At 39.2% G+C, this 72089-nt stretch overlaps 3 long non-coding RNA genes and 2 other non-coding genes across 5 annotated transcripts; 1 reads left to right on the top strand and 4 right to left on the bottom strand.

Moving 5' to 3' along the window:
* Positions 1-7774: 7774 nt before the first annotated feature.
* LOC141624275 (small nucleolar RNA R71) lies at positions 7775-7881 on the top strand. The gene has a single exon (XR_012534082.1). It is a non-coding gene; the product is annotated as a small nucleolar RNA R71 (small nucleolar RNA).
* A 19899-nt stretch (positions 7882-27780) lies between these two features.
* LOC141621887 (uncharacterized) lies at positions 27781-30010 on the bottom strand. The gene is made up of 3 exons (XR_012532760.1): positions 29848-30010; positions 29663-29735; positions 27781-27867 (listed from the first exon to the last, which is right to left on the bottom strand). It is a non-coding gene; the product is annotated as an uncharacterized LOC141621887 (long non-coding RNA).
* Positions 30011-33942: 3932 nt separating this feature from the next.
* On the bottom strand, positions 33943-36205 carry LOC141621886 (uncharacterized). The gene is made up of 3 exons (XR_012532758.1): positions 36043-36205; positions 35858-35930; positions 33943-34066 (listed from the first exon to the last, which is right to left on the bottom strand). It is a non-coding gene; the product is annotated as an uncharacterized LOC141621886 (long non-coding RNA).
* A 3963-nt stretch (positions 36206-40168) lies between these two features.
* Positions 40169-42403, bottom strand: LOC141621885 (uncharacterized). Its single transcript, XR_012532757.1, has 3 exons — positions 42241-42403; positions 42056-42128; positions 40169-40263 (listed from the first exon to the last, which is right to left on the bottom strand). It is a non-coding gene; the product is annotated as an uncharacterized LOC141621885 (long non-coding RNA).
* A 28199-nt stretch (positions 42404-70602) lies between these two features.
* LOC141625708 (small nucleolar RNA R71) lies at positions 70603-70709 on the bottom strand. Its single transcript, XR_012535475.1, has one exon. It is a non-coding gene; the product is annotated as a small nucleolar RNA R71 (small nucleolar RNA).
* Positions 70710-72089: the final 1380 nt, after the last annotated feature.

Raw genomic sequence — 72089 nt, 5'->3', positions numbered from 1 at the left:
AACTACTCACTCATTGTCATGTTGAACATGCTAGCAAGGTTGTCAATCATACCAACAAAGTAAAACATGATGAATAAATGAAGATAATTAACAATAATTAAAAAGGGATTAAGAGAATTATTCCTACTAATGATTCCAATAATAAAGCTAAGAATAATAGAATTACTTGATGATTGATTGGAAGGTTGTCAATCTCCCAATAATAACCCAAATAATCTTCAATTACCCAAAATGAAAGATGAACAAAAGAGAGATTAAGGAAATGAGATTTGTATTAAAACTTGATTAAATGTTGATTACAAGATTAAAGAGAGATTTGATTGATATAAACTACACTAGAGATTGCTAAAAAGAACATGATAATCTAATTAGACTAATGGGGTATTTATAGTGGGGATTACGTACATAAATTAGGGTTTACTAAGGGCTTAAATGACGATTAAATCCTTGAGGAATCGCCGGTCTCAAGGGCGACTCCGATCTCCTTTTCGCCTGTCTTAGAAAAATATGCGCATCCTTCATAAAACATGTAGAAGACGAAATAGTTGTCACACAATCCGAGCGTCCAGAGCACGGGACGGGCGGATTGTCTTCTTGTTGGATGAGCGGATTTTTGGTGTGGACGGGCGGATTGTGGTGGTTCTGGACGGGCGTCCAGCTGAAGAAGACGCTCGGATTGCTCTTCTTGGACGGGCGGATTGTGGGCAATCCGCTCGGATTCTCTTACAGCTTCTTCCTTTCTCTTCATAAAATCCTTGAGGATTTCCTCGGGGATGCAAGGATCTTTTCTCATCATTGCCCATCTACTATAGTATGTACAAAGGCCTTCTAGTCTTGTCTTCTCTTTGATGCTTGGTCATTGAATTCAATCAATTTAGCTTCATTTTGCCAAGAAAATGCAAGGTTTGCACTCCTTTCCTACCAAGGGATCAAAACCTCAAAGAATATGCAAAACAAAGGAGTAAAGACAATAAATTACCCAAATATGCACTAAAAAGCATGGGAACAAGGTTAATTCGGGGGCTAAATACGCTCAAATTATGGTCACATCAAATATCCCCAAACCGAACCTTTGCTCGTCCTGAGTAAAGAGGTGACAAAGACTAGGACCGTTATTTAAACTAACCTAATAGCATAGCCGATATGAGACAATTAGCGGGTCTCACTTCGCCTTATCAACTCACAACAAGACAACCATGAGGTAGGGTGCCTTCTTGCAAGGCAAGGTAGGTGTTGCCAAAATGGCGACACATCCAAACATTAAAGCACATAAAATCAAGTAAGGGATGCATCTACAAAAGAATAGCCACTTTCGTCATCTAAGTGGCGGAAATTATCTACAAGGGAAGCAATTCAAGGGTACACACTCCTTCATAGATGCAATTTCTTCAAACTACTAAGCCTAGAAGGATACCAATAAATCACCTCCAAGTTGTGTCAAGCTAGGGTACCTTTGTCCTCAATCGTTAAATGCTTTTGTCAAGAGTAGACTCCCTATGGTGTTAGAAATACTGGAGGATCGCGGTATTCCCCCTCTTGCCTAAACAAGAATAAGGGTCGTCCCCTCTCTACCATGCACAAAAATGGATACGATGGATAAAGGGATCAATAGATATATGAGTTTCATTTTTGGGAGTTTGCTTTTGTTTTTGTTTTTCCCTCCAATTTCTTGTGGCATATAACATTTGAGAACACTTTCTTTTGCCATTTCTTTTGATTTTTGGCATTTCAATACTTGACAACTTTTCAACTTTTTGCATTTTCTTTTGAACATTTTCAAAGTCACCCCATATGTAGTGAGGGTGCCTTATATTTGAAGCTTTAGGAGTCTATTTTTGCTCCTCTTTTCATTTGATGCATTTTGCAAACTTTCTTTCACTTTTCATTTCATTGAACTCAAATCAATTTCTTTTTGTGCCCATTCCCTTTGATGATAAAAATGTGGTAGAACATGAATGATGGATGCATGGTTTCAAGGGTCACCTTGGAATAAACGGTAGCCAAGGAGTTATCACGCCACAAGGTACTCTTGACTAGGCTTTAATCCATTGGTCAAAGGATACTAGCATGACACATCCTAGGGTGTTTTACAAGTATTCTAACAAACAAAGTCTTAAGAAGAAAAGGCATCTACTAGGGCCTATATACACTTGTCAATCTTTCCAAGTAGACGGTTTCGCAAAATTTTTCTAACATGCAAACTACATGCCATGATGCAACTTACACATATACATCCTAATGCAAATGATTCTACCAACTAATATGCCATATAATCTAAATGCAAGTCCTAAATTCACATTGTTTATACCGCATCAATCAAAATAAAGCCACATAGTCATTAACATAAAGAGGAAAAAGGAGATTAGAAAGATCATACCATGCGGTCTTCAATATCCTCATGTCTCGGATGTGGCGTAGTCGATCAATGTGAACAAAGATAGAACAAACACAATATATACAAGTCTACACTACAAAGGAAATGAACTTGTTTTTGGATTTTCAATTTTTTTGGATTTTTCAAAAAAAAAAAATTGATTTTTTTGGATTTTGGATAAAAGTTAAGTTATAATTTCCCATCCCCACACTAATATGGGCATTGTCCTCAATGGCCAAAATGATAGGAAATTATGCAAGAATGATGCATGAATTCTATACTAAATGCAAGCTATACTAATCTACACTACATGATGCATGGGTTTTTTGTTTATGACGGAGAGCATAAGTTAGATTACCTCCCGTTGCGTATGCATGTACTTCCCCAAACCGAGATAGACATTATTTCTAATGTCTTGAATTATGGGGTAGTTCATCAACACAAGATGCAATGCATGAAACTATATATTGTCATTTTGGATTTTTCAATGGGAACAATAAAAGAACACCTCAATGTGGCCGAGGTTTTAGTCCTCATGTTGTTAGGACTCTCCAACTATGATCAAGATAAAAATAAATAAAACCAAGAAAGAAGTAGACAAACCTCAAGAGGGTAGGAGCCTCCAAAGCTTGCTAGTCCTCCACCATATCATCATTGTCATCATTTTCCTCCATAGAAGCGGACTCATCACCACTTCCCTCTTCACTTCCTTTCTCACTTCCTTCATCATCTTCATTAGCCTCTTCTTCTTCATCATCTACCTCTTCATCAACACCCTCATCATCATCAACCTCATCATCGACATTCCCATCTTCACCCGGTCTTTCACCCCTAGATGTGCTTGGAAAGAAGACTTCCCTATCCGCCCAACTAGGCAAAGGACATGAAGGATCAAGTAGTCCTTGCCTAGCTAAATGAAGGAGGGGTGGATATTGGGCCAAGTATGCATCTACTTGATCATTGTAAGCTTATTTATGCATCTCTTGCATAAGTAGAGTCATGTAGTCATTGCCCACTTCAACATCTTTGGGTTTGAATTCTTGATATTTGAATGGATAGGGTGGTGTGACAATGGAGGTGAAGGGCTCTTCAATCTCGCCCCTTTGTTGACGGATGATGTACTCGGCGCCCTTTGAGAGTGGAAGTAGGTAGTTTGTTCGATGAGCACTCAAGCGGCATATCTAGGAAGGTAAAGTGAAAGATCTAGCATCATTGGTGAGCCACCCATAGTTGGTGTCAAGAGAGTTGTGCTTGACCCACTTGTACTTGTTAATCATGGCATCCATGTCAATGAGATGACCCCCTTTGATCGCCACATAGGTGTTATCCTTGTTGAAATTTGCGTCAAAGTGCTTGGCCAAGAGAGTAACTAGACCTCCATTTACGATAAAAGCGGTGCCTTCCTTACCACAATCAACATTGAGCCATCTTTAATTTCCACCAAAAGCCTTAGAGCATTGTAAGGCTTAGTGAATTCCCTTCCAACATTTAAGGCCGACTCAAGTAGAACACAATCGAGCTTTGTAAAGTGATTAGTGTCTTTTCTTGCAGTTATAGTATTCCCGATGACCTTGTGCCCACTCTAATGCCCGGATGGTGGACTAATAGAGCGCGACAAGCATGAAAGCTCACAAATTTCTTCCCGGAAATTGCCTCCCAAAGAAGAGCGGGGTCATATTTTTTGGGCATCTTATGATAATATGGTGTATCACTAAGACCTAATGCTTTACTCAAAACATCAAAGGTGATGCGCCTATTCACATTGGCAAGGCGAAACTCGATATATGTTCTAGTCTCTACCTTAGTCACTTTCAATGAACTTAAGAATTCCAAGGTAAGGGAGGGGTATGTCAATTCTCTTGTAGTAAACAATTTTCCCAACCCCATGGCTTCAAAGAAGGCTTTTGTTTGTTCAAGGACACCCAATTTGTTCAAGGCATCTTCACATATGAATTTGGTGGGTAGAATGGCTTTCTTAGCATACTTGGCAAATGTATCCCTATGGGAGTTAGAAATGAAAATTACCTCCGGATAGTTTGATAATTGAGCAATTTCCGGAGTTGTTGATGTTGTTGCTTCCAAGGGAGGATCTTGTTGTTGTTGAACTTCCAAGTTTGCACTAGCAACCACCATAGCCATTGAAGCTTTCTTTGCTTGAAGGCATTGTTGCTTTTTTGAGAGTGCATTTGCCTTGAGTGCCTTTGTTGCTCCTTTTGTTCTTGCCATTGATGATTATACCAAGAAAAGATTGAAAATCTTCAATTTCCAATTATACCCAAATCGATTTTAAGATGAAAGGATTTGCCTTTGTATTTCAAAAATCGACTCGAAGGTTGAAGATTTTGGTGCTTGGGTTGATTATTATGGTAAAAGGAGTGATTAATTGTTGTGTAAGGAAGTTTGAATTTGATTTTTTTGAATTTGGTTGAGGAAATTTTGTTTTTGGTGATGGAGAGGATGAGGGTTTTGAGGTTTTGGGGTTTATGGGTAGTGTTTGAATGTTTGAATGAATGAATGAATGAATGTGGGAAGGGGTATTTAAAACACCCGAAATTTCAAAACTGTAGGGGGAAGACGAGCGGATTCCCGTCGGGACGCTCGGATTCTGCTCTATTTGGGTTCAGGAAATCTCGCCTAAAGACGAGCGTCTTTCAGTGAAGACAGGCGGATTTCTGCAATTCAGGACGAGCGGATTCCCTTAAAGACGAGCGGATTCTGTTACAGCGGATTTTCTTGATCTGCACTGGCAAAAAGACGGCCGTCTTCTTGCAAAGACGAGCGGATTCTTTCAGACGAGCGTCTTCTCAGCTGGGACGCTCGGATTCTCTAACAGACCAAAATTTTCAATTTTGCAGCTCATTTGGACCGACGGATTCTGCCACAGACGCTCGGATTCCCATAAGACGAGCGTATTACCCATAAGGACGTTCGGATTCCTCCTGGTCTACCCGGATTCAGTTCTATCCGTGAACTTGCATATCCCGTGTCATTTTCATTCTTCAAATCCCGTTTTCTTCATTGTAGGGGCACTACAAAGGCATGAGTATCCTAGGCAATTGCTATCCCCACACTAAGCTAAAACACTACACGTCAATAAAACCATTAGTCCCTCCCTTACTTCTCTCAAAAATGATAAATATCTTGATCAAGGCATAAAAATCCAAAAATGACAAAAATGCAATGTAAGAATTAAAATGCAAGTTAGGGAGTTAGAAATATTTACAAATTGTGGTTTGGAGAGGACTCCACGAAACTCTCATCCTTAATGATATGTCATGAGGGCATGTCCAAGGTGTTGTTGATGTTACTCAACACCTTGAAGAAGTAGTCAAAAGCTTGTTCATTGTCATAATAAAGATCTTCAATAGATCTTTGCACTTGTTGTCCTTCATGTTGGTCTTGATCGATAGCATTACCAATGTAGGGATTGAAAATCCCTTCAAACTCATCGTCCCAACGACCACAAACTTCACCTACTTGATCACTGAAAATTGCTTGAGTTGATAGAGACAACTCCCCCACTTTCTTGTTTTGGCCAATGAGGCCCTCTTCTTCATTGCTTGACTTTGGCGAGCTTTTCAAACTCTCTTTGTTACAATTCACTTGCTCTTTGAATGGAGCATCATCGACTTTCTTCTTCCATTGGAGTTCCGACTTCTTCCTATTATCCTTCCGGCTATAATGATCAACCATAAAACATGGTTCATGCAAACGGGGAGCTCTCATGGTCTTGTCAAGATTGAAAGTTATGCTTTCATCTCCCACTTCTAGAGTGAGCTCTCCATGCTTCACATCTATCACCGCACCCACGGTGTGCAAGAAAGGTCTACCTAGAATGATTGGAATATTTGAGTCTTCTTCCATGTCAATAATGACAAAGTCCACCAGGATGAAAAATTTCCCAACTCTTACGGGAACATCTTCCCATATCCCCAATGGTGTCTTCGTCGATCTATCGGCCATTTGGAGTGTGCTATTGGTATATTTAAGCTCTCCCATCCCTAACCTTTTACTCACTGAGTACGGCATAACACTACTCACACTAGCCCCTAGATCATATAAGGCTTTGTTGATCGTAGTGTCGCCAATGGTACACGGTATTGAGAAGCTTCCCGGATCTTTAAGTTTTGGAGGTGAACTCCCTTGAAGTATGCACTACTCACCTTAGTGAAGGCGATAGTCTCAAGCATCCGGATCGACTTCTTTTTCTTAAGGATGTCTTTCATGTACTTTTCATTGGCCGGCACGTGATTGATTAATTCCGTGAAAGAAATCGAGACTTCCAAATTCTTCACAATTTCCATAAATTTTCCAAGTTGGTCATCAAATTTGGGCTTGGCTTGACGACTTGGAAAAGGAAGTCTAATCACAATGGGTTCCTTCTCCTTGGCCTTGTCTTCATTTTTCTTTGAAACTTCTTCTTTTGATGGTTCTCCATCCTTGGGGTTTTGCACAACTTCTTCTTTGTCACTAACTTTCACAACTTCATCCTCAACTTGCATCTTTGGTGCTTCATACCTCGTACCACTTCTCAAGTGAATGGCACTAACCGTTTCATGTCTCGGGGGATTACTTTGAGGTGGTAATTGCCTCTTTTGTCTTTGTGAGCTTGAAGATGCTAGTTGAGTTAATTGGGTTTCCAACATTTTGGTGTGGGCTAGGATGTTGTTGATGGTGATTTCCTTTGCTTGACTATCCTTTTGCATTTGAGTGAAAAACTCTTGTTGATTCTTTTGCATTTCGAGGACGACTTTTTGAACATCAAAACCTTGGTCATTTTGTTGATTGTATGGAGTTTGATTTTGGTAACCTTGGTTTTGGTTGTAAAAGAGTCTTTGATTTTGGTTTCTCATGGGAGGTGGGGTGTATGTTGGTTAAGGGTTTTGAACATTTTGGCTTTTGTATGAGAGATTTGGGTGGAATTTGGTGTTCTCATTGTAATAATTTGAATAAGGGGTACCACTCTTGTATGCTTGAAAAGCATTCACTTGTTCATTTGTTCCCCTACATTCACTTTGGTCATGTCCCAAAGTTACACAATTCTCACATATCCCACTTGGGATTGATGAAGATGCCGTCATGGCATTAACATGTTGCTTTGGTGATTTTGAGGCTTCTTCAAGTCCAGCCATAGCTTTTTCGAACTTCAAATTGATGGTATCAATGTGAGCACTAAGTTGAGCACCCAATTGAGTAATAGAGTCCACTTCATACTTTCCTCCTCTAGTAGCCTTGCGAGGTCTACTATATTGTGAATTATGGACCGCCATTTCCTCAATCTTGTTCCAAGTTTGATTGTCATCAACTTCGGTGAACATTCCATTTGATCCCATGTTGAGAATGTTTCATGAGTCTTCATAAAGATCATTCCAAAATTGTTGTACCAAGAACCACTCGCTAAGTCCATGATGAGAACATGAGCGACAAATTCCCTTGAATTGCTCCCAAGCTTCATACAAGGATTCTTCATCTCTTTGCTTAAAGCCCGTAATTTGAGCTCTTAGCATGTTAGTCTTTTCCGGTGGATAGAACTTTTTGTAGAAAGCTAGAGCCAATTTTTTCCAAGAATCAATTTCGAGAGTAGCCTTATCAAGGCCTTTAAACCATTGTTTTGCAGTGCCAATTAGAGAAAAAGGAAATAAGACCCATCGAATTTGGTCTTGAGTTACACCGGTTTGAGAAATCGCATCACAATAGTCGCAAAAAGTCTCCATGTGAGAGTGAGGGTCTTCACTAGGCATCCCCCCAAATTGGCTTCTTTCGACTAATTGGATAAATGCGGATTTGGCAATGAAATTTCCGGTTAAGTGTTGTGGTGTGGGAGTACCATTGGGTAGGTTCTCCTCGGTTGGTACGGAATGTGATGAAAATTTAGGCATTGTGGGTTGATTTTGTGTTGGATTTTGTGTTGGGTTCTCCTCACCTTCTCTTGCAAAAGGGTTGATGAACTCAATAGTGTTTGGTTGAATATATACAACCTCACCAATACCTCTCAAAGTTCTCCTAGCAAGTCTTCTATTGTTTGTCAAAGTCCTTTCAATTTCGTGATCAAAGGGTAACAAGTTACCTTGTGATATTCTAGACATGCAAAATATCAAACAACTCGAAAATAATTAGAACAAATCTTGAGGAGTTTTACTTCCCCAAGGCAAAGAAAGACACAACTAATAACAATTTAAGAAAATCTAAATCAAGTTAACACCGACCCCGGCAACGGCGCCATTTTTGGTCGGACTCACTTGGAGGTTTAGTTTTCGGTACTTGTTGTTAGGAGCACCTAGACCAAAACACAATTTATAACTCCACAAACAACTCTACAATTAGTAAAGGGGCAAGTAAAGGTCGGATCCCAAGGAACGGGAATTGAGATGAGATTTTCAATTGCAACTAGCGGTGCCTATGGGTGTCACAATTTGGGGTTTGAAGTAGAAGATCACTAAACTAAATAGCAACAAAAGTAAACAAGCAAGATGATTAAAAAGGGATGTAAACAATTGATAAAAGGCACTAGGGTGTCATGGGGTCATAGAGGATTCATGGGAATTGATCATACAAACATATTCTCAAATTATAAGCAAGCAATTATTGTTGTGATGGATCGAGTTGGTTTATATCTTACAATCCTAGGAAAGTTTGGGTCTCGGAGCCGAATCGATTAGATTGTACAACACCTACAAGTCGACTTAATCTTCCCTACTCAATTATATGCATGGTCTAATGAGACTCGAGTTGGTTTATGTCTTACAAGTCTCATTGAAAAGATAGGTGATGGGTAAAAAAAATGCAAGGATTCATAGGCTCGCATTTCATCAAACATAACATGTGCATAAGTTGAGATCACAACAAGCAAGCAAATAAACTATGAAAACATATTAATTTAAGCATGAATCATCCCCCATGTTGGTTTCCCCTAATTACCCATTAACCCTAGCTAAGGAAACTACTTACTCATTGTCATGTTGAACATGCTAGCAAGGTTGTCAATCATACCAACAAAGTAAAACATGATGAATAAATGAAGATAATTAACAATAATTAAAAAGGGATTAAGAGAATTATACCTACTAATGATTCCAATAATAAAGCTAAGAATAATAGAATTACTTGATGATTGATTGGAAGGTTGTCAATCTCTCAATAATAACCCAAATAATCTTCAATTACCCAAAATGAAAGGTAAACAAAAGAGAGATTAAGGAAATGAGATTTGTATTAAAACTTGATTAAATGTTGATTACAAGATTAAAGAGATATTTGATTGATATAAACTACACTAGAGATTGCTAAAAAGAACATGATAATCTAATTAGACTAATGGGGTATTTATAGTGGGGATTAGGTACATAAATTAGGGTTTACTAAGGGCTTAAATGACGATTAAGTCCTTGAGGAATCGCCGGTCTCAAGGGAGACTCCGGTCTCCTTTTTGCTGGTCTTAGAAAAATATGCGCATCCTTCATAAAACATGTAGAAGCTGAAATAGCTGTCACACAATCCGAGCGTCCAGGGCACGGGACGAGCGGATTGTCTTCTTGTTGGACGAGCGGATTCGTGGGGTGGACGGGCGGATTGTGGTGGTTCTGGACGGGCGTCCAGCTGAAGAAGACGCTCGGATTGATCCTCTTGGACGGGCGGATTGTGGGCAATCCGCTCGGATTCTCTTACAGCTTCTTCCTTTCTTCTTTTCTTCCTTTCTCTTCATAAAATCCTTGAGGATTTCCTCGGGGATGCAAGAATCTTTTCTCATCATTACCCATCTACTATAGTATGTACACAGGCCTTCTAGTCTTGTCTTCTCTTTGATGCTTGGTCATTGAATTTAATCAATTTAGCTTCATTTTGCCATGAAAATGCAAGGTTTGCACTCCTTTCCTACCAAGGGATCAAAATCTCAAAGAATATGCAAAACAAAGGACTAAAGACAATAAATGACCCAAATATGCACCAAAAAGCATGGGAACAAGGCTAATTCGGGGGCTAAATATGCTCAAATTATGGTCACATCAACAACTATCATAATTCACTTTTTAAAAGCACAAATTACAATTGAAATTATTCCACAAAGTAAATTACAATAATAATTGAGGTTTTATAAACTGTAAAGTTGATTCATAGATTTTATATTAGTTTAGTGATTAATTAACTGACATTTTTACTTAATTTAAATCTACCACTTTTTTATGGATGTTTCATATTTTTTATAAAACATGATATATGGTAATCAGCAAATGTGTAAAAATATGTACTCCCTTATATCACGGTCATTTGTTTACCTATTTTATTTTGGGGTGTCTCAATTAATTGTTTACCTTTCTATTTTGAAAATGTTGCCGATGAACAATTTGATCATCCACACTCAATTTAACCCACTTATCATTAAATAATTAGTACTTTATTCTTTTCTGCATCTTTGTGTCAAGCTAAAGGTAAGAAAGTGATCGGGACGGAGTGAGTATATTTCTAGGAGGTGGGAGATAATCATTACTAAAACAATTGTGGAGGTAGTTATAAACTTGTAGCACTAAGCCATTAAGGGCATTAGTAATAGATAAACCACTTTTGAGATTCATCTTATGCCAAATCATCCACCATACAAACCTTTCTAACAATCAACCTCTTTATAACAATAAACCAAAAATTTGAAGGTTCATAATATGGGTCCACAAACAAAGAAAATACATACACAACAATAAACTTACACAAAAGGACCCACTTACTATCAACGAACCTGTATAAAAAAAAGTAACTATTCTCATAGATCAAACTTCTTAACTTTATCCAATAATAGATAGGTTTATCGACAAACTTCTAAAATAATGGATAAACCTTTTTATGAATCCCTTATTGTTAATGCCCTAATAGTAGTGTTGGTGTAATACTAGTATAATAGTACCCACAAACTCACATAACCGAAGCTATCTAGAGAGAGAAACAAAACTCTCTCCTTTCTCTCTACTTTTCCTCCTCCCTTAAGTAATCTTGATCTACTACCACTGATATCCTCTCTGGCCCTCCCTCCTCCCCTCCGGCGCCGCCGGAGATGTGGCATGTCCTAAGGATGATCTCCGGCGATTTCAAGCGCTCGACCAAGAATTTTTCCGCGTCCTAGCTCCATTTTGTACCACCTGTTCTACAACCTCTATTTTATCCATGTGTCCCGAGGTGATTTAGCTTTGCTGTGACTTGTCGTTCTATTGGCCATAATAGGTGTTGTTCAACCATATTCTTGGGCCGTATCTTAGTTGGTATGTCGATTTGTCCACCCTTCTTCTTTATGTCGGTCTTTGGGATTGAGTAGCGACATTTGTAAGGTGAAAACTCCAGTTTGCTATAAAGTCGTCTATTTTAAGGCTTCGCCCTCAATTTTCTTTAACTCTGTATTCCTTTGGGTGTGGCCTGAGGTTGTCGGGACTGTTGTCTTCAACTGGTGCATATCTTTTTCCTTGGTCGCGTGTTTGGCGGAGGTGGTTTGTTTGGGTTGGTGTTGCGGGGGTGGGTGGGTAGGTTGTAGTAAATTTCCACTCTTCTGTTGTCCGACTCTATTTTTCTTTAACTCTGTTTTCTTCCTTTTTTTTCCATCTTACTTTCCTTGTTTCTCTTTTTCCTTTCCAATGGATTATCAATCTTTTTTACCATCTTAGTGAGTTGTTTATTTACGAAGACGACGCTGTGTACGATACGGATCTGACATGAGTTTAGGAGAACCATGTTTTTCCTCTATTCAACTAATGAAGGATAGGGGAAATTCTCTTTTTAAGAAAGGAAACATATCGCTTGCAAGTAGCCTTTACAAAGAAGCCTTAAATTTTCTATGCTTTGTTGGCTTTTTGCCTTGTTGTGAACAGCAGGCTACCTCTTCTTTAGCCCTAGCCCTTGTTCTTAATTAGCAGCTTGCGAATTGAAACTCTCTCATTATGATCTGGCTAGCCGTTACTGCAAATTTGTTTTACATTTTAACCCCACCAATGTCAAAGCCCTTTATCGTAGAGCCTTATTAGCTTTTAAGCAGTTGAATCTACTCAAAGATGCCCTAGATAAATTTGAGCATGTTTTACATCTTGATCCAAACAATTCTGAAGCTAGTCGTGAGCTTCTTGCTGTGGTTGACAGACTTGCCGTGAACCCTACTGGTAAGCGTGTTGCTTTTCCGTTTGACCCGGTGGCCTCTGTCGGTAAAGGTAAGAAGTCTTTGCATAGTGTTGATGTGCCTGATCAGACCATTAGAGCCTTTTGTAGCACCTCTTGTAGTATTGTACCTGTAATACTACAGTTTTCTGGTCTTAGCTTACTCGGTCGAGTAGTCCATACTCGGTCGACTAGGCTATCAAGTGTTTTAAAACAGGCTAGTGGTCTGGGAACACTCGGCCGAGTTGTGAGATACTCGGCCAAGTAGGTCGTACTTGGCCGAGTACCCCAGGTACTCGACCGAGTACCCGGTCTGACGGGATTAATTTCCATAATTTGATTAAGGTGATTAGAGGTTATATATTTCGTATTACCAGTTACTAAATCATTTAACAAAAACCTAAACTACGTTTACCACTTCTCTAATCACCCTAATCACTCCCAAGGCTAGTTGATCGATCGTGAGTCTACATCCCGTCTTTCCGTACCGATTTCATTGGTAAGTCTCTAGTACTTTGTTAATCAGTTTGTGGTTGTCTTTTAGGGTTTGTCCTAATTGATAAGGATATGGGTTAAGGTTGATTAGTATGGTTTGTGATATAGTGTTGTTGTTTATTCTTGCTAGGTGACGAGTTCGTAGAAGAACAATTCTAGCGTCGTTGTTGTTGTTGATTTCCGATTTTGCGAATAAGGTAGAGTTTTCCTACTCAGTTGATTGTTTAATTGATTTGAGATTTATTGTGATTGTGATTGATTGATTACTATGTTTCATTGGATTGATATTGGTGGAAATGATATTGTGATTGATATTGTTGTTATGGGACCATGTTCGGGAGATAGTTCCAACCCCATGTTCGCCCCGTGTGGCTCCCGTCACAAGGGTAACATGCACATTAATGATCTGGATGCACTCGTTGCGAAGAGCGGGGCTTAGGTGGGAAAGACTGCGGTCCCCCACTGGCATTGAGGGTTACCTGTTGCTATGGATAACCTTTGCAGGGCTACACACTTAGGTGTGTAGTCGGTTACTGGTTATTAATGGAGTTTGGAGAATGATACTACAATTGGGTTGGTTGTATTGGTTGTGTTTGTGAATTCTTATCTTGGTTATACAGTTGATTGACCCCGTTATTGTTTTCAAATCTGTGGTGATCCATTCGGGGATGGTGAGCAGTTGATTAGCAGGTATGGTTGAGGATAGCTTGCGAGTTTTGGATGGGGTCGAGTCATCACTGATTGCTTAGCTAGCTTCCGCTGACATTTATACATTAGTTCCTTTTTGGTTGTTTTGGTTGTAATAAGTTTTGGCTAAACTTTGAGTTGTATTTTGTTAAATAGTTTTTATCTTTTAATAAACGTTGTTGGATGGTCTATTTGATATAATTTACCTCGGGCAACCGAGATGGTAGCACCTTGGTGTATATGGGTGTTACAGAGTGGTATCAGAGCGACAATTTTGGAACCTAAAACAAATGAACAAAATGAACATAGGGTGTCTAACTAAAATGAACCAGGGTAGGAGTTGTTTGGATCTACCGCAAAGGCTTAGGAGACGTCCTAAGGCCGTAATTTGGCCCTTACAACTTTGAGCTGGTCACTACGGGGTGTCAAGGGAGTCATTGCATGTGTTGTGTATGTCTCTTATAATAGTGTTGGATGGGATGGATGTTTATGTGAATGTCACTACGGGGTGCTGAGGGATCAAGAGAGTCCACCTCTTTACATGAGTCCGTAAGCCCTAATCTCAACCCTTAGATTGTAACAAAATGAAGGGCTAAGATTAAATCTAAAAATAAAGAGCCTATATAAAACACACCAAAACCTAATTTATATTCATTTCACTGCCTCTCACTTCTCTCTCTTCCTCCCTTTTTCTCTCTCCACCTCTCTCATCACTCACCAACCAACCATAAACGCCGCCCCTTCCCCTCACCTGAGCTGCCGCCGCCGCCAGTACCACCGCCGGTACTACGCCGACGCCGCCCCTTCCCCTCACACCCCAAATCTACCAAAGCCTTCACCCACAACCACCACCATAACTATCCTGTCCTCTTTTTTTCTCAGATCAACCGCCACCCTGCTGCTGCTGCCACCCGTCACGCGCTCCACCACCGACGCTTTTTTTTATTGGTCTTGTCGCGGTTGTGGCTGCTACTTTTTTTTTTTCTTTTCGTTTTCAGATCTATGGTGGTTATTCTTTTTGGTGGTGGGTCTTTTATGGGGATGGGGTGGTGATGATGTCGTGGCTGCCACCTTTCTCTTTAATTTTTTTTCTTTTCGTTTTCAGATCATTTTTTTTTCTCTTTTTCGAATGGTGGTTCGTGGTGGCGGCAGTTGCAGGGTGACGTCTTTGTTTTTTTCTTTTCGTTTTCAGATTTTTTTTCTTTTTCGAAAGGTGGTTCGTGGTGGCGGCAGCTGCAGGGTGACGTCATGGTGGTTGGTGAAAGTAGGGGTGGTTGTGGGTGGTTAGTAATATAAAGTTTCAGCGGCATGGATTAAAGTTACAACGCATATGAACTAAAGTTACGTTTATATGGACTAAAGTTACGCTGACTAATTATACTTGTCAAGGACTTACATTACGTAAATTCACTAAAAAAAAAAGTTTCAAAAATTATGACTAAAGTTACAATCGTAAAACATTAAAGTTACATTCAAAAAATTATAATATTTACATAGAAATTATAAATCTGTACAATTAAATAAATTCAAATTTTAATATTAGAAATTGTTCAAAAAAATTAAAGTTTTAATTTTTTTTATTAAAGTTTCAATCGTATAACATTAAAGTTACATTTATAAATCTGTAAAATTAAATAAATTCAAATTTTAATATTAGAAATTGTCTAAAAAAATTAAAGTTTCATTTTTTAGTATTAAAGTTCCACTCGTAAAACACTAAAGTTACGTTCAAAAATCAATTTTATATATTTAAAATAAAATTTTATAACATAAATCTAAATTTTTATTTATAAAATTACCTTAAATATTAAAGTTATAATTGTAAAGAATTAAAGTTACACTCATAAATTAAAGTTTCATTTATAAAACACTAAAGTTTTCATCTTCAAATTTTAAAATCTCAACCATCAATCTTAGAAGATCAATGGCTAAGATGAGCACTTAGTGGACTCACCGTTTTAGGTGGACTCATTTGAACTCATCTCTCTCTCTCTCTCTCTCTCTCTATATATATATATATATATATATATATATATATATATATATATATATATATATATATATATATATATATAGGATCATATGATTTGGGTCATTCTTGGTGAGTTACCCCTCTAAATCTAGACCATTAATCTAAACTAAGATGGAGGGTTGAGATTAAATCTTGCTTAACCTATAAATACACACTTTTCTCTCCATATCCCTCATTATTAGTAAAATCAAAATCTCTCTCCTCTTTCCCCCCTAAAAAGCCAGAACAAAAAAAAAGAAAAGAAAAAAAGAACGACGACAGCGTTCAACATTGTTGAATTCAATCTTCATCAAATTCCTTCAAATTGCAGGCTACAAACTCAATCTTCATCCTCAATCTTTATCATCCTCGTTAGAATTCGTCATCAATTAAGGAGATTCGTTGTCGCTTTCGCTTCATCTTAGTATTTCTCTTCAATTTCACTATGGGTAAGTACTAATTTTGTTTTTCTAGGTCTGATTTATGCGTTTTCATTATCGTTCTTATTTATTATCCGCTTCATTCTCGTTGATTCGTTGTACTTCTGTTTGTACTTATGTATGATATTTAGTCCGTGTCACTGTTTGAGACTTCAGAAAGTAAGAAACTCACTTTGTACAACAATCAGGATGTCTCAAGCATCAAACTGTCGAACTTTATCTGTTGGTGTTAGTTATTGTATTGCTTTGACCGAGTTATTGTATTATTCAAACTCAATTATTGTATTTTGTAGTTATTTCTTGTTTACTGTGTTAATCTGTAAATAACAGTTAATGTATTATTTTAACCGAGTTATTGTATTATTCTAACTCAGTTATTGTATTTTCTAGTTACTTCTTGTTTGCTATATATGTTAGAATATATTCTGTTAATAATAGTTATTTTATTGCTTTAACCGAGTTATTCTATTATTCAAACTTAGTTATTGTATTGTTTTAACTTAGTTATTTCAATTTGGATTTATTGTTGTGGTCTTATATAATTTGCTTATAGTTGCATAATTATTTATAACTTACCCCCTTTTTTTGCATTTAGATCTTTCAGTGAGCTTTTTTTTCTGCGGATTCAGCCCTCATCAATAGGCAAAATATGGTTCTCGCCAGGAAGAAATACTGGCGGAAAAATGGTGAAAACAACGACAAGACGCTATTTTCGTTGGAAGAAATACTTTTAGACGTAGTATCGGAGATAAATATATGTAATATTTGTGATGTTACCACTGTTAGATGTATTATTTGAAACGCTTAGATGTAATGATAATGATGCTTAGATATAATTTGTTGTAGATGTTTAAATGTAATGTGTTGGAAAGTTATATAATGAAAGTAAGTGGTTTTTTTTAACCTTGTTATATATTATTATTTCATTTTTCTGATTTTGCAATTGCATTAACCAATCTCAATTATTGATTGAATGAAAATAACTAGTTATTCAATTAAACAACATAAAACCAAACACAAGATAGAAATTTGATTATATTTGAGTTTCATCTCAATACAATAACACGATTTACTCATTACAATAACCGAGTTTCTGCATTACAATAATTACAAATACCAAAGTTTTACATTGCAATAACTAAGTTTCTACATTACAATAATTGAGTTTCTACATTGGAATAACTACAAATATCAGAGTTTCTACATTACAATAACTGAGTTTCTCTACATACGCTTAATTGGGCAACAACATAAATTTGTTGCACAAAGTACATCATGGGTGACGAACAACAATATCATTGCACAAGCTACAATGGGCGTCGAACCCACGACGACTTGGTTTTCGTCGCACAAATGATTGGGCGACGAATTACACGCTTTGTGCGACGAATTTTTTTGTTGCCCAAAACCGTTTTTCTTGTACTGTTCCATTGAACGTCAATTATCCGCGTATATCGTGACTCGACCTGCAAATCACCAAAAAACAGAATATTACTTACCAGAACACCCAAGAAGTAATTACGAGATACAATATCTGAGTTTTAATAATAGAATAACTGGGTTTAAGTAATGCAATAATCGAGATGTAATGTTACAACAACTAACGAGTGAACAAGAAATTTGAATATATTTGAGTTTCATCTCAATACAAGAACACAATTTATTCATTACAATAACCGAGTTTCTACGTTACAATAACTACAAATACCAGTGTTTCTACACCACAATAACTGAGTTTGTACATTACAATAACTGGGTTTGTATATTACAATAACCGCGTTTCTGCATTTAAATAACTATTAAATAACCACGTTTTTTCATTACAATAATTGAGTTTCTAAATTCAACTAAACATTTTAACAAACAGTCGGTGTGCTAATCTAGGTTACCAACAAATTTTCAGGATTATGATAATAAATCATCAATCAAATGTCAACGATATGATACACAAGCATACTAACGGAGTAGAAATTGAAATGACTCGCAAAATAACATATGTTGACTTATATAATCTACGCTTACCTTCGTTTTGTCGATTCGAGCTAGGGTTTCTGCAAATTTTGGGCAAAAATTGACGATTGATGCATGTATAAATCAAATAGAACGAAAATAATAAATTAATTTGTGTTTCGACTTGAATTACTCCAGTTTTTGTGATTATTTGATTGAATAATGTTATTAAATTGAAGAAATTAGGAAAAATAGAGAAAGAATGTGTGGACATGGGCCACAGGCCGGTCTGTGGAATTGGGCCACCTATCGGTCCGTAGGCACGGGCCACCTGCACGCCAAGCCAAATTGTGGACATGCAGCGGTCTTTTGAAAGCCACGCTCGGTGGCGTAAAAATGCTTTCGACCGGATCGCTTTAGATCGGTCGGTTTTGACTCGGCAAAGGTTTCGAAACGATATAGAGATGTTTGGAGTCGCCACCAAGCATTTGTGGGATGCTTGGAACCCGTTCGAAATCCACTTTATACCTCGGTCAAACGAAGCACAAAGCAGTGTTTGACATAGGTACTAAAGATAAGGACTCGCCCCCCTTTTAGCATTCTATGCCTAAAATGACTCTCGTACGCCCTGGATAAGGCCATCCACTATCCAAAGGTTCTGAGTAAGGGGTGAGGGTACGTATTGGGAAGCCCTTTAATCGGACACCCAATCCCGCCCGCGTTAGCGGCCTCTACTGATCGATCGTGGTTGTTTAAGTGCAAAAGTTGATAAAACGGTGTAAATGCATGAATGCACATCCAAAAGTTTTAACCTAACATGTGAATATTTCCTAAGTCGGTTTCTTAGGCATGTACCAAGAAATTGGTGTCAAAGTTGGATGTAGATTGATTTGCATGTGAAAACGGAAACTAAACATCCATTTACCAAGTTCGGGTTATGATGCTTAACACGATCCATTATTTGAAAAAATATGTTTGAAAGACAAAGTATGATATGCAAATTCGTCATTCTGATCCGTCACGTATGCGGATAAACCATAATCGGGATCGTCCTAGACAAGTGCTAAAAACGAGGCAGAACAGTGCCAGGCAGCCCCATTGGGGCGCGAGCCTATTCGCGAGGGGAAGGGCTCTGCCAGGTTTTTAGACAAGAAAGCAGACGGCCTCTTAGGGCGCGAGCAATGAGCCGACCCAAGGGGGCGTCTCCTGGTTCTTGAAAAGGTTATTTAAAACCGTATTTATGATGAAAGATTTTCAAATGTTGTTTGCATGACTCGGAATAATTACTATTGTGTTAGTAACGTTCGTTGTCCGATTTGCATGTTTGAAAAGTATAGTTTACAAATAAAAATGTAAAATGTTTGATTTGAACTAATCATGTTAAGTTCATTTCTTTGTAATTAGTCAAGTTAATCATCGTACCCGGATTAAACCGACATGGTATAAACAACCAAGGATGATTATGAATTATGACTAATATATTTACAAATGTAAACAAATGAGAAAAATGGTAAATAAAATAAAAGGGTGTTAAAATATCCATTTAAATGTAATTAACCATAAAATCATCGAATCACGGAATAAACCGTCATGGTATAAGGAACCAAGGATGATTTTTCTAATGGTCAAAATATTTGTCATAAAAATGAATTGGAATGGTAAATAAAAGAAAAAAATTTCCTTTAAAATGTAATTAACCAATTAATATCACCGAGACACGGATTAAACCGTCATGGTATTAGGAACCAAGGGTGATTATGATTTATGGTTAAAAAGTTTGTCATAAAAGTGAATTAAAATGGTAAAAACCGATTATAAATAAGAAATAAAATAAAGAGGAAAGACGAGAACAAAACGGATGAGTCTGTCCTGGACACTTACAAGAGGCGCGAGCCTCGCTGCATAGCAAGGAGCTCCTGTCTCAGGCCAAAACTCGGTTTTGGCTCGTCTAACCTATATTTGAATCGTGTTATGCATTGTTCATGCATATAAACTCATAAAAACAGTAAAGACATGAAATAAATGAGATATTTACACCCTCAAACTTACGTATTTTGATGTTTGCGACGTAGACGACTTTAGAGACGGTTTTCTCGTAGCGACTACTCACGATCAAAGAAGTTTAAAAGAGTGCCTTAAAAAAGGATTTTGTATTGAAAATGTGTTGAAAATATGTTAATTAAAACATGTTGATTGATGAATTGAGTTAGTCAAATGGGTCGGTCGAATGCACGGCGACGGTACCAAACAAATTGTGTAAGGCTTGTGTTTACGATCGGTAGGTCGTAAACACGTGTGTCGATTTTGTGACTTAAAAAGTCGAGTCTAGAAGTTTAAGGGAGAAGGAGGGGGCGGACTCTCGCGTGAGTTTTTTGGTGTGTTAAGGGTGGTATTTAAATATAAATGTGGGGTGGTAGGTCGGTTGAGTTAGCTTAGAGGCTAAGCAGACACCCTAAAGAGGCGCGAGCTACCTTGTGATACAAGAGGGTGCATTGTCCTTTTCAATTTGGACGTGGCCAATTCTCCATCCATTGTTTGGTTGGTTTGATATGTGGTATTGCAATGAGATATCGTGTAACAATATGGGCATCTAATAATATGATTTTAGGTGTTACTTGAGGTAGGTATTTTGTGTGCTTGACTCGGGTTTGACCGTGAGAGTTGGGATTTGAATTTGGAGTCGGTTTTTGGCCCGGTGTCGGTTTGGACTCTAAATAGGGTCATTTTAATGGAAATGACATGATAAAGACATTCATGGCATTATTTTCGACATTCAAGATTTCGGTTGACTCGAGTTGCGGGTTTCTAAGTCGGTTTTGGGCCCGAAGACGGTTTTGACTCTAATTAGGGTCATTTTAATGGAAATGACATGATAAAGGCATTCATGGCATTATTTTTGACATTCGGGATTTGGGTTGACTCGAGTTGTGGGTTTCTGAGTCGGTTTTGGGTCCGAAGACGGTTTTAACTCTAAATAGTGTTATTTTAATGCAAATGAAGTTAGAAAACCATTTTTGAAATCATTTTTCATATTCGAGTAGTGCATTAAACCGTCTCATGTATAGCCAATCCACGCACGCATATCAAAAACACGTTACAGCCCGATCACCATCGGGTGGTTTTTGGAAGGTGCAGATACTGGGTATCTACAGAGCCCCCACTTTGACTGAGCCTTGGACAGGGCGAAAGTCAAAGTATGGCCTCTAGGTCAATCGAAGATTACAACCTGCAGAACCTTGCGACGTCGAGGCGGCTCAAAAGGGTTTGAGTCAAGGATCTGCCGTCGGGAAGGGCGACGTCGAGACGACTCGGGGATTCGAGTCAAGGACCTGCCGTCGGGAACATTTTAAAGTTTGTCGACTTCGATGTGGGTCGTTTAAAGTCCATTAGACTACGTATAAAGGCTTGCCAGCCATAAGAAGGAGTCATACCTGAGGCATCTTCGGGATATGTCCTTGAATTGCTTCTTGTGTGCGCGCAAAGGCTTGCCAGCTATGTCGAAGGTACGTTTTGAGGCTCTCCAGCCATAGGAAGGAGTCATACCTGAGGCATCTTTGGGATATATCCTTGAATTGCTTCTTGTGTGCGTGCAAACGCTCGCCAGCTATGTTGAAGGTGTGTTTCGAGGCTCGCCAGCCATGTTGAAGGTTCGTTTTTAGGCTCGCCAGCCATCGATGATCGAAAGATCGACTTTGGGAAATAGCATGCGTGACTTCCATTTGAAAATCGGCAGTCGCTGGGGAGTTAGAAACTTCTTAGGAATCGCCGGGGATATGAGTTGCTGCTCGTTGGGAGGTAGCATACGCCATGTGATCGAAGGGGTTAAAGCCCTTGGACTTGATGGGTCGATGTTTGTCGGGAAGAACCCAGTGCTCTGTTGGAGTGCATTTGTTCTACTTCAGATTACCTGCATGGTTAGTGACCACACAAATCCGCAGTCGCATAGATAAGCATGTAGGCATGCACGCATATAAGCACATAAGCATGTAAGCAATTAGCGCGTAATATCTCGCGTGAGAGGAGATAGGAGTTTTGAAAGTTATGAAGCTTAAAATTGAGTCTTGTTGCTCGTAGATCCTTGATTTGATAGATTGGAGACACGTGACCGTTGCGACATTGACATACACGGACGCATACTGACAGACTGACAAATAGGAGGTCGTAAACGTGATACAAATTCAGTATCGACACGACACAGGGGTGACTCTGACAGAACTTGCTTATGTGTGTGCAACTCCTTAGCTAAGAAAGGGTGACAACGCGTATCAAATCCCTGAGGTAGAAGGTCCGCTCGGCTGGGGAACCCGAATTAATTATCTTCGGACATCTTGCCTCCGTTTGCTTGTTAGAGATGCCTTCTCGAGGTATAATGATTCGGAGAGCGGAACCAAGACCTTGTCATCGTCCGAACCGAGCACTAGACTAAAGGTGGTTTATTTTGGACTGTAGTTGAGACTCAAAAGATGTTTGAGGATAAAGCATGGGTGGCATCTCGAAAGAGAAGCCCCTAGAGTGAGAAGGTGGGAATTTGACAAAACATGGAATGGGCGACGTCTTAAGGAAGAAGCCCCCAGTAAAGATGTATGAGATTAATATTCTGTAGCTGGCTGGGCTGGTTTTGAGGATTGATGTTGATGGTTGAGATTGAGATGGGTGCGCGGTTGTGTCCTTGTTGGAGGACTGCCTACGTATTCGCGTGTTTTCAAAATCAAACCAGATCGTAGTTCTGCGTGTGTGTTGACAATTGAAATTGACGTGTATGGTTGTGTTCTTGAAGGACTGCCTACGTATTCACGTGAAGTGAAATCAAACCAGATCGTAGTTCTGAATGTGTGCCTAAGCGAGTTGTTAGGACCTTAAAGTGTGAGGGTCACGACGGTAAATTCTGTTTGGTGACTCGAGAAATTGATTTGAGAGAATTCCTCTCGATCATGAATCGAAGAGGTGTAGTTTGTGAAAATGTTCCTTATCATGTGAGCACACTAAAAAGTGGACCCTAAGGGTAGAATGGGTATGTCTTACCAAGTTCGGGTTATGATGCTTAACACGATCCTTTATTTGAAAAAATGTGTTTAAAAGACAAAGTATGAAATGCAAACTCGTCAATCTGATCCGTCACGTATGCAGATAAACCTTAATCAGGATCGCCCTAGACAAGTGCTAAAAACGAGGCAGAACAGTGCCAGGCAGCCCCATTGGGGCGCGAGCCTATTGGCGAGAGGAAGGGCTCTGCCAGGTTTTTAGACAAGAAAGCAGGCGGCCTCTTAGGGCTGAGCAATGAGCCGACCTAAGGGGGCGTCTCTTGGTTCTTGAAAAGGTTATTTAAAACCGTATTTATGATGAATGATTTGCAAATGTTATTTGCATGACTCGGAATAATTTCTGTTGTGTTAGTAACGTTCGTTGTCGGATTTGCATGTTTGAAAAGTATAATTTACAAATAAAATGTAAAAAGTTTGATTTGAACTAATCATGTTAAGTTCATTTCTTTGTAATTAGTCAAGTTAATCATCGTACCCGGATTAAACCGACATGGTATAAACAACCAAGGATGATTATGAATTATGACTAATATATTTACAAATGTAAACAAATGAGAAAAATGGTAAGTAAAACAAAAGGGTGTTAAAATACCCATTAAAATGTAATTAACCATAAAATCATCGAATCACGGAATAAACCGTCATGGTATAAGGAACCAAGGATGATTTTTCTAATGGTCAAAATATTTGTCATAAAAATGAATTGGAATGGTAAATAAAAGAAAAGAATTTCCTTTAAAAATGTAATTAACCAATTAATATCACCGAGACACGGATTAAACCGTCATGGTATTAGGAACCAAGGGTGATTATGATTTATGGTTAAAAAGTTTGTCATAAAAGTGAACTAAAATGGTAAAAACCGATTATAAATAAGAAATGAAATAAAGAGGAAAGACGAGAACAAACACGGATGAGTCTGTCCTGGACACCTACAAGAGGCGCGAGCCTCCCAGCATAGCAAGGAGCTCCTGTCTCAGGCCAAAACTCGGTTTTGGCTCGTCTAACCTATATTTGAATCGTGTTATGCATTGTTCATGCATATAAACTCATAAAAACAGTAAAGACATGAAATAAATGAGATATTTACACCCTCAAACTTACGTATTTTGATGTTTGCGACGTAGACGACTTTAGAGACGGTTTTCTCGTAGCGACTACTCACGATCAAAGAAGTTTAAAAGAGTGCCTTAAAAAAGGATTTTGTTTTGAAAATGAGTTGAAAATATGTTAATTAAAACATGTTAATTGATGAATTGAGTTGGTCAAATGGGTCGGTCGAATTCACGGCGACGGTACCAAACAAATTGTGTAAGGCGTGTGTTTACGATCGGTAGGTCGTAAACACGTGTCGATTTTGTGACTTAGGAAGTCGAGTCTAGAAGTTTAAGGGCGAAGGAGGGGGCGGACTCTCGCGTGATATTTTTGGTGTATGAAGGGTGGTATTTATAGAGAAATGTGAGGTGGTAGGTTGGTTGAGTTAGCTTAGAGGCTAAGCAGACACCTAAATAGGCGCGCGCTACCTTGTGATACAAGTGGGTGCATTGTCCTTTTCAATTTGGATGTGGCCAATTCTTCATCCATTGTTTGGTTGGTTTGATATGTGGTATTGTAATGAGATGTCGTGTAACAATATGGGCATCTAATAAGATGATTTTAGGTGTTACTTGAGGTAGGTATTTTGTGTGCTTGGCCCGGGTTTGACCCGTGCGAGTTGGGATTTGAATTTGGAGTCGGTTTTTGGCCCGGTGTCGGTTTAGACTCTAAATAGGGTCATTTTAATGGAAATTACATGATATAGACATTCATGGAATTATTTTCGACATTCGAGATTTGGGTTGACTCAGGTTGACTCGAGTTGCGGGTTTCTGGGTCGGTTTTGGGTCCGAAGACGATTTTGACTCTAATTAGGGTCATTTTAATGAAAATGACATGATAAAGTCATTCATGGCATTATTTTTGACATTCGGGATTTGGGTTGACTCAGGTTGACTCGAGTTGTGGGTTTCTGAGTCGGTTTTGAGTCCGAAGACGATTTTAACTCTAAATAGTGTTATTTTAATGCAAATGAAGTTAGAAAACCATTTTTGAAATCATTTTTCATATTCGAATAGTGCATTAAACCGTCTCATGTATAGCCAATCCATGCACGCATATCAAGAACACGTTACAATCCGATCATCATCGGGTGGTTTTTGGAAGGTGCAGATACTGGGTATCTACAGAATGAAGAAAATAGGATAGAAAAACAGACGATGAAGAATACTGGGCAACGAACGTCATATTTTGGTAGACTAGGATAATTTTTTTGGTCTAATCTCAGCCCTTGATCTTCTTAGATACAATGGTATATAAATGCGGGGGTAACTCACGAAAAGTGGAAACTCACCGGATCTTGCCTATATATATAAATTGTTAAGTTGAAGGTATATCGTTTTTGGCATGATTCAGCCGAGCTAGGCAGGTACTCGGCAGAGTAGAGGGTACTCTACCGAGTAACCAGTCACTCGACTGAGTGTAGGGGGTTGTGTTTTTGGCAGTAGCTACTGGAATACGACCACTCGGCCGAGTAGGGGAAGCACTCAACTGCGTGGAGCGTTGGTGAGCCGAAGTCGTATGCTCCCAAAGATAGTATTTATTACACTTAAAACCTCTAACTAAATGATAGTATATGGTAATAAGGATCGATCCACAGAGAAGGCAATGTAATTTATGTGAATTATAGTATAGAAAATAAGTAACGAATATGGGAGGATTTTAAATGATTGAGTAACTAAACTAGAGATTAGCAATTGAATGAAGAATAATAAATATGAATTCAGATGGTTTAATTTAAACGGTTTTGGGGTAAGAATTTCCACAAACTGATTATCAAATTGATCATAGACTAACAACTTCCAACTGACTCTTGAGCAAACTATCGTGGGAACAATTTCCCAAATCCTTTGTAAAATTATTTGACTCGAAATGCGATAATCAAATAACCTAATCATCAAACAACCTAATACACGCGATTAAGTTTAATTCAATAACAGCATGAACGAATAAGGAACGATAGAAGTGACGACCAATAAAACACACGATTATTAGTTCGAATCACAAGTTAGTTCTCTCTTTAACCTATATATGATGAAATGCACCCAATACAAAGGCCAAAGATCGTCCCTTTATCTAGCGAGCGGGGTTGAACAGTTACGGATTCATTCACTAGAATAACAATAGATTGCTAATTGTGAAGATTAATAAGCTACTTTAATCTAAACATTCAACAATCATGAAATTGAAACAAAGAATTAACAATACTCAAGATAAAAGGAAGATGAATAATAGTCTCACAATTTGAATAAATCAGATGCTTCAAATCTTAATCCGAGATGAAAGGATTAGTTGCTCATGTCTTTCTCGCTAGGAAAAATACTTAGGGTTCTTGTCTCCAAAACTAATATGTAGTCCTCAATAAAAAGAGTCTAACCAAATACTTAACCTAAACATAATTATTCCAAATTAGTAATAATAATAATAATAATAATAATAATAATAATAATAATAATAATAATAATAATAATAATAATAATAATAATAATAATAATAATAATAATGATAATAATAATGATAATGATAATAATAATAATAATAATAATAATAATAATAATAATAATAATAATAATAATAATAATAATAATAATAATAATAATAATAATAATAATAATAATAATAATAATAATAATAATAATAATAATAATAATAATAATAATAATAATAATAATAATAATAATAATAATAATAATAATATTGTTGGGTTCGGATGGTTTCCTTCCTTTCTCTTTCTCTTCACTTGGGGAGCTGATTTCGGATGCTGTTGCCTTGCTCAAGCGGATCCAGAAATTCTTGATATCTCAGGATGCGGGGGCTCGGGCAGCCGCTTACATTTTTACTAGACTTAGCTTTGCTGTTGCTAAGGGTGTGGGAGCCCAGATTGTCTCTCGGCTCCCCACCAATTTTATGTAAATTTTTATTTTTATTTTAATGAAAGCTGCGCGCATCCTTTTAATAATAATAAAAAAAATAATGATAATAATAATAATGATAATAATAATAATGATAATAATAATAATAATAATAATAATAATGATAATAATAATGATAATGATAATGATAATGATAATGATAATAATAATGATAATAATAATGATAATAATAATGATAATAATAATAATAATAATAATAATAATAATAATAATAATAATAATAATAATAATAATAATAATAATAATAATAATAATAATAATAATAATAATAATAATAATAATAATAATAATAATAATAATAATAATAATAATAATAATAATAATAATAATAATAACAATAATAATAATAATAATAATAATAATAATAATAATAATAATAATAGTAATAATAATAATAATAATAATAATTTGAGAGAGATGGGGGATGTGACGCCCCTCGATGAGGCATCAAAAGAACTATTAAATCTAAGCGGAAAAATAAGGGATTTTTAAAACCTTTAAAGTTTAAAGTGTGAAATCCACCATAAGTGATCAAACGAAAATGAAAAGTAAGATAAATAAGTTTTACAATTAAAATCGAAGTGCGTTGGGGAAAAGATATCCCACGAATAAACACAAATCTAACGATAGGTGAGTCTAAGCAAACTATAACTAAGGTCCAAGGTTCAACGTTCTCGCTAGCTCACACGTCTTCCCCATAATCTGCATCACAAACCTGTCATTCATGTAAACATGAACGCCACAGTCAGTGGGGAGTAACTCAGGGTTCTCCCAGCCACAATATGTCAAAATGCACATAAGCAAGAACTTAATTAAACATATTGATCATGCATCAAACTTGAATAATATGAACAAGGGAATATAAACGATAATCATAATGAGATAGGCACATTGCATTCTTAATGAGATAGGCACATTGCATTCTTAATGAGATAGGCATGGTACATTATATTAAACATGCATTCAAGGTAACCAAAACATGGATATGAGATTAGGCATCGAATCATATGAAGAAGGTAAACAACAAATCAATTGAATAGAAAATACATGGATGGAAACCAATAGCCATTACTTGAAAACCTCTTAACAACCATAGCACGGGACGTGGCTACTAATGTCACATTCATACTTATGGCTTGCATCTCACCATAAGAACGGATGGGAACATCAATCCCGGCGATCATATCGCAACTAGGGGCTTGCATCTCACCACTAGTATCCGATAGGACCAAAACTCTCACAAACAATCATAGAAGACGTGCACTCTCGTATATAAGAACACGCCAATGACCGTAACAAGCAAGAAATTTACAAAGGATTGACTCAAAACAAGACAAACCCCTAGACTCCAACCTCCTGGTAGGACGACGCTCATAATACGGTCCTAGTCTAAATCTGGCCAGACTCTCGGGATGGACGACACCCGATTCGACATACAATCCCAAATCGTATCCAAGACTCGATCCATGAAACCTAGCCGTGCCCCAAGGTCGAGTAACCCCAAATCGGAACCATGGTACCTAGCCGTACCCCAAAGTCCGAAGAGGCGGAAGGAAGATAGCCCAACTCGGAAACAATGGCACCTAATCGTGACCCAATGTCCGAGGGCAAATAAATAAGGAATGTCGAGTAGTCACACAATGTAAACCGTCACACTCCGGTCACAAATACGAGTAACAATGATTATATAAACATAACGAAAACAATTCATGTGAAGCATGCATAAGTACAAGAGTATAACAAATATCAAGTACTCCCATGATAAAAGAGTCTCAACACATCATACACAAGCATTAGAACCAAAGTTAAGATGCATACCCAACAAGAAACTCAAAACCCAACCTATAACAACAAGTTTAGTACTCTACTACAACAAGGGGCAACTTCAAACGGTCCTAACTTGAGTTCTATACATGATAATGAGGTGAAACCAGTTGGAGGTGATAGCTTATCCTCTTACGGTTCTAACGGTAGGTCATAAGCCTCAAACAAACAAGTAACGAAGAAGTTATGGCCATTTTACGAAAACTGGTCCAGGCTGTGTGCGCAGCCTGCGCCGAGGTGCGCAGCCTGCGCCGTGGTGCTGATTTGCACGACACAACATATTCACCTTCATCCCCAAATCATTTTTTTATCATGCCATTACAATCCTAATTCCACCATATATTACCCAAGCAACTTTATACAAGTATTAAGGGTGAAATCAAAGCATAAAAGAGGGATTAAAACACAAGGTTCGATTCAAATTCAAACAATTCCAAACTAACAAATTCGTGACATAATTAAACACAATTATTAAGCATGAATAAGACGGTTTCTTTACTAATTCATCCATGTATACAAAATACTAGAAAATTCTTCAAACCACCAAGAGAGATTCCACACAAAACTCAATCAACAACAAACAAGTAAAAACATGTAAAGAATCTAACTTTAACACACATGTGAACAAACTATAACATGTATGAACACCCAAATTGACATAATGTCGAGTAACCCATCACCGTTACCTTTTTGCACTTAAATCCACAAAAGACTCGTCTACCTTTCAAGAATCCACTTCCGGGTCAACTAAAACTTCTCCTAAACATAAGAAAACACAAAATAAGACTAAGAATCAAAATTAGAAAAAGGGTACCATGTATAAAACGTCTCGACAGCCCTATATAAGGAGGAAAGTCGGTGTCTTTCTTACCTAGAAAGATGGAGGGCGATGAGAGGAAGAGATAGACGCGAAAATCACTTGATTCGGATAAGAATTGAGCAAGTTATGGTGTTTTGAAGATTTGTAAGAGGAGAGTATGAAAATGGTGTTTGTGTTTGTGGTGGTGTTGCTGAAATTGTGAGGAAGGAGGAGGGGTTAGGGTTTCCCTCATTATTTTGATGAGGAGGAAGGAGTAGTAGGTGAGTCCATTGGTCATACTAGGCCCAATAAGCAAAATTGAGTCGATATACACATGAATTTACGTCTCAAGCCCACTACAACTCAAGACGGAGAATATTATTATTATTATCATTATTATCCGACCAAAATATTTATTTTGTATAACTTAAGCTTTAAAAATATAATATTTATAAAAATCATGTTTAATAATGAAATTAATTAAATTAAATAATTTAAAATATAAATAAGACCATAGAATGGTTAATTAAATTATAAATGTCAAAATGGAAAATTCGCGGGTGTTACAATCACCCCATCTTTTAAAAAGTTTCGTCCTCGAAACTTGAAGGTAGAAAAGAAAGGTTATAAAAAGTAAAACCGAACTTTTAAAATTGGTAACCAAAACATTAAAAGGTTACTTATCGTAAGAATCAAAATCCTTTCGTAAGTCTCAAATAAAATTTTCCGAAATGAACCGCATTCTCATCAAAGGAACGAAAGTGCTCTCGTTGTGCATTCAAGAACATCACATTCCAAATCGAAGATATGGTCAAAAGCAAATTATTTGTATAAATCGAAAATCAAAATACTTTCAAAAACATTAATGAAGAGTTTTCAAAGGTATAAGTCTCATTCATGGAACGAAATTGCTCTTGTCGTGCACACAAGAACGCTAACTTTCCAAGTCAAAGACAAATTTAAAACAAAAATCACTCGCCGACAAGCGTAGAACAAGTTATTAAACGTTTCAAATAACGAGTTCTAACATCCGATCAACGTCAAAATCGAAAGAAAAAGGTAATTCACTCAAATTTTCATTTGCCAAAGCCAAATTAGAGATAGAGGTTTCACTTTTAAACTCAAATGGAGTCAAATTTCCGAAAATATAGTATTAAACTCTGACAAAGGAATCATAAGTAGGTCAAAGTTAGTTAGAAATTGAGCAAAATTAAAAGTAACTCGGGTTTAGCAATTAAAATCAATAAAAAGAAGTTGTATTCATAGAACAAAAGGAGAACTAAATCAAATTCCCATTTTCAAACCATTAAAATAGGTAGGGTTTTATAAAAGTAACATAAACTTTTAACAATGGATCAAAAGTGGTAGCTTGAAATGTTTAGAAATAGTACGAAATGAAGAGAACTTAGATATCATGAACACAAGGTACGCTAAGAGGGTTCAAACTTTACCAACAAAAGAGCTAAGATGAACTTCCTAGGAGAAGTGTTGAAATCGAGTCTACGAGGATATCAAAGATTGAATTTCACAAGTTACGAGTATCAAATTTAAAGGAGGAGCATGATGAAGCGAAGAAGAGAGGTATGAACGGAAATGCTTATGCTTAAGGAAGGAAGGAATTTAAACAACAAGGAAACGCCAGAAAGTCAAATCTCAAACAACAAAGTCATCCTGAACGGTAACTCATAACCACATAACTCCCAAGAATTTCCTCAAAATACTTGCACACTTTACTCCTATGCTATCCCGTGGGTCAAGTCACTCCACCACAATTGTGATTCCATAACCCTCAAATATAAGTCATCTATAAACGATTTCCACGAAAGATCAAAACTACTAACAGAGTTACACACATAACCAACTATCGACTACTAGGAGTTCTCACTATGGTAAAATCCTTAATCAAAGGTCAACATCTCAAGGTCTTCATACTTTCTAACACTCCAAACCAAAATCTTATTCACACCCGAATTCACAAGCATAGATGATCACATTCCCCAAATCATAAAGACCACCAACCAAAAGTAAATAGGTTTGTCATACAATTTTTCCTACCCAACTCAACTCGAGTTCCACTAATCCAATTTTGACGAAATCAAGGTTCACAAAGAATCCTCAAAGAGCATCTCACTCACTCTACAACGTAGCCAAGAATGCCATCACTCCACTAAAGAAACAAGAGTAATAACTAGGTCAAGAAATGATAGGAAATTTCAATGGGATACATGAACATGACGAAGTGTGAGATTAAAGGAGTCAATAGTAAAGGTAACTAGTTAACACCAAAGAAGAGACATTAGAATTAGAGAGGTATTCAAGGCAAGGAAACGACAAGTAAACTTTTATACTTAAGAAATAAATCTAATCAAGGTATGAACGAAGGGAAGGAAGATGATTAAAGGTACGAGGGGGATTTTAGGGCTTAAACCATACACTTTCTAAGACTTAAGGTTCTCTCTAACAAGGTCACGCCTATTAGGATATTGTACCATCATAACAAAACGACCAAATTCCAAAACGAGGGTCAAGGCAATTCATCTCATTCCTTATATGCAAGTCTCTCTTAAAGGATTACACCTCTATGACTGATCAAGGTAAAAATAAACGTTAAGCAGGGTTGATGAATTGGTTAGATTCGTTGTTCACCTATCCTATCACATATTAGGATTTCTCTAAAGCAAATCTACCACTCAAGTATAAAAGCACTCATTTATCTCAAGTACTTGATACAACCTCAATGTTTTAAAAACCAAAGAAAGAATTAACAAAGACTTCTCAACAAAATTCTCAAGGGACAACTAACATCAAATCGCATCACCAATCTATACGGAATCATTAACATCTAAAAATGGGTTTTCTTCCAAGCTCCTATCATAAATTTATCTCATGTTTACTCCTAAGGTGACGACGCTCAACCTACTAAGCTTTCAAATCCCAAACATAAACAACAAAGCCAAGTTCTATAACTTTAATCACATAGGCAACTCATTCCTAACACAAAGAATCCACCAATCAATTATACTCACTTGGTCAAGGCACTAGGTATAAGAATCACTAAGTATTTATCATCACATTACCTAAGCCTTTCTAACATCACGACCTCTCAAAACCAGGGTTAAGGGTCAAACACAAACAAACTCCACAAAAGCCAACTTATCTGACCGAAGTTAACATTCCATAAGGCAAAAATGAAGGTATACAAGAGGGGCATTATAAGGAGAAAAGGTACAAAGACAACTCCCAAGATATGGAATAAGAGTTGCGAAAGGCATAGAAGCACAAAGATAAGGGAATATGACAAGGTGCTCGAAGAGAGGGAGGTATCTTCAAGACGGTAAAGACATTCTTCAAGAGTAAGAGATCCGTATGCAAGATGTTATGTAAGGAGAAACAAAAACGAAGAATCCGGAGCATGAGGGAGAAGAGGAGGGGTAGTCTTCTTCTCGGGGCAATTCTTGAAGAGATGTCCGGGCTTCTTGCAATGGTAACACTTCAAGGGCATATCATAGCATCCAATCCCGGGGTGATAAGCTTGCCCACACTTGAAGCACTTGCGGTTCTCCCTAAGCCTATTAGTAGATGTAGGGACTTGTCCTTTTGGCTCTTGCACTATTGGCTCTTGTCCTCCATGGTCTTGTACTCTTTGTCCTTGGACTCTCGGCACCAACCTCTTCTTGCTAGAATGTGATGAAGGTGAGGGCACAAAGGGTCTCTTGCCACGACGGATAGGGCGATGATTCACTTGAGCATTGGCATTCCTTTGATTCCGAAGAATTAGAGTAAGAGCTTCCATGATAGTATTCTCCACCTTGGTTGGTCGTACCATCTTCTCAAGACACCCAAAGAGTCAACCATGTTAGCACCTAACAAATAGCATGCACAAAGAGACTACCAACTTAGGTCCTTAGTTCTACCCATCTCTCATTCATTATTCAAGGTCAAGTTCAAGGTTAAATTCGGGGTACACGTGTGTGCGTCGGAGCAACATATGCTCGATACCAATGTGACGCCCTCGATGAGGCATCAAAAGAACTATTAAATCTAAGCGGAAAAATAAGGGATTTTTAAAACCTTTAAAGTTTAAAGTGTGAAATCCACCATAAGTGATCAAACGAAAATGAAAAGTAAGATAAATAAGTTTTACAATTAAAAACGAAGTGCGTTGGGGAAAAGATATCCCACGAATAAACACAAGTCTAACGATAGGTGAGTCTAAGCAAACTATAACTAAGGTCCAAGGTTCAACGTTCTCGCTAGCTCACACGTCTTCCCCATAATCTGCATCACAAACCTGTCATTCATGTAAACATGAACGCCACAGTCAGTGGGGAGTAACTCAGGGTTCTCCCAGCCACAATATGTCAAAATGCACATAAGCAAGAACTTAATTAAACATATTGATCATGCATCAAACTTGAATAATATGAACAAGAGAATATAAACGATAATCATAATGAGATAGGCACATTGCATTCTTAATGAGATAGGCACATTGCATTCTTAATGAGATAGGCATGGTACATTATATTAAACATGCATTCAAGGTAACCAAAACATGGATATGAGATTAGGCATCGAATCATATGAAGAAGGTAAACAACGAATCAATTGAATAGAAAATACATGGATGGAAACCAATAGCCATTACTTGAAAACCTCTTAACAACCATAGCACGGGACGTGGCTACTAATGTCACATTCATACTTATGGCTTGCATCTCACCATAAGAACGGATGGGAACATCAATCCCGGCGATTATATCGCAACTAGGGGCTTGCATCTCACCACTAGTATCCGATAGGACCAAGACTCTCACAAACAATCATAGAAGACGTGCACTCTCGTATATAAGAACACGCCAATGACCGTAACAAGCAAGAAATTTACAAAGGATTGACTCAAAACAAGACAAACCCCTAGACTCCAACCTCCTGGTAGGACGACGCTCATAATACGGTCCTAGTCTAAATCTGGCCAGACTCTCGGGATGGACGACACCCGATTCGACATACAATCCCAAATCGTATCCAAGACTCGATCCATGACACCTAGCCGTGCCCCAAGGTCGAGTAACCCCAAATCGGAACCATGGTACCTAGCCGTACCCCAAAGTCCGAAGAGGCGGAAGGAAGATAGCCCAACTCGGAAACAATGGCACCTAATCGTGACCCAATGTCCGAGGGCAAATAAATAAGGAATGTCGAGTAGTCACACAATGTAAACCGTCACACTCCGGTCACAAATACGAGTAACAATGATTATATAAACATAACGAAAACAATTCATGTGAAGCATGCATAAGTACAAGAGTATAACAAATATCAAGTACTCCCATGATAAAAGAGTCTCAACACATCATACACAAGCATTAGAACCAAAGTTAAGATGCATACCCAACAAGAAACTCAAAACCCAATCTATAACAACAAGTTTAGTACTCTACTACAACAAGGGTCAACTTCAAACGGTCCTAACTTGAGTTCTATACATGATAATGAGGTGAAACCAGTTGGAGGTGATAGCTTATCCTCTTACGGTTCTAACGGTAGGTCATAAGCCTCAAACAAACAAGTAACGAAGAAGTTATGGCCATTTTACGAAAACTGGTCCAGGCTGTGTGCGCACTGCCGAGGTGCGCAGCCTGCGCCGTGGTGCTGATTTGCACGACACAACATATTCACCTTCATCCCCAAATCATTTTTTTATCATGCCATTACAATCCTAATTCCACCATATATTACCCAAGCAACTTTATACAAGTATTAAGGGTGAAATCAAAGCATAAAAGAGAGATTAAAACACAAGGTTCGATTCAAATTCAAACAATTCCAAACTAACAAATTCGTGACATAATTAAACACAATTATTAAGCATGAATAAGACGGTTTCTTTACTAATTCATCCATGTATACAAAATACTAGAAAATTCTTCAAACCACCAAGAGAGATTCCACACAAAACTCAATCAACAACAAACAAGTAAAAACATGTAAAGAATCTAACTTTAACACACATGTGAACAAACTATAACATGTATGAACACCCAAATTGACATAATGTCGAGTAACCCATCACCGTTACCTTTTTGCACTTAAATCCACAAAAGACTCGTCTACCTTTCAAGAATCCACTTCCGGGTCAACTAAAACTTCTCCTAAACATAAGAAAACACAAAATAAGACTAAGAATCAAAATTAGAAAAAGGGTACCATGTATAAAACGTCTCGACAGCCCTATATAAGGAGGAAAGTCGGTGTCTTTCTTACCTAGAAAGATGGAGGGCGATGAGAGGAAGAGATAGACGCGAAAATCACTTGATTCGGATAAGAATTGAGCAAGTTATGGTGTTTTGAAGATTTGTAAGAGGAGAGTATGAAAATGGTGTTTGTGTTTGTGGTGGTGTTGCTGAAATTGTGAGGAAGGAGGAGGGGTTAGGGTTTCCCTCATTATTTTGATGAGGAGGAAGGAGTAGTAGGTGAGTCCATTGGTCATACTAGGCCCAATAAGCAAAATTGAGTCGATATACACATGAATTTACGTCTCAAGCCCACTACAACTCAAGACGGAGAATATTATTATTATTATCATTATTATCCGACCAAAATATTTATTTTGTATAACTTAAGCTTTAAAAATATAATATTTATAAAAATCATGTTTAATAATGAAATTAATTAAATTAAATAATTTAAAATATAAATAAGACCATAGAATGGTTAATTAAATTATAAATGTCAAAATGGAAAATTCGCAGGTGTTACAATCACCCCATCTTTTAAAAAGTTTCGTCCTCGAAACTTGAAGGTAGAAAAGAAAGGTTATAAAAAGTAAAACCGAACTTTTAAAATTGGTAACCAAAACATTAAAAGGTTACTTATCGTAAGAATCAAAATCCTTTCAGAAGTCTCAAATAAAATTTTCCTGACGAACCGCATTCTCATCAAAGGAACGAAAATGCTCTCGTTGCGCATTCAAGAACATCACATTCCAAATCGAAGATATGGTCAAAAGCAAATTATTTGTATAAATCGAAAATCAAAATACTTTCAAAAACATTAATGAAGAGTTTTCAAAGGTATAAGTCTCATTCATGGAACGAAATTGCTCTTGTCGTGCACACAAGAACGCTAACTTTCCAAGTCAAAGACAAATTTAAAACAAAAATCACTCGCCGACAAGCGTAGAACAAGTTATTAAACGTTTCAAATAACGAGTTCTAACATCCGATCAACGTCAAAATCGAAAGAAAAAGGTAATTCACTCAAATTTTCATTTGCCAAAGCCAAATTAGAGATAGAGGTTTCACTTTTAAACTCAAATGGAGTCAAATTTCCGAAAATATAGTATTAAACTCTGACAAAGGAATCATAAGTAGGTCAAAGTTAGTTAGAAATTGAGCAAAATTAAAAGTAACTCGGGTTTAGCAATTAAAATCAATAAAAAGAAGTTGTATTCATAGAACAAAAGGAGAACTAAATCAAATTCCCATTTTCAAACCATTAAAATAGGTAGGGTTTTATAAAAGTAACATAAACTTTTAACAATGGATCAAAAGTGGTAGCTTGAAATGTTTAGAAATAGTACGAAATGAAGAGAACTTAGATATCATGAACACAAGGTACGCTAAGAGGGTTCAAACTTTACCAACAAAAGAGCTAAGATGAACTTCCTAGGAGAAGTGTTGAAATCGAGTCTACGAGGATATCAAAGATTGAATTTCACAAGTTACGAGTATCAAATTTAAAGGAGGAGCATGATGAAGCGAAGAAGAGAGGTATGAACGGAAATGCTTATGCTTAAGGAAGGAAGGAATTTAAACAACAAGGAAACGCCCGAAAGTCAAATCTCAAACAACAAAGTCATCCTGAACGGTAACTCATAACCACATAACTCCCAAGAATTTCCTCAAAATACTTGCACACTTTACTCCTATGCTATCCCGTGGGTCAAGTCACTCCACCACAATTGTGATTCCATAACCCTCAAATATAAGTCATCTATAAACGATTTCCACGAAAGATCAAAACTACTAACAGAGTTACACACATAACCAACTATCGACTACTAGGAGTTCTCACTATGGTAAAATCCTTAATCAAAGGTCAACATCTCAAGGTCTTCATACTTTCTAACACTCCAAACCAAAATCTTATTCACACCCGAATTCACAAGCATAGATGATCACATTCCCCAAATCATAAAGACCACCAACCAAAAGTAAATAGGTTTGTCATACAATTTTTCCTACCCAACTCAACTCGAGTTCCACTAATCCAATTTTGACGAAATCAAGGTTCACAAAGAATCCTCAAAGAGCATCTCACTCACTCTACAACGTAGCCAAGAATGCCATCACTCCACTAAAGAAACAAGAGTAATAACTAGGTCAAGAAATGATAGGAAATTTCAATGGGATACATGAACATGACGAAGTGTGAGATTAAAGGAGTCAATAGTAAAGGTAACTAGTTAACACCAGTAAGAGACATTAGAATTAGAGAGGTATTCAAGGCAAGGAAACGACAAGTAAACTTTTATACTTAAGAAATAAATCTAATCAAGGTATGAACGAAGGGAAGGAAGATGATTAAAGGTACGAGGGGGATTTTAGGGCTTAAACCATACACTTTCTAAGACTTAAGGTTCTCTCTAACAAGGTCACGCCTATTAGGATATTGTACCATCATAACAAAACGACCAAATTCCAAAACGAGGGTCAAGGCAATTCATCTCATTCCTTATATGCAAGTCTCTCTTAAAGGATTACACCTCTATGACTGATCAAGGTAAAAATAAACGTTCGCTTAAGGGTTGATGAATTGGTTAGATTCGTTGTTCACCTATCCTATCACATATTAGGATTTCTCTAAAGCAAATCTACCACTCAAGTATAAAAGCACTCATTTATCTCAAGTACTTGATACAACCTCAATGTTTTAAAAACCAAAGAAAGAATTAACAAAGACTTCTCAACAAAATTCTCAAGGGACAACTAACATCAAATCGCATCACCAATCTATACGGAATCATTAACATCTAAAAATGGGTTTTCTTCCAAGCTCCTATCATAAATTTATCTCATGTTTACTCCTAAGGTGACGACGCTCAACCTACTAAGCTTTCAAATCCCAAACATAAACAACAAAGCCAAGTTCTATAACTTTAATCACATAGGCAACTCATTCCTAACACAAAGAATCCACCAATCAATTATACTCACTTGGTCAAGGCACTAGGTATAAGAATCACTAAGTATTTATCATCACATTACCTAAGCCTTTCTAACATCACGACCTCTCAAAACCAGGGTTAAGGGTCAAACACAAACAAACTCCACAAAAGCCAACTTATCGACCAAGTTAACATTCCATAAGGCAAAAATGAAGGTATACAAGAGGGGCATTATAAGGAGAAAAGGTACAAAGACAACTCCCAAGATATGGAATAAGAGTTGCGAAAGGCATAGAAGCACAAAGATAAGGGAATATGACAAGGTGCTCGAAGAGAGGGAGGTATCTTCAAGACGGTAAAGACATTCTTCAAGAGTAAGAGATCCGTATGCAAGATGTTATGTAAGGAGAAACAAAAACGAAGAATCCGGAGCATGAGGGAGAGGAGGAGGGGTAGTCTTCTTCTCGGGGCAATTCTTGAAGAGATGTCCGGGCTTCTTGCAATGGTAACACTTCAAGGGCATATCATAGCATCCAATCCCGGGGTGATAAGCTTGCCCACACTTGAAGCACTTGCATGGTTCTCCTAAGCCTATTAGTAGATGTAGGGACTTGTCCTTTTGGCTCTTGCACTATTGGCTCTTGTCCTCCATGGTCTTGTACTCTTTGTCCTTGGACTCTCGGCACCAACCTCTTCTTGCTAGAAGGTGATGAAGGTGAGGGCACAAAGGGTCTCTTGCCACGACGGTTAGGGCGATGATTCACTTGAGCATTGGCATTCCTTTGATTTCGAAGAATTAGAGTAAGAGCTTCCATGATAGTATTCTCCACCTTGGTTGGTCGTACCATCTTCTCAAGACACCCAAAGAGTCAACCATGTTAGCACCTAACAAATAGCATGCACAAAGAGACTACCAACTTAGGTCCTTAGTTCTACCCATCTCTCATTCATTATTCAAGGTCAAGTTCAAGGTTAAATTCGGGGTACACGTGTGTGCGTCGGGAGCAACATATGCTCTGATACCAACTGTGACGCCCCTCGATGAGGCATCAAAAGAACTATTAAATCTAAGCGGAAAAATAAGGGATTTTTAAAACCTTTAAAGTTTAAAGTGTGAAATCCACCATAAGTGATCAAACGAAAATGAAAAGTAAGATAAATAAGTTTTACAATTAAAAACGAAGTGCGTTGGGGAAAATATATCCCACGAATAAACACAAGTCTAACGATAGGTGAGTCTAAGCAAACTATAACTAAGGTCCAAGGTTCAACGTTCTCGCTAGCTCACACGTCTTCCCCATAATCTGCATCACAAACTGTCATTCATGTAAACATGAACGCCACGTCGATGGGGAGTAACTCGGTTCTCCCAGCCACAATATGTCAAAATGCACATAAGCAAGAACTTAATTAAACATATTGATCATGCATCAAACTTGAATAATATGAACAAGGGAATATAAACGATAATTATAATGAGATAGGCACATTGCATTCTTAATGAGATAGGCACATTGCATTCTTAATGAGATAGGCATGGTACATTATATTAAACATGCATTCAAGGTAACCAAAACATGGATATGAGATTAGGCATCGAATCATATGAAGAAGGTAAACAACAAATCAATTGAATAGAAAATACATGGATGGAAACCAATAGCCATTACTTGAAAACCTCTTAACAACCATAGCACGGGACGTGGCTACTAATGTCACATTCATACTTATGGCTTGCATCTCACCATAAGAACGGATGGGAACATCAATCCCGGCGATCATATCGCAACTAGGGGCTTGCATCTCACCACTAGTATCCGATAGGACCAAGACTCTCACAAACAATCATAGAAGACGTGCACTCTCGTATATAAGAACACGCCAATGACCGTAACAAGCAAGAAATTTACAAAGGATTGACTCAAAACAAGACAAACCCCTAGACTCCAACCTCCTGGTAGGACGACGCTCATAATACGGTCCTAGTCTAAATCTGGCCAGACTCTCGGGATGGACGACACCCGATTCGACATACAATCCCAAATCGTATCCAAGACTCGATCCATGACACCTAGCCGTGCCCCAAGGTCGAGTAACCCCAAATCGGAACCATGGTACCTAGCCGTACCCCAAAGTCCGAAGAGGCGGAAGGAAGATAGCCCAACTCGGAAACAATGGCACCTAATCGTGACCCAATGTCCGAGGGCAAATAAATAAGGAATATCGAGTAGTCACACAATGTAAACCGTCACACTCCGGTCACAAATACGAGTAACAATGATTATATAAACATAACGTAAACAATTCATGTGAAGCATGCATAAGTACAAGAGTATAACAAATATCAAGTACTCCCATGATAAAAGAGTCTCAACACATCATACACAAGCATTAGAACCAAAGTTAAGATGCATACCCAACAAGAAACTCAAAACCCAATCTATAACAACAAGTTTAGTACTCTACTACAACAAGGGTCAACTTCAAACGGTCCTAACTTGAGTTCTATACATGATAATGAGGTGAAACCAGTTGGAGGTGATAGCTTATCCTCTTACGGTTCTAACGGTAGGTCATAAGCCTCAAACAAACAAGTAACGAAGAAGTTATGGCCATTTTACGAAAACTGGTCCAGGCTGTGTGCGCAGCCTGCGCCGAGGTGCGCAGCCTGCGCCGTGGTGCTGATTTGCACGACACAACATATTCACCTTCATCCCCAAATCATTTTTTTATCATGCCATTACAATCCTAATTCCACCATATATTACCCAAGCAACTTTATACAAGTATTAAGGGTGAAATCAAAGCATAAAAGAGGGATTAAAACACAAGGTTCGATTCAAATTCAAACAATTCCAAACTAACAAATTCGTGACATAATTAAACACAATTATTAAGCATGAATAAGACGGTTTCTTTACTAATTCATCCATGTATACAAAATACTAGAAAATTCTTCAAACCACCAAGAGAGATTCCACACAAAACTCAATCAACAACAAACAAGTAAAAACATGTAAAGAATCTAACTTTAACACACATGTGAACAAACTATAACATGTATGAACACCCAAATTGACATAATGTCGAGTAACCCATCACCGTTACCTTTTTGCACTTAAATCCACAAAAGACTCGTCTACCTTTCAAGAATCCACTTCCGGGTCAACTAAAACTTCTCCTAAACATAAGAAAACACAAAATAAGACTAAGAATCAAAATTAGAAAAAGGGTACCATGTATAAAACGTCTCGACAGCCCTATATAAGGAGGAAAGTCGGTGTCTTTCTTACCTAGAAAGATGGAGGGCGATGAGAGGAAGAGATAGACGCGAAAATCACTTGATTCGGATAAGAATTGAGCAAGTTATGGTGTTTTGAAGATTTGTAAGAGGAGAGTATGAAAATGGTGTTTGTGTTTGTGGTGGTGTTGCTGAAATTGTGAGGAAGGAGGAGGGGTTAGGGTTTCCCTCATTATTTTGATGAGGAGGAAGGAGTAGTAGGTGAGTCCATTGGTCATACTAGGCCCAATAAGCAAAATTGAGTCGATATACACATGAATTTACGTCTCAAGCCCACTACAACTCAAGACGGAGAATATTATTATTATCATTATTATCCGACCAAAATATTTATTTTGTATAACTTAAGCTTTAAAAATATAATATTTATAAAAATCATGTTTCATAATGAAATTAATTAAATTAAATAATTTAAAATATAAATTAGACCATAGAATGGTTAATTAAATTATAAATGTCAAAATGGAAAATTCGCGGGTGTTACAGGGGAGGGAGTGCGACGTGCGATTTGTGCATCTCTGCCATCAGGTCTGCCGTCGCTGTCTTCTAGTTCACCGCCGTCCTTCTCCTGCCATCACCGTCTCATAACGCCGGTCCCTTCACGCCGGTCTGTTGGTGTTAGTCGGTGTTAGTTTGGGGAGTGTGACTTCTACGATTGTTGAACCCTAAGTTTGTCGTTGTCGTGCTACTGCCACTAGTGCCTTCTGCCGTCACCATCACCACCTTCCCACCGTCGGCTGCCTTTCATCGGTGTTGGGTTGTTGTTTGTGGTGTTGGTTTTTCGTGGATAAGGGCGGTTTGGTTTTGCGATTTAGGGCTTTGGGTTTAGCCGTCGTGTTGTCACCGCTGCCGACATCCACCCCACGTCGACCATTTAGACCTCACGTCGCCGGTCAGGGGAAGGTTTTGTTGGTGGTTTCCGGCGAGGGTCTGCTGTTAGGGAGGTTTTTGCGCGTGTGGTAGTTCGTCTTTCTCAGGGTGTCTTGTCGCCTGTTTGTGACCAGTACGCCCTCGCCACCACTACTGGACCATCTGACCTCACGTCGCCGGTCCTTGACGTGGTAGCCGATGACTGCCTGCGTGTTTCCCTTCCTTTCCACGGTGAGTGTCTTGCTGCTTTTGTTCTTTTTTGTCGTAGGGTTTTGGCGTTTTTATTTCTTTCTTCCCGTACTGCTGGTTTTTTGCTGCTCCTGTTTCTCCATTGTTCGGCCACCACTGGCTGCTGTTTGGGTTGTTGTGTGGGTGATACGGGCTACGGTTGTTTGTGGAGTTTGGGTTCCTTCTCGGCTGTCTTTGTGGCCGTGTTGCTTGACTGCCCTTTGGTTGCTAGTAGCGGGTATATTTTGAGCTCTTAGCTGCTTGGGCGTTGGTTTCAGCTCTGGTGGTTTTTGTGGTGGCTCTATTGTTTTCTGTGCAGGTTTCTGGTGTGTTCCTTCATGCCCGAGCTTGTGCGGTTCCATTGTCCTTTTTCGGGTCTTCATGGTTGTCGGGATGGTTTTGGTAAGGGCCTTACTAAGGCAGCTTGGCAGAAACGTTTTCAGGACCGACATTGCCAGAATGGTGCGTTGGAACTTACGCGTCAGACTCTTACTAATAGTTTGACTGTTTATTCCAATGCCGAGAGTGTTTTGAGACGGATGGGGCTCTGGTTGTGTGGGGTGTGTTTTATGACCCGTACCACTCGTGCTAGATGTCGACATAGTCGGGGTGATATTGTGTTGTCTTCGGAACGTGTTGATGGCCTCTACAGTTTTCATATTTATGGTATTCCGAGACCTTTGGCTCCCTCTACTTCGGTTTCTTCTGATGATGGTGTTGAGCTTGTTCAGTGGTCTATATCTTCCCTTGATCATTTATTGTCTTTGGGCCTCCGCACCGTCAAATCTATTCCTCCTAAGTGTCGTCTTGGGTTTGCTTGGGCTTTGAAAGGAGCTCTGGATGATGTGGCCGATTCCCCTAGTGATCTCTCCCGCTGGATTCGTTTGCTTGTTTTACCGCTATGTCTGCTTAAGACTTTCTCTCCTCGGAGTAATGTTGAGTGTAGGACGGCTATTCGGCGCCAACGTCAGGAGGAGAGTATTGCTAGGGCTATATTTGCTTGGGGGGTTCCTGGGGGAGGTTTGCAGCTGTTGCAGGAGTGTTTTGATGAGGGTCCTCTTTTGTTTAGTGTAGAGGAGGATCTGGATTTGGGTGACCATAACCTCCATCAATGTCGGCGGAAGATTTCTGATGGTCACTATACTGCTGCTGTTTGGGTGCTTTCTTCCTCTAGGGTCGCCCCCTACTCCGATGCCACTCTTGTGGCCCTGCGTGAGAAGTAGGGGTGAACAAAAAGTGGCCCGGACCGGCAAACCGGACCGACCCGGACCGTCCGGTCCGGTCCGGTCCAGACCGGATACGTATCGGTCCGGTCTTCGGGTCCCAAAAAATATAGTCACCGGTCTCCGGTCCGGTCCGGTCCGGTCCACATTAAAAAATAAAACTAAATTTGCCTTATAAATTAGTACCGGTCCGGTCCAAACCCGGAAAAAAACGAACCTAATGGGTTCCGGTCCGGGTCCCCTCCTAACCGGTCCGGTCCGCGGTCTTGGGATATGTGGTTATCCGGTCCGCGGGTTCATCCGGTCCGGTCCGGTCCGGTCCGATTTTGGACCGGTGAACACCCCTAGTGAGAAGCATCCTGTTGCCCCACCTCCTTCTTTGCCTACTTTGTCTGGGGATCATCACCCTCTGGTTGCCTCTGAGTCAGTGGTTTTGGATATGATTCGGAGTTTCCCTCGTGGTACTTCTTGTGGGAGGGATGGTTTCCGTGCCCAGCACCTTATGGATTGTTTGAGTGGCGGCTGCCGTGGCTATTTCTGATGAGTTGATCACTTCTATTACTAGGGTGGTTAATCTCTTTCTTGAGGGTCGGTGCCCTCTTGCTTTGGGAGAGTACATTGCCAGCGCCCCTCTCACGCCGCTTGTGAAGCCAGGTGGTGGGGTATGTCCTATTGCTGTTGGCACAGTCTGGAGACGGCTTGTCTCTAAGTTTGGTGCTTTTATGGTGGGTCCTTCTTTGTCCTCTTATTTTGCTGGTTTACAGTTTGGGGTGGGTGTGTCCGGTGGACGAGAGGCTATCTTGCATGCCTTGAACCGGCTCATTGAGGCTCGGGTGTCTTTGAGGTGGGGCTTTCCATGTTATTGGTTGATTTCCAGAATGCTTTCAACCTTGTTGATCGTACGACCATGCTTCAGGAAGTCCGCCGATGTTGCCCGGTTCTCTCCCGTTGGGTGGAGTTTTGTTATTCCAACCATGCCCGTCTTTTTTATGGGGAGCATTGCTTGTGGTCTTGTCAGGGAGTCCAGCAGGGTGATCCTTTGGGTCCGTTGCTTTTCGCGTTGGTTTTGCATCCCTTAGTATGCAAAATCCGGGACACTTTTGACCTCTCTTTGCAGGCATGGTACTTAGATGATGGCACCATTGTGGGGGACACTTTGGAGGTGGGGAAGGTCTTGGATTTGATTATGGCGGATGGCCCCCGTTTTGGACTACACCTTAATGTCTCCAAGACGGAGGTCTTTTGGCTGAGGATCCTCGAGTCGGATCCCTCGGGGTTTTCCCCTCCATTGCTCGGCCCGCGAGGGGTGTTACAGTTTTGGGTGGACTTGTCAGTACTTGCCCTGGTTTTAGCAGTGAGGTTGTGGCGAGGAGAGTAACTAAGACCATTGAGCTAATGGACTTGGTTGCGAGGATTGAGGACCCGCAATGTGAGTTGCTTCTACTTCGAGCTTGTACTGGTATTTCTAAGCTCTATTTCTCCCTTCGTACTTGCTCCCCTAGTGTTTTTGGGTCCGTCCATCTTCCTTTTGACGCTGCTCTTCGTTCCAGCTTGGAACGTATCGTCACCGCGTCTGGCCCGGGTTTTGGGGATTGGCAGTGGCGCCTTGCTACTTTCCCTTTTCATCTTGGTGTCTATGCGGCGGGGGATGTTTTACATTATGCTTTTATTGCGTCCCGTTTGCAGTCTGTTGATTTGCAGGCTAAGCTCCTCGGAACCTCTGGTATTGTAGCTCATTGCCCCGCTTTTGATGATGCCGCGAGAGGTTTTACTGCGACTACGAGGCTCACGGTATCTTAGGTAACCCTAGTGAAATTGCGCCCCCAAACTTAAGAAGAAATTGCGACATTTATTTCGCGACGGTTGTTGTTTGCCTCGAGTCCTTTTTCTTTTGACACCTCGACTTGCTTTGTGGCGATCTCGGCAGGTTCCCACTCCTCCGATTGGTTGCGTGCGGTTCTATCTCGGGGTTGGGTCGGACTATGAACGGGAGGACGTCTTTGTAGTGTGCTTGGGTATCGTTTGGGTGTTCCGTTATTCACGGTATCTAGGCCCTGTCCTGCTTGCTCTCGGGATTTTGCTGATGATGTTTTTGGGGACCACGCTGTTTTCTTGTCTGCATCTTGTGGGCGTTAAACATCGGCATAACCTCGTCTGTGACACTCTTTTCGACATCTGCATTAGATCTGGTATTTCTGCGGGAAAGGAGGTTGATGTTGGTTTGGTTGACGCCCTTGACGGGCATGGGGGTTCTCTTCGTCCTGCGGATTTGCTGCTTTATTCTTGGGACAGGGGGCGTGATGTGTGCGTTGACTTGACCGAGTCTTCTCCTTTGACTCAGACTGGGATGACGAATTTTGTGCCTAGCCGGGTTGTTGCTGATGTTGCTCAGCGGAAGTGTGCTAAGTATGGGGATTTGTGCGCGGCAGCGGGTTATGGTTTCCTTCCATTCTCTTTCTCATCACTTGGGGAGTTGGGTTCGGATGTTGTTGCCTTGCTCAAGCGGATCCAGAAATTCTCGGTATCTCAGGATGCGGGGGCTCGGGTGGCCGCTTACATTTTTACTAGACTTAGCTTTGCTGTTGCTAAGGGTGTGGGAGCCCAGCTTGTTTCTCTGCTCCCCACCAATTTCATGTAAACTTTTGTTTTTCATTTAATGAAAGCTGCGCGTATCCTTTATAATAAAAAATAAATAAATAAATAAATAAATAATAATAATAATAATAATAATAATAATAATAATAATAATAATAATAATAATAATAATAATAATAATAATAATAATAATAATAATAATAATAATAATAATAATAATAATAATAATAATAATAATAATAATAATAATAATAATAATAATAATAATAATAACAACAATAATAACAACAATAACAATAATAATAATAACAATAATAACAATAATAATAATAACAATAATAATAACAATAATAATAATAACAATAATAATAATAACAATAATAATAATAACAATAATAATAATAATAACAATAATAATAATAACAATAATAATAATAACAATAATAATAATAATAATAACAATAATAATAATAACAATAATAATAATAATAATAATAATAATAATAATAATAATAATAATAATAATAATAATAATAATAATAATAATAATAATAATAATAATAATAATAATAATAATAATAATAATAATAATAATAATAATAATAATAATAATAATAATAATAATAGCTGAGAGTTCCAAAGGAAATAAAACACGAGTAGAGTTGAGACACGGGCGACCCGCGTCTGAACCCGCGACCTGCGCCTGAACCTGTAAAAAGGCGTGCTTGCTTTTTCTTTTCCGTATGTCATTGCTTGACAATGGGCTCTTCTCCCTGCTTTATTTCTTTACAAGTTGGGCCTTAGGGAACAAGGCCATATGATTCAAGCCAAAGTTCTTGGCTTCATTCCTGCATCCTAACCCAAAGTCGATAAAAACACAAACCCAAAACACACTACTCACTAATTCACCCAATAAATCCCTAAATAAGGTCATCATTGACAAAAGGGAATTTCATGTAATTATACTCCAAATAACCCACTTATACCATGAATACTCACATATCTCATGACTCTTAAACCCATACTAAATACGGCATATCAAGCGTACTCGACCGAGTACATAAGGTACTCGACCGAGTATGCTTTATGTGTATTTTTGATCATCTACTGGAGTCGTATTACTCGGCCGAGTAGTCAGCATACTCGACCAAGTAGCTCGTACTCGACCGAGTAGCTCATACTCGACCGAGTAGCTTGTACTCGTACCTCTTTGGTGGATGTGATATTTGTTTTGAGTCGTAGGCTATGTGCTTACGTTTGTCTTGGTTATATCAGCTCAAAATGCCGCCAAATAGATCAGCCGCATACCTTCAGGCCTCGGAGATGAGCCTCAAAGAGGTGACTAGGATAATTGAGCAGTAAGAAGTGCTCATGGAGGCACTAAAAAATGTGGGGAAAGGGAAAGGGAAACCAGTGGATACATCCCGTCTGAGCACCACCATTTCTGGCTTCAACCCTACTATTTATGAGGGCACCGGTGAGCCTAATCTACTTGACAACTGGCACCAGGAAATCGAGAGTGTGTTGGAGGTGGTTCAATTTCCGGCGGAGATGATGGTAGAACAGGCTGCGTTCTACCTAAGGGATGAGGCTGGGGTATGGTGGCACAACGAGAGGAAAGGAGCTCGGGCATACTATAGGAATCTGGGCCAACCTGCGATTCAATGGGCAGGGTTCAAGAGGGAAATGAGGGACAACTTCGTTCCAGAGCACATCCGTGCTAATTTGAGGGCTGAGTTTGATTCTTTTTCTATGGCCGACAACATGTTCAGCACTGAGTACTATCACAGGTTTATTGAGCTGTCACGCTATGCAGAGGATATACAGCTGAGTCAACGGAGTTTGGCTCTTCGTTTCGAGAGAGGGTTAGCGCTGAAGATCATGGAAAAGTTACCGGCCGAGGTAATCTCTGATCTGAAAGATGTCTATACGGGAGCGAGGCACGCCAAGAGATTGGTGGATATGGCCAAGGAGGCCAAGGAAAAAGGAGCTGAGAGTGAGGGTGGCAACCAATCAAGCCACGAGAGGGGTAACCACAACCAAGCTATAACTTTTCAGGAGGGTCTAATTATGGCGGGGGATCTCGTGCATGGGAAAGAGGCAGCCGGAGTACTAGTGAGAACTCCACTCTGCAATGCTTCAACTGTGGTGGGAGAGGTCACAAATAGTAAGAGTGTACGAGCGCTGTAAGGGAAGGGGGGGCTTTCTCAGACCATATCAGGGGAATTACTCGCAAACGTTAAAATTGGGCCTTTCACTTTCTGCCCGACAACGTTAAAATGTTGAGCCGTCAAGTAAGCAATGTTAAGAACAAAGGGGCCACCGCAGTCAATGTTTAGGTAACCCGCTAAAATTGACAGCTCAACGTTGTTAACGTTGTTAGGCTCGTGCCATCCAAAGATCGTCTCTCCAAAGAGACGGAGGTAGTAAGGGGCTGGGGGAAGATGGACGTGAGCCACCTTCCTCTGGTCGAAGGGAGTCTGTGCAAGAGTGGGCCAAAGTAAAGCAAGGAGCTTCCTAGGAGGCTCCGAGGGACCGTCACTAGTCAAACCCAACCGCCTCCCAAACTCAGCTAAGATCCGGGTGAAGGTCCGATTAAACAGTCTAAATAAAATACAAGAACTCCCTGGGTCAGTCTTATACACAGCGGGTGAAAATGTGAAAGAGCTAAATAATTTGAGGGTCACTTGTTCATATGTTAGCTCTCTCATTGAGGTCAAACCCGTCATCCCAGTCCCGTTTAACAACTCAACCACGGGTTCTAAAATTCCCAATTATTCTAATGAAGAACGACACAAAAAATGAGTAGAGGTAACGTCACAGTCCATCAAATGCGTAAAACGAATACAATGAAGCGGGTTAATCAAACGTACCTTAGGAAACTCCGGTACAGGATCCAAAGAAGTGTCAGTTGCGAACCTGGCAGCGGTACGTGCAGCTGCTCTAGGACCCGCTCCTCTTCCCCATCCCCGTGAACCTGAAGCAGTGGCAGCAGCGGGACCAGGAGCGCGGACAGAGGGTGGTCTCGGTACCAAGACAGGGAACGTGACTGTGACGGCCGGTGTCGACACAGCAGGGGTCGACACCGGTATAGGGACAGCAGTGGTAGCAGTAGTAACAGTAGCAGTGACGGGGGTAGTAACAGTAGTGGTGGTGACGGTGGTGGCAGCAGGGGCCACCGTCTCAGTAACAGACGGAACAGTAGTAGAACTAGAGGTAGAAACAAGGGTACTACTATCCATCCTATCAATAAAAGTAAGTTTCTCAATTAAAAACAAGAAATCAAACACGAATTTTCCTCTAAATGTCGAAAATACGAAACCCTAAATTCGGAAAAACAAACATAAATATGCGATTAAACAATAGAGAATAGGGGAAAGAACTTACTTGACGATTTACCCAACAAATATTGCAATTAAATCAACAAATAAAGCACAAAAACAATCGAAAAAAAGTCGATTTCCGCAAAACCCTAACCCGTAGAAAAACCCGCAAAAAGCACGAAATGTCAAGGGGAAATTAAGGGGGATTGATTTCAATAATAGCAATGAATGAATTTGGGTAGTTAATTTGGTAAAAAGGGAAGAAAAATGGAGGAATTGGGGAGATTATTGGGGGTTTATCGCAAAGAGGAAGGAAAAACAAAGGGGAATAATGAAATAGAATAAGGAAAGAAGTTACTCCCTCGTGTTCATATCAGCTGCTTTCACTCGATCGAGTGATTTGAGACCACTCGATCGAGAATTTCCCTTGCTATTCTGCTCGATCGAGAGCTTTGGAAATTATCAATCGAACACTTTTTCCTTCTTCTTGGATGCTACTCGATCGAGAACAGTAATTTGTTCGATCGAGTACTTTGGCCCTTCAATTCTAGTCGATCGAGTACAGGACAACTCGATCGAGAACCCTTCAAATTTGACATTTCGATCGAGTACTGTTACTCACTCGATCGAAGGCTTTACCTGGGCAATCTGCTCGATCGAGTAGAAAAACTACTCAATCGAGGCCTTTTCCTTTGGCACGCATCCCAATGATAGCATGTCTTCCCCAAACCTGCATAAAAACACAGAAAATGCTTCTCGAAAATACCAAATTCACAATATGCAGTCTATATTCGGTTTTATGCTATTAAAACTAACTACACTAATGTCTAAAAAGCAATTAAAAATGTCTAACAGAATTTGAAATTACAAAATGTTTTTACAACGGGACAGCTCCCCGTTTATCTTCGAAAGCACTTCAATAGCCCACATGAGGGCTTCTGACTGGAGGAGGTCCCTTCAGCATCGCGGACCATCCTTCTTGATCTCCATGAATTCGAATTAACTGAAAAAGAATAGTTTGCGTCCACATACGCCTTCACTTTGTTTTTTTCCTTATTCCAACCTTTCTCTTTGGCATCTTCTTTGGCATTATTCTCATATGTTAGCTTGACTTTCATTGTACCTTTATCGACGGAATCTCCAATGTCCACTATGTTTATACCTATAACAATAGAAACAACGGAATAGCCCTCCATATTGCTCTCAGTCTGAGGCGGAGGTGTCAATATAGCAGCGCATGACTCAATATTATCAATTGGAGAGTCTGTGTTAGGGTCTATAGAGGGTAGCGCATTGCAAGGCTGAACCTGCATTGGGGCCCTATGAACATTGGACTGATAGAAAATCAGCTCCTCATCACCTACCTGAAAGGTTAGAGTCTTCCCCCCGACATCTATTATTGCGCGAGCGGTAAATAGAAATGGTCTTCCTAATATGATAGGAGTGTAAGAGTCTTCGGGGATGTCCAAGACTACAAAATCAACGGGAATAAAGAACTTCCCTATCCTTACAGGTATGTCCTCTAAGACACCTAGGGGCCGTGATAAAGTACAGTCGGCCATCTGCACGGTCATGTTAGTACAATGAAATTTTGTCAAACCGAGTCTCTTAGCGAGAGACAATAGTAGGACACTCACACTAGCTCCCACATCACATCACGCATTATCAATTAAGTGGGTCCCTATATGGCATGGAATAGAAAGCTACCCGGGTCAGACAATTTAGGTGGCGTCTTATTTTAAATTAGGGCAGTGCCCACTTCAACCAAAGCCAATGTCTCATGATCATTGATGTGCCTCTTACGTGTTAATATTTCTTTCATGAATTTCATATAAGAGGGTACCTGGGTTAGCAGTTCGGCGAAGGGAACGTTGACATCATCACCATTCGATCGAGTACTTTCCACAGCAATTCCCCTCGATCAACCTCCAGATATCAGTCGATCGAGTACTTTCTTCGGACTCCGCAATGATTCATCAGATGACGAATGTTCATGTTCAGGAACTGCAACTTCCGGGTCTGATTTATCACTTTCAGATGGCATTTTAGGTCCCTCATAGGAAATACCACTCCTCAGATTAATTAAATTTACCTTCTCATGATGTTTCTTATCAGGTTGGGACTGTAAATGACTCGGCTGCCTCGAAGCTTGATTGATGGCTAGTTGAGCTATTTGTGATTCAAGTGCCTTAATTGATGCATCTTTTTGTTGGTCACTTTTCTGCAATTGAATAGTCAACGATTGTATCATTGACTTCAACTCCGCCACATCACTTACACCACTAGAGGAAGCACCTTGCTGCGGCGGTGGGAAAGATGGAGGCTTTTAAAAGCCTTGTTGAGCTTTATGAGGTGGCACGTAAGGTTGTTGCTGCTGCGGTGGAGGTGTAGGATTCAACACATTTTGACTCGTGCATCTCAAGTTAGGACGGACTCCAGCTTGATTGTTGTAATAGGAGCCTCCTTGCCTATATTGTTGAAAGGCAAAAACCTGCTTTTTCTCAACTAGACAGTCTATAGCAGTGTGACCATCATTACTACCACATCTCTCACATGAGACGGTCTCTTGTCAAGTCAACAAGTGGACCGTCTGTTGATCCCTCATAGCCTACAACTCAAGTTTATCGAACCTGGAATTCATGGCTTCCAGCTGAGCCACAAGTGCACTATCAACAAAAGAAACCATTCTAATTCCTCCTCTTGGATTCCCATATTCAGCACAATGCGTAGCCATCTCCTCAATGATCCCCCATCCTTTGTCATCGTCAATATTCTTCTGGAATCGACCATTGGATGCAGCATCCAAAATAGCACGGTGATCGTCATACAACCCATTATAGAACTCGTTGCACAAAAACCACTGATCGAAACCGTGAAAGGGGACGGACCTCCAAGCTTCTTGAATCGACCCCACGCCTCATATAAGTTCTCATCTAGAGTTTGCTTGAAACTTGTAATATTTCCTCTCAATTGATTAGTTCTCTGCTGAGGAAAGTACCTTTTATAGAAGGCTAGGGCTAGGGTCTCCCAGTTAGTAATCCCAGCTGCAGTTCTGTCAAGATCAGTGAGCCACTCTCTGGCTCCATCAATCAGAGAAAAAGGAAATAGGACCTCCTTAATCTTATCCTGCGTCACTCCCTTAGTAGCGGGAATGATAGAACAGTAATCTGTGAAAACCTCCATGTGATTTAGCGGGTCCTCACCAGCTACTCCACAGTACATATTTATCTCGACCAGGTTGATATAAAATGGCCGAATGTCAAATGTACTCCCATCCTCTGTTGCAAGGTTAAAACCTTTAGGAATAGAAGCAGCTGTTGGTTCGGAATGGCTCGCGATATTAGGCATCTTCACAGATTTGGCTGCAGAAATAGAAGTATCTTCTTCAAGAGACTGGTCTTCTGCAAATAGAAAATGTTCAAGATCAGGTTCAAAAGTACTCAAGGCTTCCTTTTGACGATTCTTTCTCAACAAGCTCTGTCTATAGCGAAAATTCCGCTCTGGTTCAGGATCAGCTGGTACTAATTCTGGCCTGTTAGACCTTGGCATACACAAAACTAAGAAAGAAAAATAATAAGAATAGCCTCAAGGAATTGAAAATCCCTTGAGACTAAGACAGACGAAAATAAACAGATAAATAGGCTAATTGCCTCCCCGGCAACGGCGCCAAAATTTGACACGGCTTTCGCAACCCTATCAAAAATAAACCAACTGGCTCAACTAATAAATATAATAGAGGTAAGTCAGGTATTATATCCACAGAGAGGCTATTATATCTATCTGCTAATCTAAGTCCGTCACGGTAACAAATGAGTGATTGAGTTTGTTTTCTAAACTAAAAAGGATTAAGGCAAAGAGAATAAGAGCAATGAAAACAGTAAAGGGAAATAAGCTTTGATCAAATAAAGAGAGGAATGTTAGGAAGTCAGTTCACCATGGCAGTTGATCAACTCAGTCATAAATAGCTCAGACGGTATAATGTGAGAAGGGTATAGGAAAGATCCTCTCGGTCCACTTTCTGCCCTAAGATACAACTAACTTAACTCTCGCCATCATTAGAGTAGTCTTACTATTAATAACAGGTCTATTCATTCCAATCTCTCGATCTAGCTCTGAATTTAACCAAATTAACTGATTTAGAAGCGTGCGCTCAACTAAACGATTACAATTATATTGTTATAAAACAGTTCTCACGATTCAACCATCTAATCTATTCATAACTTCATCTATTCACTACCATGGCTCCCCTAATCCTAACATAGAGGGATTTAGCTACTCATATTATCAATGAAACAAACAATAATAGCAATGAATAAACTAGCAAGAGACATAATAGAAGGATTAAAAGAACGATATTACATAAATTAACAACAACGATAAATAAACAGAAATTAAGGACAAGAGATTAAGATGCAAAGAAAGATTAAATTGTATCAAAGGAGAAAGAAAGATTACAAAGTATTGAATCTGACACAAGAGAACAAGCAACGTACGAAAGAGAGGAAATTGTCTAAGCCCTAATTAAGTTTCTGAGATAAGAGTAATTAAGAGAGTAAAACAGAATGTAAAAGGTCTGTTTAACCTAATGACGTCTTCACCTTATATAGGGAAGATTTTTATTAACTAAACTAAGATACTAATTAAATTACACGAAATAGAAATCCCGTGTAAAACAGCAAACCTCTCGATCGAGGATCTTCATTCCACTCGATCGAGCAAATCTCTAGCCAAGTTCTTCGATCGAATAAAAAGCACGTTCGATCGAGGACCTTCAAATCAGCCTACCTCGATCGAGTTCAGCAGGGACTCGATTGACCACTTGTGACCACCCATTCCACTCGATCGAACAGAAAAGCCTTCGATCGAGTGCCCAGCTACTGAAACAGCTCGTGTTCTTCACTTGGTCAGCTTCCGAGACTCCTTCAGGCTTCCCAAGGTATAGCATATCTGCTCAAAACCTTCCATCTCCATTATAAATGCATGCTAAAGGACTGGAAACAGGTACAATTCTACTACTTTCGGGTCTATTCCTACAATTAAGACAAACCACACCAAAGTAGCTTATTCGGGGCATTTTGCAATACAAAACTATGAGAATGACATGGAAATGCGTGCAATAAGAGGCTAAAAAGGACTATATAAATTGCACGTATCATTTTATAAAACTGTGGTGATCCATTCAGGGATGGTGAACAGATATTAACAGCTGATGATTTCATGATAGCTGCAGGATCGAGGATAGGAGTGTCATCACCTAGAGTCTTAACTTCCGCATCACGAGTCTTTTAGTACTTTTTCAGCTGTAGTTGGTTTACATTTCTTTGTACTTTAGATTTTGGTTTTGAGACATGTAATAAGTTTAACTATACAATTTATTAATTGTTCTTTGATGGTCCCTTTTGATATATTTACCTCGGGCAACCGAGATGGTAGCACCTTTATGTGCTGGGGTGGTCCTTGGTAAGGCATCTTGGTATATGGGGGTGTTACAAAGTGGTATCAGAGCGACAATTTTGGAACCTAAAACCAATGAACAAAATGAACATAGGGTATCTAACTAAAATGAACCCGGGTAGGAGTTGTTTGGAGCTACCGCAAAGGCTTGGTAGACGTCCTAAAGCCGCATTTCGGCCCTTACAACTTTGAGTCGGTCACTACGGGGTGTCTTGGGAAGTCATTACATGTGTTTTATATGTCCCTTGTGAGAATGTTGGATAGAATGAAAGTATATTATTGCATGAGTAGAGAGTATTGTGAATGATATGAACATGATGGGTGTTATTATATGGCTTTTGGCATGTTTAGTATGAATAAGGAAAATGATATGCATTTCTGATGTTTAAGTGATGGGTTATAGAGTTTCTGGCATGATTCGGCCGAGCAGGGCGAGTAATCGATCGAGTAGAGGATACTTGTCCGGGTAGCCAGGCACTCGACCGAGTATGCTTTATGTGTTTTGGAGGTCAGCTACTGGAGTAGGATACTCGGCTGAGTAGTTTCAGTACTCGACCGAGTAGTCCGTAATCGACCGAGTACTCCCAGATACTCGGTCGAGTTCTTCTTTGGCGGATGCGTTATTTCTTTTTAGTCTTAGGCTATGTGCTTACATTTATCTTGTATATATCAGCTCAAAATGCCGCCAAAGAGATCAACCGCGTACATTCATGCATCTGAGATGACTCTTGATGAAATTGCCAGAATGATCGAGCAGCAAGAACTACTCATGGAGGCACTCAAGAATTTAGGAAATGGGGATGGGAACCGGTGGATGCATCCCGGACGAGCACCACCATTTCTCGCTTCAACCCCACTACCTATGAGGGAAATGGTGAGCCAAAGTTGCTTGACAATTGGCACCGAGATATGGAGAGTGTGCTAGAGGTAGTTAAATGTCCGGAAGAGATGATGGTAGAACAGGTTGCGTTCTACCTAAGGGATGAGACTGGAGTTTGGTGGCATAATGAAAGGGAGAGGGCACGAGCATAGTACAGGAATCAAGGACAACCTGCTATTCCATGGGCAGGATTCAAGAAAGCTATGAGGGATCACGTTGTTCCGGAGCACATTCGTCATAATTTAAGTGCCGAATTCTATTCCTTTTCCATGGCTGATAACATGACCGTCACAACGTACTATCACCGGTTTATCTAGCTGTCACGATACGCGGAGGATATGCAACTGAGTCAACGGAGTTTGGCTCTTCGTTTTGAGAATGGGTTAGCACCGAAGATCATGGATAGGCTACCAGCTGGGGTACTCACGGATCTGAAAGAGGTCTATGCAAGGGCGGGGCACGCTTAGAGGCTAGTAGACTTGGCCAAGGAGGCTAAAGAAAAGGGTGCTGAAAAGAGAAAGGCTGAGAGTGAGGGTGGCAATTATTCGAGCCACAAGAGGAGCAATTATAACCAGGCTAGGACCGTTTCTAAAGGATCTAACTATGGAGAAGGATCTCAAGCTTGGGGAAGAGGAGGCGGTCGGAGTACTAGTGATAACTCCAATCTTACGTGTTTCAACTACGGGGGTAAGTGTCACAAGAGGTATGAGTGTACGAGCGCTGCAAGAGGAGGAGGAGGTTTTTCGAGGTCATACCAAGGGAATGTTTCGCATACTCCAAGTCAGAGTTTGGCTAGTAACAGACCAGCTGGGTTGTGGAATAGTCATGGAAGCCAAAACAACAACAATGGCGGTTACAACCACAATAATGGAGGGTCCTACCAGGCGTCAAACAACAAATGCTTGACACGAGACTCGGGCCGCCAAGCCTACCACTTCAAAGAACTACGACAGCGGGGTGAAGGCCAGAAGAATAGTGGGAAGCTTTTTTTATGATGGGAAAGCAGAAAGCTGAGGATAGCGCTCATGTTGTTATTGGTACTTTCCTTGTTCATAACACGTCGTCTTTTGTTCTGTTTGATTCGGGGGCAACCCACTCTTTTGTGTCTAGGAGTCATGCTTTAGCTATGGGTTTGGGAGAATATGAGTTGGTAAAAGCTAACATGTTTATACCTTCGGGAGAGTCAGTATCAAGTTCTAAGTTATATAGAGGGGTATTCATGTTGGTTGGGCAAGTGGACTTACCGGTCCATCTGTTAGAGTTTCCTATGGATGGATTTGAGGTTATAGTCGGGATGGACTGGTTCGGAAAGTATGAGGCTAAGATAGATTATCGGCAAAAGAGAGTGTCTTTAAAATTGCCTAAGGGAGTCAAAGTGTCATATAGGGGGTTCGTGGTAAAACCTAAGATGAATTTGATCGCGGTAATGACTTTAAAGTCATGTTTGAGAAAGAAGTATCCTCTAATCCTTTGTCATGTGAGGGATTTGCGGGTAGAGGAGCCATCGGCATCTGACATACTAGTGGTTGGGGAGTTTGGTAACGTGTTTCTAGACGAGATATCGGGGTTACCCCCTAAGAGGGACATCGACTTTAGTGTTGAACTCAAACCGGGGACGAGACCTATATATAAAGCACCGTACCGGATGGGGCCTAAAGAGTTGGAAGAGTTGAAGAAGCAGCTGGATGAGTTGATAGACAAGGGGTACATTCGACCTATGTATCACCTTGGGGTGAACCATTTTTGTTTGTAAAAAAGAAGGATGGGAGTGTGAGGCTATACATCGACTATAGGGAATTAAACTGAGAGGGAGAGTGAACAAACGCAATAGGCCCACATGTGAGTGTAGTCCCACATTGATAAAAAAAAATGGAATTACAACTTTATAAGGCAATGGGCTACTTTCTTTATAGGCAATTGATTTTAGAGTGGAACCTCCTTACACTCATGAAGCGGACTCTCTTTTCTCCATTTGGGTGTGGCACAGACATATTTACATGATTTAACAAGGTATTATAGTTTAGAAAATTCTTCTTTAATTTTCTATTTAATAATAGTTACATTTTTGTTTTTAAAAGGTTATATTTTACTCCATTTTTAACTTGGAGGAAATGTTACCCATCTTCAGCTATATTTATTGAAGTCCAAAATAGACAATGGTATATAAATCATAATGGTAGATTCCAAGGCAAACGAGAGGTAGTATAGTGAGACGAGACGTTGGTAAGGGTGGAGAAGAGGAGGCAAAATAGAGGTATCACTCTTGTCCTTGTGCAAGTTTGGTGCGTGGGCCGTAAGGGTATACCAAATTACTATTTTGCCCTTCTATCTGTTTGTGTTGTTTTTTATTGCCTAATGCATATAAGATGCAGTCAAGTGGGTTTGTTCATTTGTTGGTCTAATTGAAGGTGTCAAATTTCTGAGAAAAAGTTTTCTGGATTCATTTGCCAAAATTGCATCAACTTTATACGTAATCAAGGTATGAAATGTAATGTCCATATACTCACTTCTACGGTAAGTCTCCCTATAACGGATATATACGTCATAATATAAGTCATATACAGGTGGCGATTAAGTATAATTCACATGAATAGATAAGACAAAAATTAAAGTGTTTAAAAAGTTACAAATAACTTATCTTTATCTACTTACGTGATTTTTATTTGACTTATCACAAACTTGTGACGAATATTATCTGTCACAAATTAGAATTAGTATTTCTTCACATAATGACTATAAAACTATATTGGCTAAGAATTTGTTGTCAAGAAAATGAGGATTGTCAGGGTTAAATTTGCAGTGGTAGCCGTAGGAAATGAGTTACATAGCACATGGCGATGTAATGAGGGTCGTTTGCAACTTTGCATGGAATAGGTCGTCAGGGTCAAGCTTTTACTACTTCAAGAAAACGATCGTTGGTTTCTGTCAACGTTTTAACTTCTTTTAGCATATTGGCTCACTCTATAACTATGGTTAAAATGATCAAGAGAAAGGAGATTCACTCTATCGAATTTGACACCCACTATCACCCATCTTTTAAGAAAAGTCGTATTTTCTCTTCAGTCACGACTTCGTGTACCTTTTCTTTGGTTATACTTGGTAGTTAGGGGGTCTCTAATCCCCCTTAGTTTGTATTTTGAATGAACGGTTTGTACTAGTTTTAATTTATGAAAGTTTATTGTTGTCAAAAAAAAGAAAAAAAGAAAATGAGGATCGAGAATACATCAGTTATTTTCGTTTTTTTTTTTCTAGTTTATCTTTCTATGTTAAAAATTTCCAACTCATATTTGTGAACTTGAGTATACCACTTGAAGAGTCAAGGGCGAGAACACCTAAGAGGGAGAGGGGGTGAATTAGGTGTCCATTTAAAAATTTAAGCTTAATGCAAGTTTCTTTTAAAACTCTTAAACACTTTAGACAACACTTAGATGAAAGGAGAAGTTGATACTTAGAACTATAGAGTTAGAAGTAATCAACAACGATTCAGCAAGCAGAAGTCACAGTGTACTCAACTGTTGTTTCTGAAGTTAAAACGTGAGTTTAGAGTGGCAGCGGAAATAAAACAAAATAGACACGACAAACGATGTTTTTAAAACTGGTTCGGTCACTACTCCGTGGCCTACATCCAGCGCTATTTTATTAAACATCTTAGAAGTAAACTCGTACAAACTAAGATCAACTCGAATAATAAAACAGCTCCCCAACCTACTCTGGTTGCTATTGCTTAAAAGCTACTCCGCTTCCAAGACTCTTGTTGTGCGATACTCCGCCGAAAGACTTCGTGCTTAAAGCTATTACGTAATAAGACTTTTGTTTTGGGCTACTCCGCCGAAAGACTCCGTGCTCAAAAGCTACTTCGCTTCGAAGACTTCGTGCTTAAGATAACTCTATCCTAAGACTTTGGTTTGGTTCTACCCGGTCGTTACAAGACTCCACGTATCTCAATGTTGTTCACACAGTTGAACGGAGGAGATAAAGTTTAAGTACAAACACGGGATCCTGGGACCCGATTAAACGACTAAGTGCAATACAACGTACTCGTTAAAAGACCCAAAGAGAGAAAACAAACTTGCAAAATGTGACTCAATAATTGTTAAGTGATAAATGATTTTGCAAAGTTAATTTGCTCGATAAAGCTTAAGTCTTTTTCGGTTTTAAACTCATTGTTGCACACTTGTAAAAATGAATTAAGTAAGGTATTTATAGTGTCCAAGTAGTATGCTTAACTCATTAAAATATCTCACACACAATTAGTTCAAGTGATAAAAAATAATGTAAAGAGTTTGCTTGGGCAACATGCACAAGTCACCGAATTCCTCATCAAGCAACCAAGGTTTCTTCTTCAAGAAATTGGTGAACACTAATACAAAGAAATCGGATTTCTACACACACAAATATGGGTTGGGTTTTCCATCAAGAAACAAGCATAAATGGTTGTGCTTATGGGAATCATAAACATTTTTATAAATGTAAAAACAAACAACCCATTTATAGAAAGTGTCTTATTGTGCAAGCAAACTCTTTAGCAAGACATTGAAAGTTCTATTTTCTTCAAAGACATCAAAACATTTCCAAAAAATCATTTGTGATACTTGAAAGCATTTTAACAATAGTTCAAATATTTTCGAAATATTTCTTTGAAGGACAAGTCATAAGTAACAGTTGACTGCACTGTTATTTTTAGCTCTTCGACAAATAACCGAGCTAAGGATCTCTTACAACACCATGACTCTAACACTAATGACAATCTTCATCTTTGATCTTCTTGATAACCTTGATTTGAGAATTGGAAGCTTCATGCTACATGGTTAAACTTAAGAGACACATTATTAAATAAAAAATAAGATTAATTTGTCTTAAGGCATCATCAACATTACCTAATCAAACTGGGTCTCTTCAATTTCCCCCTTTGATGATGGCAAGAAAAATAAAATTAAGTGTGTCATTCCCCCTTAATCCACGGTCAAGGTTAACAAGTCAAAACATGATCAAAATCAGATGCATATATACATGGTCATTGAAATTTGGTCAAATTTTTAATTAACCTAAGTAAAAACATTTAATCGTCAAGTTAACATAATTATGGTGAATTCAAGCCTAAGAGTTATTGAATCACCACCTACAAATTTAAACAACTTCCTCCATCTTGACATTATCAAGTAGGAAGAACACATAGTTTAAACAAGGATTAGAGTTATACAAAACAAATTGTTCAACGATTAACAACATAACCAACATTAGCAAATAATATCACAAACATAAAGCCAAGGTAAAAAGAGATTAGAAAGGCTTTTGTTCTGATTAGGCATTGGTACGGTTATGGCAAGAGGTTTGGTAAAAGAGAGGCTAGGCACGGCTTTGAGCAAGAAATTAATCATCCACTTCTTCGGTTTCTCCATTGCCCACCAACTCATGAACCATCTCAACAAGTTCTTCATTTTGTTCCTTAACCTCCTTGAGTTCCTTACGCAAACCCGTCGCTTCCAAACTAAGACCCGCAATCTCACGCATTTGAGCATGTTGGAGGTCCAACAAATCTTTCACGTTTTTGGTGAGACGTGTCAAAGAAGAGGAGTTCAAAGAAGAAGAAGAAGCAACATCCGTACCCTTCATACTCAACCAAAGACGAGCAAGTATATCATCTTCAATTTTCAAGTACATTTGTGACAAAACTCCCGAGGTCATAGTGTCAAACAAGTGATCAACACCGAAACTTGTCGAGTCAACAAAGTCCATTTTCTCAAGTATAACCGACAACCACATCCCATAAGCTAAGACGGTGGTACTATCAACCTTACGCTTTTCTACTATCTTAGCAAGATGATCAATGTGAAAGAACATTAAAGCGGGTAGGTTAATTTGAAGATGTTTAGTAAGATGAAAGATCAACCACATGTGTAGCACACCACACACTCCTCGGCTATCATTGCATAGTATCAAGGTTCTATATATGAAATTTAAAATTAAAAGAACCGCTAGTTTTTTTTATTTCTCTAGCCTTAAGTGTGATGGGGGATGAGGCTTTGGGACACAAGAACTTTGTGACGGTCAAGGAACTTATACCATCTATAGTCGGCCAACCATCTTTTGGGAATGAAGACAACCCGGTTGTAGGGAAACCGAGCATGTTCCCGACACTCTCAACATTTAAAAACAAGGGTTTGTTATTGATCACGGCGGTAAGACTACCCGATTGGACATCGACTATGACCGTAGTATAGAATTGAACAATCTCTGCTAAATAAACTAGATTATAAAGATTAAGAAGATTCTCCCACTTTTGTGCATGAATTGCATCTTTAAAGAACTTAAAAGCGGGGGACAAATCTAAAAGAGTTAGTGTGCCCATATGTCTGGAATATTGTATAACCGATTAATTCTATGTGGCTACAATGTTCTGCTAGGAGCTGCTTGTAGTATGAGTCCTAAATGAGTTAGGATTTGGGTAGTATTAATCCGTCCTACAGGGTCACACACTAGATGAGTTTTGGGCAATTATAATTAATATAGATTAATTATTATAAAGGTAATAAGAATAATAAAAGATTATTTCATTAGACTTTCCATATCCTAGATAGTCTAGAATTCTCCTTGAACTCCCTATATATAGAGATATAAGGGGAGATGTTTAGAGATCAGTTTTTTTGAAAGACAAAACCTCAAGGGAGAAAAAGGAAAAAAATTGCCCTTAAATTTGTACTAGCATACATACTCATTTTGTGTGGATACCAGTAGAGGCGCAACACTTGGGGCGTTATTGTGAGACGGTCTCAGAGATTATATTTCTATTCAAGGAACTGCGATTTGGGTTTTATTATATTTCTTATTATTAGCATATTATTGGAATTCTTCCGCATCCAAGTAAGTTTGTTAAACCCCTTTTATTTAATCTTAATATTTAACATGCATGAGGTCTTAGGAATTTTGTAATTCAAATCTATTGAAAATCGTTACAGAACCCTTTAGTGGTATCAGAGAGAACATGTATTGTTAAGTATTAGATTAAAAGATTGCGCCTTTAGATATAATTGTTGTATCTATGTTTTTGCTCTAGAATTACAAGATTAGGGCTTTTAAATTGAATTAGTTCAATTAATGCAATTGTTGTATGTTGTTAAACATTAAATTTAGGATTGTATCATAATAGATGTTGACTTGTATCGTAATATTTGATATTATAATGTATTTCTTTAATTCGATTAAAAGAACCCTAATTTAATTGATTTTAACAAAGCCTTAAATTTGTTGTTAGATGCCTATTTTAAGAGTCTCTTAAAATCTATAATTTGATTGGATCTAATTAGATTAGATATATAATAAACCTTAATTTGATTAGATGATTAAATTGTTTAATCAGTTTTTAATTTTGATTAAAGAAAAAAAAAATACTCTTAACGAAACACTATTCACGCGCGAGTACTGTTCACGGAATGTTACTGTTCATCAGTTCAGAGTGTCGGATTTTGATGTTACAATAGTGTTTTTCGAGTGTAAACGGCATTCTAAACAAGACTGCAGAGCAGGGTCGGCGTTTTAAGCCAAATTCTGACGTCTTGATAGACTTTCAGGTCGTTTTTGATTAAAAATTATGATTTTGATTTTTCATAATTTGGTTTTGGGTTTTAATCAATTTGATTGATTGATTGTTACAATGTTGTATTGATTTATGTTTATATCTTTATGTAATGTATATATATACCCTGAATGATATGTATCATCTACCCATGTTATTATGTTTTTGCATAAGACGTTTAAAAACAAACAATTATGAATTGTAGACGATTATGAATCGTTTTTTGGGTTCTTAATTTGACTTGTTCTAGTTTACAAATGTTTGTATATTACTTTTTACATATGATGTTTAAATATTAATTGAAACCCGATGTGTTGATTAGAATGGCTAGGTTCCCTTATACCCTCTTCTTAAGAGAACTAGCGCCATGTTTAGGATCCGTGTCATGTATGACTCAATATTCCCTCAATTAAAATATTAAGTAATGCCCTTCCAAATTAATGACTGTAAAATAATTATATCATTGGAAGTATTGTCTACCAAAGTAGAGTACTCCTTCTATATAAGTTGAACAGGTGGGTAACAGTTACCCACACGTGAGAATTGGTTCACTTAACAAGGTCATCAAAACAGTTTTGGACTTTGGGGCAAATAGTCAAGTCACATAAAATGTTACCTGACGACTAGGAGTCGCATTAGGTGCGATTGACATATGATGTCTACCTTGATATGTGTAATTTGGGCGATGAGCCAAAGCTCACTCGAGTTATATATGATTGGGGATTCTAGGATACTATGCACATATAAGGGTTGTGTGTGTAGTGAATCTTAAAATAGTTTAAGAATGCCGTACAAATTGTGTGTCTTAAATTGGTTAAGATAATCACAGTGTATTAATATATCGATTCAGTTTTGCATATGTTGATAGTTGTAATTTATCATAGTTGTCATGTTTTTCAAGTGAGTTTGAATCGTTCAAATTCATAGATGGTTTCTTTGAGAATTGTTCTCAATTAGGCAAAGTGAAGTTTGTCTTCAAAAGAAATTTTATCAAACCATAATTAATGCTAATGTATAGTTTAGACTATATACCGAAAGTTATAAAGATGACTATTCGTACCATATGTGTCAATTGTTGTGCGGAAGCGTGAATATCCCGTGTTCGGCCTCTGCTGCATCTGCATCCACAACCCATAATAGTACGATATTGTCCGCTTTGGGCCAAGCCCTCACGGATTCACTTTTGGGCTCCTTCCCAAAAAGCCTCGTACTATTATATTTTGTAGACACTTATAAAGATGATCTTCCATCTTTATTCTACCGATGTGGGACATGGGTTTGCACCCTAACAAACCTCCCCTCAAACCAAGAACCATCATCTTGACTCGGACTTGACCTCTATGGAGAACTTCCCACATCTACAGCCCCAGCTTCTAGACGCCCAAAATATCACAAGTCTTGATAACCTCCCCTTAGCCGATACATCATTCTACCACGAACCATATCTTGCACCACATATCATCGTCTGGTCAAGTGAATGCCCCCACATGCTCCGGAGCCTGCATGTCCATGTGCCCTTCTTGGGAATTTGCTACACATGTAAACCGAACAACCTCTGAATCCAATATACCCTGGACCGGGTCTGCCACTTCAGAAGTCCTAGAACACAAACTGTCTCTGGCATCCAACCTGGAAAGGACCCACCAGACCTGTGTCACCCAACCCGATAAGGGTCCACCTGATCAACAGTTCTAATACACAAATGGTCTTTGTCCCCATAAGACCTATGACGCCTTTCATCCATTTAACCCTGGACCGGGCTTGCTCAAGGACTCACCCCGAGCTAGGAGTTCCATACCTTACAGTGTACAACTTCAAGTCTTGGGCCCGCTAATGCATCCTCGTGTCTAGCCCAACTGATACAACTTGTTGTGCGGAAGCGATACGGAGTAGATGCAAAAATAAAAGACAAACAAGATTTAACGTGGTTCACTATCAATGCGATAGCTACCTCCACCAGGGTGAGGGAGAATAATTCACTATGTCGGAAGAATTACAGATTACAAAAGATGAACACAGAGTTTATCTAGATCTGCCTCTTAAAACTCTCAATGTGTTTGCCTCACAAATCTCTCCTTGAAAAATAGCTAGGTTAGAGTAGTGTTTATATATTAAACTACCCGAACAAAGACTAATACAATTAGAAAATATAATAAACAAACTAATCACTAAACAGGCCGAGGAAACCAAACTAACAACATGGCTAAATAAGTAAGGAAATTAAAAGAATACCCACTAACTTTAGGAAAGTAGGTGACATTCACTAACTTTCCAAATCCATGTCATCTTTCACGTGAATAAGCACAACAGCAAGAATTAGCACGCTCAATTCAGGACTACGGGCGACCTGTAAAGAAGTACGCACTACTCGCTTGAAACGCTGCTTCCCCCTTCACGTATTTTATTTCTTCGGTAGTTTATTTATCATCGTAATCAAACTCCGACATACCAATGCGACATACGAGTCACATTCTAACAATTCTCCACCTTGACTCGGACAGTCGCATTTAGCAAACGACTTCCAAATCACTTGACCACTATACAAGTCACTCAACAAGTAGACTTATATCTGCCATGTTCTAGCAAATTGAGCTCTCACACTAGAACACCATAGACTCCACCTTGAGTCTATAACCCAAAATAGTACGGAAGCGTGAATATCCCGTGTTGGACCTCTGCTGCATCTGTGTCCACAACCCATAATTGTACGATATTGTCCGCTTTGGGCCAAGCCCTCACGGATTTACTTTTGGGCGCCTTCCCAAAAAGCCTTGTATTATTATATTTTGTAGACACTTATAAAAATGATCTTCCATATTTATTCTACCGATGTGGGACATGGGTTTGCACCCAAATAATCCTCTCCTCAAACCAAGAACCATCATCTTGACTCGGACCTTGACCTCTATGGAGAACTTCCCACACCTACAGCCCCAACTTATAGACACCCGAAACATCACAAGTCTTGATAACCTCCCCTTAGCCGACACACCATGCTACCACGAGCCATATCTTGCACCACATGTCCCCGTCTGGTCAAGTGAGTGCCCCCATATGCTCCTGAGCCTGCAAGTCAATGTGCCCTTCTTGGAAATTTGCTACACATGCAAACCGAACATCCTCTGCATCCAATATACCCTGGACCGGTTTCGCCACTTCAGAAGTCCTAGAACACAAACGGTCTCTCGCATCCAACCTGGAAAGGACCCACGAGACATGTGGCACCCGATAAGAGTCCACCTGATCAACAGTTCTAGTACATAAATGGTCTTTGTCCCCATAAGACCTACGACGCCTTTCATCCATTTAATCCTGGACCGGGCTTGCTCAAGGACTCACTCCGAGCCAGGAGTTCCATGTCTTACAGTGTACAACTTCAAGTCTTAGGCCTGCTGATGCATCCTCGTGTCTAGCCCAAGTCGAACCTTGGGCTCTGATACCACTTGTTGTGCGGAAGCGTGAATATCCCGTGTTGGGCCTCTGCTGCACCTGTGTCCACAACCCATAATAGTACGATATTGTCCGCTTTGGGGAAATGCCTCACGGATTTACTTTTGAGCTCCTTCCCAAAAAGCCTCGTGCTATTATATTTTGTAGACACTTATAAAGATGAGCTTCCATCTTTATTCTACCGATGTGGGACATGGGTTTGCACCTTAACATCAATTGTTTAATATAATAGAATTGTTCCCGCTTAGTGAGAAAAATATGTGGAATGATCCACTTAGTCTACTTGTCATTGTTATGACATATCTATATTGATAATTTGGATTAATTGGATATCCTTCTCATCAAAGGTTGATGATTGAAATTGTTTCAGTTCTACCTTTATATTCAATTCATTGTGAATGATGCATGCAACTTAAGCGAATTTCTCACTTAGTGACAATTAAGTTTCATATCAAGAAGAATCAAAAACTAATGTTCTTTGAGTTCATCAGTAAAGAGATTTTGAGTTATGAGTTTAGACACTGGTTGATGCGTGTCATTTATATGATGTTTTACATCCCATTTTATATGCATTTCAGAGCTCATTCATGTAGTTTATGCTACATTTCTCCCTATTTCCGCCTACTTTCGTATTTTTGTACATTATTGCAGAAATGTGAAGAATCCAGCGGAAATCGAGCTAAATCCGTCCCCGAGTATCCTGCATTGCATTTGACGTGAAGTATTCGCTTAAGGAACGAGCTTGGTGCGCAATCCAAGGCCCAAAAGACAAAATCCACGAGATTATGAAAGTCAAGTAGCAGCTAAAGCAGTCGATCGACCACCACCTTCAGTCGATCGACCAACTATCGGGTTCCAAAAGCTATTGTACACTGCTAGTCAGTCGATCGACCACCATGTTCAGTCGATCGACCACATCGCTGCTTCAGACGAGAATTAAAAGATCGAGGAACTTGAAGCCATTATGTTTAGGTTTTAGGAATTATGTTACGTATACTTTCTATATAACGTAACCTAGTTCGACAGATACAGGGATCCAGTTTTTATTCAGAAATTTACCAAGTTTTACATACAGTTCTTTAGAATAATTAGGGTTCGAGATTACTTTCGGTATTGAATACAATTCGCTTGTCATTCGGCTTTGTTCTTTTCCTTCTCAATTCACACGGTACACTCTAGTTTTATTCTGTTATTTTACTTTCGTTCATAGTTGTCGAATTGCTAGATCAGTTCCCAAGCCGAATTGCCATCTTATGTTAATTGTTTATTTTACCTTATTAAGCATGAATTCTTCTGTCTATCTTATTAGTTTTATTGCTGTTATCGCCCTTAGCATGAGTAGCTAATTAGTTTGTGCTAGGATGTAGGGAAATTGTAGTGTAGGCGGCAATATAATGAACACGGCCTGATTCGCGTGTTGGTCGATCGACCACCCTGCCCGGTCGAACGACTGACCACGTGAGGTTTTATTTTCGTTTTAATTGTTTTAATTCTTTATTCGCGAATCGAGTGCACACGACTAGTTGAATGCTTAGGATATGACTGACCCATTAGATCGAGAGATAGGGACAGTTGTTAGATCACCAATTAAAATGACTAAACTATGCTGAGATCGAAAGATAGGTAAAGTTTAGACCGTTAGTCACTTTTCAGGACGAAAGTTAGTATTAGTGATATTAGGGACCTATAGCGAGATCGAAAGATGCTATTTGTTAAGAGTGGACGAGAGGACCTCTTTATTTCCCGCCTCATGTGTTTGATTTAGACCTGTTTAGTATGTCGCGCAAACTATAACGAACCGACCATCCTAGTACCTCTTTTTATACTTGATTTCATATATTTCATTAGCTTACATTTCTTTTACTGCTATTAGTTGTAGACCAAATCCAATCAAACCCCCACCTTATTGTTACCTTAGACCGAATTTAAACAACTAGAAATTACGTCTGCCTCTCTGTGGTTCGACCCGACTGCCGCTAGCTATAGTTGTAGTTGGAGATTATAAATTTATTTTTGACACCTCACGACGGGTATCAAATTTTGGCGCCGTTGCCGGGGAGGCAATTGTTCTAATTTTTAGTTGTTTTTATTTAGTCTTTCTTTAGTTTAAGGGACCTCCGTTCCTTAAACTTTTCTTATATTCTTTTTGTAGTTTCTTCTTATGCGCAGGTCACAGGGTAGTGAACTAGTACCATTCAATCCTGAGATCGAGAAATCCTTGCGCGAGTTGAGACGATCACAAAGGGTATTACCGACAGAGGAAGAGCTGAGTACTCTGTCAAGCTACTACGAGAACGCTCTGTTCGAGGAAGATCCACCAACATCTCCTGCTTCAATTTCTTCAGCTGAGACAACAGTCACTTCTCCGAAATTCCAGTCATGGTGAAGAAGCAACCATTGCTAGTCACTCGTAGCCGACAAACCGCGAATCTCTACAAAGGATTCGAACTACCTTGGGAGGCGAGAAAATTCGAGCCAAAGCCTTCCTATATTAACCTGGTTGAGAGAAACCGATTCGGGAGCTGCAAATGAAGATGCAGCCAAGCACATGGAGATTTTTATTGATTATTGCTGCTCTATACCCCCGCCGGCCGGTGTGACCCAAGACCAGATCAAGGAGACCATGTTCATTTTCTCCCTTCGTGATGCTGCAAGGGAGTGGTATAGAGATCTGGATCGAGCTGCTCATGGGATCACCGACTGGAATTCCTTAGCCCTGGCATTCTACAAAAAGTACTTCTCTGCCTCGAAGACTAATGCCATTAGAGCTCAGATCACGAGCTTTTAACAGGGGCCTGATGAGAACTTTCCTGAAGCATGGGTCTGTTTCAAGAAACTGGTGCGAACCATACCGCACCATGGGTTCGAAAAATGGAGTCTTTGCAATCAGTTCTATAATGGGATGTATGACGATCAGAGGGATATTTTGGATGCTGCAGCCAATGGCCGATTTGCTGAGAACATGGGAGAGACTAAGGGATGGAAGATCATAGATGATTTGGCCACTCATAAGGCTGAATATGGGAATTCGAGAGGAAACCAGAGGAGAGCTGCTGAATCTTCCTTTGTTACTGCACTAGAAGCTCTCACTGCAAGGTTTGACAAATATGAGTTGGGAGGAGCTTCTAAAGGAGGGATGTACCATGTTAACGTTGTTTCAGACGGTCCTTTCGTCTGTAGAAGATGTGGAGCTGAGGGGCATGTCTCAGAGAATTGTTCTGTCCCCTTTGAGTCTTGTGCTGCCTTTCAACACTATAGGCAGACAAACACGTACTATGAGCCGAATGTCCACCCCAACTTGAGGTGGAGTAGCCAGAATGTCCTGAATCCGACTCAACCTCCACAACAGCAGCAGCAGCAAGCCTATGTGCCTCCACATAAGCAGCCATATCAAAAACCTCCCTATGTGCCGCAGCAGCAACAATCCCAAAATTCCGAGTTCACTGAGTTGAAGAACTTATTGCTGAAGGAGTCCCAAGCTAGAGAGGCCGGTATGAAGATGCTAAAGAGCCAAATTGCCCAATTGGCTAGCAAGAGTACCACTCGAACTCCGGGACACTTACCGACTCAAACTGACCAGAAAGAGACCCTAAATGCCATAACTTTGAGGAGTGGGTCTACCCTGGAGGGGCCTGCTATGGTCGAGGATGCCACTGCGAAAGATGAGGCAAAGCCGAGTCAAAACAAAGCTGGAACGAGCAAAGGAAAGAAAAAGGCGTCTACCAGGTATATCAGTCGATCGACTGACATACCCGGTCGATCGACTGAAGTGCGGGTTACAGAAGCTTCTGGTCCTATTCATCTCGGTCGATCGACTGACATCACTGGTCGATCGACTGAGATCGCTGCTGATAGTGAGATTTTTCGTCCTCCGATGCCCGACAACTTGAGGGATCATTTGTTTCGGGGCACGATAAATCCCCAAAATATTGGGGAAAGACCCGAGTGCTGATGGGTCATCCCGAAAATATTGGGAAAGACCCGAGTCTTGATGGGTCGATCCCCGCTCCAAGTACGACCCGATGTCGATCAATGGTTCACATTTGAGACGGTCTGAAGAGGGTTCAAGCTTCAACAAGGAGAAAGTGGTGGACTTCCAGCCTAAGTCCACGGATACCGGCATGCGCGATTTAGAGGAGAGGGCTAAGCTACTTCTTACAGCCCCATATCCGGAACGACTAGTGCCGACGAAGGAACAAGTATCTTTCAATAAATTTGAAAAAGTTATTCGTAGCTTGAATGTAC

This window comes from Silene latifolia, chromosome X (assembly GCF_048544455.1).
Source record: "Silene latifolia isolate original U9 population chromosome X, ASM4854445v1, whole genome shotgun sequence".
In the NCBI taxonomy this organism is placed as follows: Eukaryota; Viridiplantae; Streptophyta; class Magnoliopsida; order Caryophyllales; family Caryophyllaceae; genus Silene; species Silene latifolia.
Note: the sequence above shows the minus strand (reverse complement) of the source record. Positions and strands in the feature narration are given on the sequence as shown.